At 50.8% G+C, this 70,603-nt stretch overlaps 1 protein-coding gene across 1 annotated transcript; it reads left to right on the top strand.

Annotated features, from left to right (window-relative positions):
* Positions 1-1,053: 1,053 nt before the first annotated feature.
* On the top strand, positions 1,054-37,919 carry MN1 (MN1 proto-oncogene, transcriptional regulator; the record flags this gene model as incomplete). Its single annotated transcript, XM_082007674.1, has 2 exons — positions 1,054-4,489; positions 37,036-37,919. The coding sequence occupies 2 exons, from the start codon at positions 1,054-1,056 to the stop codon at positions 37,218-37,220; spliced, it is 3,621 nt and encodes a 1,206-aa protein (XP_081863800.1). The 3' UTR covers positions 37,221-37,919.
* Between the last annotated feature and the right edge of the window lie 32,684 nt (positions 37,920-70,603).

The following is a 70,603-nucleotide window of genomic DNA, read 5'->3' on the forward strand; positions in this document are numbered from 1 at the left end:
CTCCGTTTAACCCCCCGACCTGACGGATGTTCTTCCCGTCGGGGAGGCCGGGCTCTGATCCCCGCTATAACGCCTGGGCGCAAGGCGGGGCGCTGGGCCGCCCGCTGCGGCTCCGGCTGCCGGCCCGGGCTGGCCCCGACGGGGCGCGCCCCGCGGGGACCGGCTCGGGGTCCACGGGCGCTGCCGGGTCCGTCGGGACGAGGGGGCCACCGGGCGCCTTTCTCCCAGCCCCGCGACCGTCGGGCGGGTTTCGCCCCGGCGGCCCGGGCGGGCAGTACGCGGTGGCCGGGAGTTGCGGGGCTGGTCGTACCCGGCGGGGTGGCGCGAGCCCCAGGTTCCGCCGGTCGCTTCCAGCCCCGGTACTCCCCAGCCCCCCGCCCCGCTCCGGGACCCCGCCGCCGGCATCTCGCGGCTCCGCGCGGCTCCCCGGTCGCCCGCGCCCCGTGGGAGCAGCAGGGCCGCCGGCCCCGCCGAGCGGCCCGCCGGGCCGGGCCGGGCCGTACTGGGCCGGGGCGCGGGGCGGGCGCGGCGCGGGGCGGGCGACGCGGCGGAGCCACCTTAACGGCGAGCCCCGCCCCGGGCCGCGCGGCGCTCATTGGCGCAGCCCCGATGGCTGAAATTCATCGCTGAAATGCAAAACTTGTTGCTGCTTCGCCAGCGCCGGGTGAGAGCGAGGGAGCGCGCAGGGGAGCGCGGCGCAGCCCTCCCAGCGCCCGCACGCAGCGCCGGCCCCGCCGCCCGCCCCGGCCCCGCCGCCGCCGCCGCCGCCGGAGCCCTGCGAGCCGCGGGCAGCGCACGGCGGGCCGACGATGCGGCGTGCAGCTCCCGGGCGCCGGAGCCTATGAGCGGCGGCGCGCCGCCCCGTCGGCTCTCGGGCAGCGCAGCGCGGCCGGCGCCGCGCGGCAGCGAGCGGCGAGCCGCCGGGTGAGCGCGGGCGGGCGGCCGGTGCCGGCGGTGCGGCAGGATGTGAGCGGGGCGGCCGAGCGGCGGCCGGCGCGGCGGGAGCGGGACGGCGGCGCGGAGCGGCCATGCCCTTCTGAGGAGCCGCGCAGGATGTTCGGGCTGGAGCAGTTCGAGCCGCAGAGCAGCAGCCGGAGCGGCGGGCAAGCGGAGCGGGGCTTCGGCCAGCCCGGACTGAGCATGAGCGCGCACTTCAAGGCGCCGGCCTTCCCCGGCGGCGGTCCGGCGGCGGCGGCGGTGGACCCGGCCCTGGGCGCGCTGGGTGAGCCGCCCCTCCTGGGTATGAACATGAGCCTGGCCGGGGACGCCTACGGCTTCCCGGGCCGCGGCCCCGCCGAGCTGCACGGCGGCGGCATGCAGCCGCCGGTGCACGGCTTCTTCGGCGGGCAGCAGCCGCACGGCGGCCACGGCGGCGCCCACCACCCCCACCAGCACCCCCCGCACTTCGGCGGCAACTTCGGGCCTGACCCCGGGTCCTCCTGCGTGCACGGCGGCCGGCTCCTGGGCTACGGCGGCGCGCTGGGCGGGCAGACGGCGTTCGCCGACGGCTACGAGCACATGGCCGAGAGCCAGGGCGGCGAGGGCTTCGGGCAGCAGCGCCCCGGGAACCTGCCCGACTTCCAGCATCACAGCGCCGGCGCCTCCAGCCACGCCGTGCCTGCGCCCTGCCTGCCCCTCGACCAGTCCCCCAACCGCGCCGCCTCCTTCCACGGGCTGCCGGCGGCCGGCTCCTCCGAGCCCCACGGCCTGGAGCAACGGCGGCTCCCTGCGCAGGGCGGCGTGGACTCGCTGGAATACAATTACCCCGGCGACGGCCCCGCCGGCCACTTCGAGCTGCCCGTCTTCTCCCCGTCGGAGCCCGAGGGGCAGCTGCCGCACTACGGCGGCGGGCGGCAGGTGCCGGCGGGGGGCAGCTTCGCGGGGGCGCCCGCCCTGCCCCGGGCGCCGGGCATGGCCGTGGCCAAGGCGCACCCGTCACAGCAGCACAGCGTCTTCTTCGAGCGGTTCGGGGGAGCGCGGAAGATGTCCGCCAGCCTGGAGCCGGGGGCCAGCGCCAGGCACCCGCTGATGCAGCAGCAGCAGCCGCCGCAGCCGCCGCAGCAGCCGCCGGGCTTGCTGGCCAGACAGAACTCCTGCCCGCCAGCCATCCCTAGGCAACAGCAAACAGAAGCCAACGCTCCCAACCCCAACCTGCAGGACAATGGGCCCATAATGCAGAACCAGCATGCACAGTTTGAATACCCTATTCACAGACTGGAGAACAGGAATATGCATCCCTACACCGACCCGGTGTTTAATATGCAGCACCCTCCTCCGCAACAGCCACCAAATCAAAGACTGCAGCACTTCGATGCCCCCTACGTGAGCGTCGCCAAGAGGCCGCGGTTCGACTTCCCCAGCAACCCCGGCGTCGAGCGCTGCGCCTCTTGGGGCAGCGGCATGCACGGCCCCGCCATGGAGAGCCACCTCTCCCCGACGGCCTACCCTGGCCTGCCGGGCGAGTTCACTCCGCCGGCACCCGAGGCCTTTGGGGGGCCACTGCCGCACGGCGGTCCCGAGCACCCGGCGCTGGCGCAGCGCCAGAATGCGGCCCTGGTGATGAAGCAGATGGCCTCGCGCAGCCAGCAGCGCCTGAGGCCTCCCAGCCTGCAGCAGCTGGGGCACCATGGCGAGGTGGGCCCACCCGGCGGCCTGCCCCCACCCGCCTTTGAGCGGGAGGCTGGCGGTGGCGGCGGCCGCAGCTTCGACCCGCCAGCGCCGCACCTTGCCCCTGACAGCGCCTGGTTCGCGGGGCCACCACCGCCTGGGGAGCTGCTGCCGCGGCGCATGGCAGCACCAGGGCTGCCGGCCGAGGCGACCCCCCACGAGCTGGGCCTGCAGCCCAGCGGTGCCACTATGCTCTTCCGGCCAGGTGCCGGTGGGCTGGGGCTTCAGGAGCCGCTGCGGATGGCAGGCGAGGGGCCGACGCAGGCCCTGCCCTCGCCTGGCGTCCACCCGCCCTTTGCTCCTGCCATGGGCGGCCTCTCGCAGCTGCAGTCGCCGGGCGGTGGCGTGGCGCTGCCCAGTGCCCCCGCTGAGCGCCGCGGCCCCGCTGACTTTGCCACCCAGCCCAGCTTCCCCTTCGCGGCAGCGGCACGGCAGCCGGCAGCCCACGGGGCCGCGCCCACCCTCAGTGCGTCGCCGGGTGCCTACCCGCCGCCCCCACCTGAGTTCCCCCCACCACCACCGCCACGGCCCGCCGCCAGCAAGCTGGGCGCTCTCTCGCTGGGCTCCTTCAGCAAGCCAGCCAGCAAGGACAACGTCTTCGGGCAGAGCTGTCTGGCTGCCCTGTCCACCGCCTGCCAGAACATGATCGCCAGCCTGGGTGCCCCCAACCTCAACGTCACCTTCAACAAGAAGAGCCCGGCCGAGGCCAAGCGAAAGCTCAGCCAGGCCGAGCCCGACCCACCACCGCCTGCCGCCCAGGACTACTTCCCGACGGGGCCGCCGGCGGGCGGGGGCGGCGCAGGCAAGGTGGTGGGCACTGCCCCGCTGCTGCCTGCCGAGAGCAGCCTCTCGCCCGGCTACGCACTGGAGCCGGTGGCCGGCGGCGAGGGGAAGGCGGGCGGCGGGCGGGGGCGGGGCCGCCGGAAACGGGACAGTGGGCACGTCAGCCCCGGCACCTTCTTTGAGAAGTTCTCGGCCACGGAGGGCAGCGGGGCTGGTGTCAGCCCGGGGCAGCCGGCAGTGCCGCCGGCGGCAGGGGGACCGCCGGGGACCGCAGGCGCAGAGCGTGGCGGGGGTACCCCCCACGACAAGCCTCTGACCTCGCCCTCCTGGGGCAAGGGCAGCGAGCTGCTGCTGGGGGAGCAGCCCGACCTGATGTCCTCCCTGGACAGTGGCATCCAGAGCGTGACCAAGTCGGACGGCAGCTCCCCACACGTGGACTTTCCCGACGAGGTCAGCACCAGCTACAGCAATGAGGACGAGGTGTCCTCCAGCTCTGACAACGCCGCCTCCAAGCCCACCCGCAGCCCGTTGCTGGGTGGCTCACCCAAGCTGCCGCGTGGGGAGCATGCACTTCTCAACGGACAGAAGCCCCTGGCCCTCGGCCTCCTCAGTACGTCTACCTCGACCCCTGACAGCTATGGGCTCAGCACCACGGCAGGCACCCACCCCGGCACACCAGGCATGGAGCAGGTGCGGACCCCCACGAGCACCTCGGCCCAGGACGAGATCCACCCCCTGGAGATCCTGCAAGCACAGATCCAGCTCCAGCGGCAGCAGTTCAGCATCTCGGAAGACCAGCCCTTGGGGCTGAAGAGCAAGAAGGGGGAGTGCGCGGGGCAGAATGGGGACAGCGACCTGGGCAGCTGCTGCTCGGAGGGCGTCAAGGGTGCCATGAGCACCATCGACCTGGACTCCCTGATGGCAGAGCACAACTCCACCTGGTACCTGCCCGGCGAGAAGGCCCTGATGGAGGGGCAGGAGGAGGACAAGCCCATGGCACCGTGGGAGAAGCCCAAGCCCCCAAACCCCAGCAAAGAAGGTATCAGTCGTGCCGTGCGGATGCTAGCCCACGCGGGTCAGTGGGCTGCTTGGGGGAGGGGAGGTGGCGGGGCTGCAGCCCCAGGAACGCTGGGCACATGCTGGCCCCAGACCTGCTGCACCCCCGGCAGGGACCGCGGTGGGTGCTGGGCACCCTCCCGCTTCGGGCTGGGGCTGCCAGCAGCGGGGCTGAAGTGCCTGCTGGCAGGCCGGCCCCGGGTGGCAGCCGGTCCCGGGTGGCAGCCGGCCCCGGGTGGCAGCCGGCCCCGCGGCGGTCCCTGCCACCAGCCCCGGACCCGTCGCGCCCCCTGGGGAGCAGCGGCCCGGGCTGGCGCGCGGCCACTGGGGGTGCTGAGCAGAGGGGCTCCCGGCGGAGCCCGGGCCTCGGGTGCCGTGGAGTGGGCTCCCCGCAGAGCCCTGCCGGGCATGGGGTGCTGAGGAGGGGGCTCCCGCAGAGCCCTGTGCCGGCCAAGCCTTCCAGCCATTTCCCCGAACTGTTAGGGAGGTCCCCGAAACCGTGGAAACACGTATGTGTGAGCGGTGCTGTCCCTCCGATTTCAGGTTGCCCTGCTTGCGTTAAGGGCTTATCGGCACTGCGATAGCGAACCGAAAGGCTCTTAACGTTTTTTTTTCTTTAAGAGAAAGGCAATTTAAAATAAGGCTCTGGGTCTGCTGGTATAAAACTTGCTTAGTTGACAGATGTTTAATTTCAACATTAGTTGTCATTTTTTGATCCTTTCCCGTGTCCAGAGGGCATCATAATTCCCCAAGCTCAGGGAAAAAAATATTTAATGGAAAGCCCTCTATTATAAAAGCTGTTTAAGATAAAGATGATTGTAGATTCAATTGGTTTCTATTTTGTCTTATCAAAGCCGTATTTTCCAAGCCGCCTGACAGTGTGTGTGAATATTACAATAGATGCACGTGCGTGTACTTGCTGTATGAATGCATGCAGGCAGTTTTTTGATGTGCTATAGGTACACGTGCCTAATTTACGCAATATAAACTCGTTATTCGTGCCTAGGAAAGTTGATGTTTTGATAGTTCAAAATTGTTTTCATTACATCTGGTTGTACGGACTGACTTTTTACAGTCCTCCATGTTTAGTAATTTCGCTAAGAAAGGTGTTGGGAAAATGAAAAGGGAGATGATTTGAAAACCGGGCAATTTCCTACCCACAGTTCTGGTTGGCTTTCCAGCTTTGGCTTTCTGAAGCGTGAATCCTAGCCCCCACGGTTTGTCTCTTTGTTCATGCTTAATGCCCAGCGCAGGAGACTCTCATTTCAAGCGGGAGTGTTTAGCATGCACAGCAGACTCTAGGAAGCCCATCAGCATTCTCCATGCTTCACCCAGGCAAGGACATAAATTGGTTTGTTTGGGGCCCTTCTTTTCCATTTTTAAATGGAGTTGCACACAGCATCCTTCCTGGCCCCTTCTCTTTTATTGTTTCTTGTACACAACATCTAGATCTGACTGGATCAATAGCTAGTTAGCACAAATCACAGTTCCTGTCACTTCTACCTTGGCAGACTCGAACACATATATACGTTCTCTCACAACACACACGTACCCCCTGTTATGTGTGCGCTCACGCACACACACGCATACAGATATGCAGATCTACACACTGTGCTGTATTTAGAAACAGATTTTTAAAAAGTAACCTATTCCATAGATCTTAATTTTATGGATTAAAAAAAAAAAATCATGAGCAGTGATTTAATCCTGAACACCACATTTTATTAAAAGTGTAATTTGGCTTAAAATTATGTATATTTTTTGTGTATCTGTCATGGAGCGATGCTTTCTTTAATGTCTTTAAGAGCACTCCTACGTTCACTTTGATCACTGCTATTCTTAGTAACATCTAGTGAAATAAGTAATTGCTTTCTGGTCGCGATAACCACAATGTTGCTGTTAAAACAGTTCATCACTTGGAAGGAAAACCATTTAATCAGTATTCCTATATAAGGATATGTTTTAGTATTTCAGAGGCTTAACATAAAATAGCAAACTAGTTTTACAACAATGCATAGAGGCACTCATTTTGTTTCACACTTTAGTCATTTGAAGGATTTGAATGGGCTGGTTCTTCGGATGAGGAAATTCATATAGACCAGCAGAGAATTTACTTTAACTGTTGTTTGAAGTGATAAAGATACAATAGGTGAGACAAAACAGGCTGTTCTCCTCGCTTAGTAGGAATAATTTAACTTTACGTTGCCATACCCCTGAGTGTTTCAAACTGTGTTTAAGAGAAGGCTTTATTTATTCAGTGACGGAGATTTTTAAACGCTTTTTAGCCAGCTGGGATTTGCATCCATGGTATTTGTTCCAGCAGCTCTCCGGTGTACGTGTGCAGGGTAGACAGCACTCCTCCAAATTTCAAGCGGTTCCTAAATGTGCTTAATACTGTGCTGGGGGAGTGTTCACCATTTCGTAGCACTGTGCAATTTTATTATGAGCGAGGTTAGTCGTTAGACCCAAGCTCCTCAGCAAACACATAGCCTTGTTGGTGGGCTTCTTAATTACACCTGCCGTGACGGGAGGGAAAGCATTCGGTGACTTACTGCTGTCGTGGCATGGCCACGATCTGCACCGGCGGCTCCGTGGGCTCCGGGCAGGGCGGAGGAAGGGACGGCGGGTGTCGGTGGGCACGTTCCACCTTGGCGGAGCGCTGGGTTCCCGCGGCTCTCCTCCCGTGCCGTGGAGCAAGTGCCAGGGACCGGAGGCTCCGGCTTCGCCGCCGGCCGTGGAGGGGCAGCTTTGGAACGGCCCGGCTCCCCGAAACGCAGCAGAATCGGGAACCGCTCAAATACTCCATTAATGCCCGGATTACTGGGGGAAACAACTTGTTTGAGTTGTTTTAATGGCTGGTCAGATTCCTTATAGCTCATCTCTTTTTTTCTCATAATGGCGTTAAAATGATTTGCTAATACCTAGCAGTCTGTGTGAGCTGCGAGTTTTAAAGGTAGACGGGAGCAGACAGCGTCATTGCAGACACCCGTGCTGCGGGTGCCCGCGTAACGTGCGCACACCTACACCGTTCAGTGATAGCCTTCAGCGAGTTCCGTGCGTGCGTTCACATTTTGTGTTGCGGGTGTTAACGCTGGCTGGACATCTCTTGTCGCTGAAATGTGATTTTCTGTAAGGGATTTTCTCTGATACATCGTTTCTTGTACCAACATGTTTTATGTGAAGTGGCTGATAAGTTTGGTTTTTTCCCCCAAAATGCTTTCCAGAATGTCATGTTTTCCTCTGCCGTGCAGCTCAAGCTGGGAGTGAGATGCAGTAATACTGAGTCTAGAGGGATCGTATTGACTTCCAACACTGCAGCTCTAGCTAACAAAGAATAACCAGATCACATTCACTTAAAAAACTAGGGCCAGTTTAATGGGTTTTTGCTTTTCTGGTTTGACTGAACCAGAACAATTTCCCCTTCAGTGAAATGTTGATTAGTATTCTCTAGAAGCCCAGTAATTGAGTTCTGGTGGGCTTTTATTTTTAGTTTTTAATTGAAATTTTGACGGTCCCATACTGCAGCTGTCAGGTGAAGACATCAGTACCGTAACCTAGAACCATGCAGGTGTTGATTGGAAAAAATGAGAATATATTCAGTTGTTTGGCAGCCCTTGGGCTTGTCTGTCCAAGCTGATAGGCACGTGCAGCGCAGCATGGTTAGTTTCCATCTTTGAGTTTTTTGTTAATATTTCATCATAACACTAAACCTATCATTTGAATGAGCCAGCAGGCCAAACCTCTTGACGAAGCGGTGTATAACATTTGTAAATTACTACCAAATATATTAACAGAGGTCAAATTTGGTCCAGATGCGGCTAGGAGCCTTTGTTTTCTTTCTTTTCCTAGTATGTTCTGATGCATGCTTTTATTTTAAATACTGCTAAATCCTTTTAGAGGCTTTACCAAGGGACTAGGTTTGTTTACTGCGACCGAGTTTGTCAGACCTCTTGTGAGGTATTTCAAACACTTCAATACCATTGAAAACAATGTGCGATTTGGAACAGGTTTATACTGTAGTAAAGGTTGTTGGAAATGAGTTTGCTGCCGAAGCTCAGCGCACTTTGCAGCAACGGGTCTGCGATTCCCGATGCTGCTTTGTTTAAACTTACACAAGGAATTTTAACAGTTAGTGAAAAAAATGCTGTTACCTTTGCCAAGAAGTTACGTGATATACTCCACAGATACAAAATACACATCTTTAATGAATGATCTGGATCAGCATGCAGATTTATGAGGAAGGAATACCTCCATTGCGTATCGTAGGAGAGTGTTCAGTGTGCATTAGATTTGGGTTTAATAAGATCTTTTAAACTCTTCTGACCTGTGGGTGGGAAAAAAAAAATCAAGAGGTTGCCCCTGCTTGGCTTGGCTTCATGTGAATGACAGTAATACTCTATTGTTTACTTTGACGGACTACAATTTTTAGTATTTTCCACTAGAAAATGGTCCTGTTTGGAAATGTTTTCCTTTGTTTTATAAACATTCTGCAGCAGTGTGTTTGTAGACCTTATGGCAAATAACAAAGGCCAGGGGCAGAGTTTTCAATAGTATTTGCTATTGCTGCTGTAACGCACGAAGATATTTAATGCAGAAAGCGTGTGAATTTATTAGCATTTCAGTAACTACCGTAACCACTCTGTTTGCCTTTACATCCATCCATCTGACTGTCTGTCTATTAATTTTTGGTCTTTAGATTTACCGGTTCCGCCCATTTTAGTGGACAGTCTAGCTGTATTTGAATTAATGCAGATCACAAATTTGCTTTGCATCATGATGCTTTCTTTTACCAAAGTCTGTTATTTTATAATGGCACGCTTAGTTGTGAGGTTAGTTTTAACAGGGCTGGTTTGTACACGCTTAGCGTGAGAGAGTGCATGAGACAGACTTTGGGGGGTATATTTCTTGAAATTGATATGAGAATGTGCTTCAGATCTTTACATATGATGTAAAAGGAAATGAATTGGACTTAATATTTATATATGAGCTTAGATGACAGCGTAGATTTATTCTGATCTCTGATGTATTATACCATGTCTGCTCTTAATTTTTAACGTGCAATACCTGGTTTTTTACCAATGACCTGGTGGAATGCTCTGCCATAAAACTGCAAATAATTTTTTGCTAAATACACCTACAGGTACAGTTTGTTGTTACTTGTATAGAGCAAAGGATAAGGCATTAAACAAAAGTCTAACCTAAAAGTATATAGGCTGCTTTTGTTTGTAACAGCTGACTCGCTGCTTCTGCAATCTTCTGTACCAGAGAGAGGTTTTGGTACAGCAAAACGTCTTTATGTTGCCGTGTAAAATTTTAGTACTAGACAAATTACTGTACATCTTTAGTCTGTGGTTTCTTGTATATTTCTGTTAAATACCAGTGTGAGTAGAGTATCCACAGAAAGTGTAAAGCCAGCTCTAAAATGAATCTTAAGGTGGCCTAACACATAGGCTTTTTTAATGCTAAATTTACTGAAATACCATTAACAGTTTCATTACGTAACTCCTAGAGCACACTGAGAATATCAGAAGAGACCAGTCAGATTGAGGTTAGTGGGATCCTTCCCCGATTTGTCACTAGCATAAAGTAGATAGTCCTTACTGTGTTTTGGGCTGGAACGCTTCGTGCGCAGACGGCGTCGACGACGCGCGTCGGGCGCCGGATACCTGCCTGTCCGTCGCGGCCGCTGCTCCAGCCAGCAGCCGCCTTTCTGTCCAACTCTTCTGGTTTTTCCATTGAAAAATCTAAGCCCTTGAAAAGAACAAAGTTTCCACCTGTAAATACATGCTTGTAGTTCGCAGGGCATTTTTAAGATTGATGCAGTGTTTTTCTAAATACAGAGCTACTCGTTTCCTTTATTTGAGGGGCATTTTTAACAGAGAGCGCTTCCGTTAATGAGGTGTATTTAGAACATGGCTTGCTTGTGCACTTCCTCAGCATCAGTTCTTGGGTAAGGGACATGGAGGGGGGAACCCTATGGCAATTAAACAGGTGAAGCTGTGGAATCTTCCAGGAAATTAAAGGTCCGCCCTGACTTCCCTGATCTTGGCTAGATTTCTCAACTTTTAAACTATAAATCTGAATTTTTGCTATTCTGTAGACAGATCCAGTTTGCACATAGTGGTAGCATGACTAGCTTATGTAAAAATACTGATATTCTTTGTAGTTAGTTGCTCTTCCTTTGCAAAACGCTTTTATGTTGGTGCAGTTAAAACATTACCAATTATTAGTGACCTTTTTAAATGCAAAGATTATTATTTTTTTTACAAAGTTAAATATATTTTATGGATTATGTGCCAATATTCCAAAGTCAAATACCTTTTAAATTTAAAGCTGATAATTGAACAGCTGGAGGTCTAATCCATTAATTTTTACAAGCTGACTTTCTTAATACTTCAAAGAGAACATCTTAGATCACACTGCTTTGCTACTCCCCTCCTCAGCACCCCTCCTTATCCTCTCCCCACCAACACCCTCTCTTCTAAGTCTTCATGTTCAGCTCATCTCCTGGCAAATAACAAAAGCCTATGTATGTGGGGAATGCGTTTTCCTTAGTTGATGTAATAAGTTGTAAGACTTGATGATCCAGAAATGTCCTCTCTTAGTGTTGCACTTTTTATCTATATACTGATGCAAAAAATAGTACGGTTACTGCTTTTCTGGTAGTCCTCTCCCCTGTACTCGAGTTATTTTTTGTGACAGTGCGAGCGTTCAGCAGCCGTGTGCCTTGGGCTCGTGCCCTTTCGAGACACCCGCCTCAAACCCCGAACACATCCCTTTCCCATAGGGTTGGGTCTGATGCGTGCTGGCCATTTTTAAATAAAGTTTTTCCCAGTTTTGTCTTGCCCCTGTTAGACAATAACTGTTCTATCACAACTTACAGTTTCACCCCCCAAGATGCACGTATCAGTCACGGGAAGCTCCTGAGAACGCACCGTTTCTCGTCTGCATGCGTAACTTCTGCGAGGAGGCTTTACTTGTGCAACTTATGTCCGTTTGGTTTCAATTTCAGGAAATCTATTTGTGTGTGTTTATTACTTTAACGTAAAAACGCAGTGCATGACACTGTGCCATTTCCATTTTTATTAGCTTTTAAGATTCGTCTAAAGCTTTTTTTGGTTTGGTAAGCAGAAATCTGGTTACGTTTTAAGTGCTGCTTTGATAGGTTTTTTACATTAAAATAAATACAGTTTATTTAAGCTTCACGTGTGCGAGCTCTGAAGGGCTACGCTAGTTCTCTGCTGCAGACTGTTGTGCCAGGACAGCGCTGCAGCCGCGCGCCACAGACCAGTTTGCTTGAACTTTCAGGTATTTACCTCACCACCACCACCTCCCCGCGCCGTTTGGAGCATTTAAAAAGCGAGATGAGGAAACTGAGTTGCTCCCTTTTTTAATTTTAACTCGTCTTCCGTTCTGACCGCTGGGCCTTTAGGACTTGATACCCTTGATCACAGAAAAGCCTGTAATCAGTCAGTAGCTGGGAGATGGTGGTTTTTTTGTGGTAAAATACATGTTTTCAGAGTTAAGTCTGCATTAAATTAATTTTGTGAATTAGTATTCACAAAATATTAGAAAGCATTTGTATTGCTAATAGAAAGATCATCCTGAGGCTGAAGAAGCACAGTTAATTGAAAAAGCAGCCATTTGTAAAGTGAAGAAAATTCTAAAACATTTCATACCCTAATTAAGAATATACTCTTGGTTTAAAATTGAGAATATTAACTCACTGTGTGAAGCAAATACACTAAAAAAGCCCCTGGAAACAGTCATATCCTTCCTTCCTTCTCTTAATCCTCTCCCGAAATGCAGTTTAAGAAGAAAGGCATGACTTTTTTTTTTTTTAGCATAGCCTCAAACCATTTTGCTAGAAAGATGTAAATTGATCTATTAGCATAGGAAATGAAGACTGGACTGGGGTTATTATTGGGTCAGAATTTTAGGATCTGTTTCCTAGAAAAATCTACTAAATGGAGTGGGGGTAGGGCGGGTATAATCTTCCTCTGTAATGACATTTTAAAGCCTTTTGGTCGTGGGTAAGAGAAGTCATGGGAAGCAGAGGAGGCAGTAGATGAAGGATGTCTCGGAGGCAGAGATGCGAATGCGTTGCAAGCAGGGCCGCGTCCCCAGGGACCGGGACTGAGCGATCCCTCCCATCCACTGCTGGAGGTGATGCTCCGGCGGTCTGTTTGGTGAAAACAGGCGGAGAGGGAGCATCTGCCTGAGTGTTCCCGTCTCCTGGCTAGATGGCACAGTCGGTCAAATCATTACTGTTGCACTTATGGATCCTTGGGTTTATGTTTGATTTAGATCGCAGTGGAGTCTGTATTCAAGTCCTACTCTATTATTATTTTTATTATTTAAGATCATTTTTATTGCACCATAAATTGACACAGTGCTTTAGAAACCTGGGAGACGTTCCCACTGCTAAAGATTTACAGACCAAATGAGATAAAACAGATGCCGTTCGGCCACGCGGCTGCCGGTTTACCGGGCTCTGTCGAGCCCGGGGAGGAGACTCGCCGGTCCCTGGTAAACTGGCAGCCGTGTGGCCGAACGACCACGGTGCTGCCGGGGTTTTGGCAGAGGATGCTGGTGGGGCGTGCGGTGGGGTCCCACGCTGGCAGAGCCAGAGGGACCCCAGGGACGAGTCTGGGCACTTGGGTACCCAACGAGGGCTGGCATGCCGGGACCGAACGGTGCCAGGATGGAGTGTGCAACCAGGGGTCTGGCCACGGTGCTTAGGAAGTGTGCGTAGGCAGGGGGAATGAAGACTGGAGAGTGTCTTGTCCCACTTGGTGATCGCATTTCTGTGTCGATTACTTCTTCCTCTGGTGCGTTTGGTGGGGACGGTGCAGCCGTACTGCCCTCGATGCTGCAGCATTTCTCCTTCCCTGGAAAAACAACAAAAAAACCCATTTATGGCACTTCTGATCCAGTGTGTGAGTGAGTTTCTAAATTAATTCCTCAGTCTGAGCAACAGGAAAAGAAACCAAAATGATGTGGAAGTAGTTTGATAATGAGGTGGGTTTTCACCTCTTCCAGACGTCTGGGGATGGAAGCATCGCCACGGGTGGGCATGTCTCCTCTCCCTCTCCCTCTCCCTCTCCCTCTCCCTCTCCTTTCCTCTCATAATATTGATAGAAACAGGGTATCCCTTAGACGTACAACGCAGTCAGATAACTTCTTGCATCTAATGTTAGAGGTATTTTTGATCTGACTCACTTGTTTTGTTATTTTTTATTAATTTTAGGCTGAAAAACATTTTTTTGCCTAGTTTGACGAGTAGCCCAAATTTCAGCCCAAATACAGTTTTATAAGGAAGAAAATAATAAATGTGCCTATTGTTTGTATTCTACAAAAAAAAAAAAAAGGAATTCCCCAGTAATTGTAATAAAATTACCACAATCTATGAGACAATAGTTCTGAAACACTTTAAAAATAGTATTATCATTCAAAGTGAAAAGCAGCTGGTATTTTATGATGGAACAGATTTTATTGTTACTGGATATAGGGTCAAACACTTGCAACACATTCTTGATTTAAACAAACCAAAAACACAAGTGCTTTTGTGAAGATAAAATCAGTATGATTTTTTTTTTCCCCTGGATGCTGTAGTTCCCCTCTCTACCTCTAAATATAGGCACATGCTGTTCTTTCTGTGCTGGGAGAAACAGCTAGCATCCCAGCTCCCTGTGCTCTCTCTACCACGCTGTTGTTCTAGAGGCAGAGGCAAAAATAGGCCTGTTTCAAGTACTGAAATCTCACACTAGCTATTTTGAGATAGGCGGATCACCAAAAAAGAGAGAATAGCAAAAGATTTCTTCATTCTGGTTCTATTTTGTTATTGTTATTATCTGCCATCAACGGGAAGTTTCATACCATTGTCTGTTAATTCGTTGTACTGTCTGCAAAATGGGTATGAATTGAGATGGCTCTAAAACTGGGCTGGAGTGCTGGGGCAGTTGTCAGCGGAAAAGCTACAGGGAGCTGGGGGTTAGCCTCGGTTATTCCTTTATCTGCACTTCTAAACTTTGTGCAAGCAAAGTACTGTTATGTATTGCACGATAAAGTGATTTGTCCCGTAGCTGAGCCAAGTTAGTACACTGCATTCTGATTTCACTTAATTTAGCAGAGCTGCTCACCGGAATTGCAGACACGAATTCGCTGCTTGCAGCCGTAGGGCTCCCGGGTACTCCGGGCGCCCGGGGCCGCTTTGCGGTGGTCCGCGCGCTGCTGGGGCTCCCGGAGGTGCAGCTGAGTGCCTGGCTGCCGGTGTGGTGTGGGAGTCCGGCTGCTACGGGCTGGCAAACGCCGCCTTGGAAATGGGGTTTTTCTAACAAAGCAATGAAGTTTTACTCCAAGTAATTACCCAAATGCGCCTGTATTTTGTGTAGGCTTTTCTAGAGTGGTTTATACCAATGATGCTGAAATATTTCGCTTAAAAATCTCTTCCTTGCATCAGAGAAGTGTGAGCTTCAGGAGCTGGAGAAACGTGCAGTTGGAGAGAGTGTGATACAATTACCTTTTTATGTCTACCTATTAAGCATAATGAAGGCTTGGTTGCTGGCCTTAGATTTGGAAAAAGCTTACTGTAAAGCTTAAAACAGAAGTAGATTTCTGTAATTACTGCTTTGCAGTGAGGAGTACAGCTTAGGTAGAGGGAATAAAAACTATTCATTGTCCAATTGTGTTTCCATAAGTGCTGCACTTTTAAAAATCTGTTTTGAAAGATAAAATTTTGTGTTATACTGATTTTCAGAAGTCAGCTAATAAAAGCCAACTCGGTCAAAAAGAAAAAAAAAAGAGGAAGAATGTCAAATGAACAGTGCTTAGAAAATATACAACTTTAACTTCTTTTGTGAACACTGCTACATTATTTAGAGTATCAGTTGATTTGTTTATTAAACACAAGGCCAGTATACTATTTTTGTTAGTGTTTACTTGAGTTTGAGATACATGATGATAAAATTTAGAATTTTAAAAACTTTGAACTTCATGTTTGCCTTATTTGTACTAGATTAACCATCCTGGTAAGACATGGTTCAGCCCGTTCTGAGTCTGCTTTTGCTTTGACTTGAGTTTATTCTCATTGCCTGATGGCAATATATGAGGCAAACTTGGTTCATAGTGTCAGTTGTTTGAAATCATTGTTTAGATTATATTCAGTTTCGAATGGTGTGAAACTATTTGTAGTGAGAAATGAAATGAGCGTTTGTTTATGATGATAAAAATAGTTTTTCATAGCCTACATTTTTTTTTACTGTATGTAATAGTAACTGTTATAGCTCAGAATATCCCTGTGCAGTTTTTCAAAGTGGTAACGCGGTGCCGTGTTGCTCTTCGTATGCGTTTGGGACTGCGTACTACATTGAAGTGGAGCTGTTTCTGCTTCATGCAAGGAAGAAGAGGGGGAAGACCAAACCTTTTCTTGTCCCATTTTAGGGGGAAAAAACCTAAAAAGCATACTTGTCCCTCTCCCCCACAAAAATTTGGCTTACACCTTTTAAGATGGAGAGTTTTTTCCTTTCCTTTTTCTACCATCTTTTAAGATGTTCTCTACTTGCCTGTCTCCTCCTTTTTGTGGAGCTTCTCTTGGAATCTGTTTTAAGGGGTTATACTTGAAATGTTCCTGAAGGCTGCTCCTGCCTTCCGCAGCGGTCTGGCCCAAATCGAAATGTGAAAAGTTCCCATTACAGAGCCGTAAACGAATACTGTGAACGGGTTATGCAGAAAAAACCATTTAGATAAAAATGCAATTTTCCCTTCCACATACACTGCTAAGAATTAATAGCACATTCTTCCTAAATGGGTACTTCTACGTTACATTTTCACCTTAGTGAAATTCTTTCCGAGACGGGAGTGTTTAATTTAAGATTCTAGAGCAGAATTAATCTGTCTTTATCCTCACTGCTCCCCCCTTTAGTGGTATCTCACGGGAATGACCACTGTGGGCTCTCTGGGTACGTTACGGAAAAGGGGTGTCAGGTTCAAAGGTCAGTGTCCCAGTCTGACACCCCCCGCGCAGGGCGTGCGTCACTTACCCGTGTGGCTTCACGCCTGGATTTGTGCGTCCTGGTGGGGTGGTCTGCGCTGTGCACGCTGGCTGCGCTCTTACTGGCTCTGCTACGCGGCCGGTGGTCACCACACAATGGAGACGCGAATATGTCACTCACCGGGTCATTTTTCCCAGCAATACTCCAGAAGGGAGAAGGGCCAAGCCCATCGTGGCCTTCGCCTGCATTGCCCCGGCGCAGCGTCATCGTTGCACGCCGGAGCAGAGGTGGTGAGCCTGAACGTGGCGTGACCTGGCAGCGCCGCGCAGCCGCTTGCGGAAACACAGATGTCATTTCTAGTATGTCCCTTTTCTCTAGAAAGTAAATAAATGCCTGATTAAAAAAAGAAGGAACCCTCTGTGGTGGTAGTGAAAATGACATGGAGATGCCCCTGGAAGACTTGCTTTGCCAGAGGACGCTGCGGAAGACCCGGCTCTCCGGCGCTCGGCACAGCCCATGGCACCAGGAGGAGCGCTGCTGGCGCCGGGCCCACCGGTGGGGCACGTCCCACGGTGCTTTTGGCCGGTGGCGTGGGAGGAGGGGTGGGTGCTGCCCGACCCTGGGGGTTCGTGCCGGTGGGTGCGGTGCACAGCCGGAGGAGCACACTCGTGCCTGACTTTGGCGACGGTGACTTCTGTCTGTCTGCGGCATTGGTGTCTCCTTGCTGATCTCCTTCTGGAGCAATTACATCTCAAACAGGCCCCGGGGCGTGGCGGTCGCTGGCGCCGTGCGGCCGTGGGTCTTAGCTCGTGCTTGCGAGAGCCGAGGTGTTTTTCCTTCCTCCTGACAGCGGCTCCCTGATGAGCAGGAACGGCTCAGCGGTGGTGGGCGATGCTGGCCCTGCCTTGGGCGCGGGCGTTCACGAGACAGGCCAGCGTATTGGGATTCCCACGGCCTTTCCAGCCAGTGTGCCGTAGTGGTGGTAGAAAACCAGGAGATATATTCATGCTTTTTAGCAGTTTCCTTTTTAATAAAAGGGTCTTAATATAAAGGTGAGAACAAAACTGTACTGTAGGGATCCGGCTAATAGAAAGATTCCCGCTCTAAGCACCTATTCGCTGCTGAGTTGCAGTGGGGAAAATGCTTTTATTAAATAAATTGTTTGGTGTTTTCATAGGATTAGTAAAGTGGTTCCCACGTATAAGCAATACTCGTAACGATGAAGGCACAGAAAGGAGTTGATACAACTCAAAGTCTCCGTGTTCAAACTAAAAGTCTCCTTTGGCAGCAGCACTGAGCAGCCTTTTCCATCGTTTGTGTGATTAAACTACTCTTCAAGGGACTCTGTGCTTGTGATATCCCCCAAAACATGAAATACAGGAAAAACATAAGGTCTTATTTTGTCAGACCAGTTCTGATGCCTGTAAAAGCGCTCTGGAGCTCGTCTCCGTAATACTGTAATAATGTATTTTTTGGACACCTTAGTTGAAACCAAATCTAGCTGGCATATTGCAAGTGTCCTGCATTGGGGTTTTAATGGCTTTTTTTACCCAAACGTTGCTTCCCTGCCTACGTTCAAAGGGTCTGCTCCTGCACAGCTGCCTAAGTGCAGTGACAGCATTGCTGCTGCCTTAACCCTTACGTGAGCACGGTGAAATGCGGGAGGAGACGGCGCTGGCGATAGTCCACATCTGTTGGTTTGTTTGGAAAGTTGGGGAGGAGCTGCCAAGTAAACACTCCTGAAAATCACCGTACGCACTTGTCACCTGGGTGACTTAGTGCCTGACCCTGCCTGTGTGCATCTCTCTGGTGGGACAGCGAGGGTCGGGTCGGGGCGGAGGCAGCTCATGTTCTGACAGACTCCTTCCTTTTGGGAGGACAGCAGGGGTCCGTTCAAAACCGTGCGTCTTTTTCGGACTCTTTGGGTGGGGACTCGGTGTGTGCTGCGGGGCAAGGACAGCCCTGGGCAGGTACCCCGGCAGCCTCGCGCTCGCTGCCGCCAGCTCGGTGCCACCGGAGGACGGGCGTGCGCTGGGTCTGTGACCAGTTGCTGTTTCCTGCGCAGCGTTTGCAAGGAAACAAACGGCTTCAGTGGATTCCCTCTCCCCAGCGATTTGCAGATTGCTGGGAAATGGATCACAGGGCTCTGCGATTCACTATTCAAAATGCGTTCTCAAGCTCCCTCAGCAAATAGTTATCGGTTCGTATACGTTGGTGACTTTCCATTTGGGTTAATACCTTGCTTGAGAGACTTGGCATCTGTTTGTTTTCTTTCTGACTCTTACTCCAAACTAAAACTGAGCTTAATCCAAATTCTGGTTTTGGAGGGGGTATTTATAGTCAGTGAGGCTTTGACTACTTACAGCCATCTTCTGATAGTCTTCCAATCAAAGATCGGAAAAATACTATACTCCTCGTTAGATGGGTTACATAAGATCTATTTATTCAGTCACAAAATTTCCCTTTTGTGATTCACTTTTTGTGAATCACAGTACTTCAGTGAAGACTGCAAATCATGACTTTTACAGCCAAATATGCAATTCCCTGGAAGCAAATGTTGAAAATTTAAATATTTCAGCGTAATTCTTCGTAACTTTTGCAAGTTTTGTATTAATGGGACGTTGGTTCTTGAGTTTTTGTGTAAAATGAAATTTTACAAAAGCCCATAAAAATGATTGCTCAAAGCAACTCTGGAAGGCAAATGTTTCTGAACAGTTACAGGCTGCTTCCTCACTTGTGGTACTTGAAAATGTGCGGTGCAGTGTACAGTGTTAGACCGAGTGCTGTTATTTCATTATGGCTCAGAAGTGCTCTGCAATCCTGACGAACACCAGGGTCCCTGCCGAGCAAAACTGCAGGCAGGTACAGAGGTCTTGACTGTCGCCTGCCAGGCAGGACGCCTCGCCGTGCAGAATGGGCTCTTCCCCTGCTCGTCGGGTGAAACGACGCTACTAAACCTGGGTGTCTGGGTCTCCTGCGGTCGTCTTATTGTTAGGAAGTTTAAAACTCGGTGTCTGGGAAGGAAAATGCAATATGACGAGCCAAACCATGGGCTGCTCTCAGACCTCTACGTTGGCTGTTTCGTGCTCTAGGACAAGAGTGCCCGTCATTAGGAGTGTTTGCTACCCTCTGCGAATGGTTAACCATTCAAAGAGTGCTGCTTGATTCCATTCTAGGTATGAATTTCTTACGCGTCACTATTTTTTAAAATTTTTTTTCCCCCGTTGGCGCTAAGTGTACCTGGCAGGCACACTGCATACTAGGTTGTGCATTTAGGCATTGGTTGATACAGTAAAAATCTTGATGGCCATTGCTTCCATCAAAAAAATCCCTTCTCATCATCAAAGTCACTGCTGTTACAATAATTTTCTCTTTGAACATGTCAGGATTCTGTCTTTGATTATATACTGGGTTGTCTCTTGTCATTGCATAATGATTTTTTTTTCTTTTGGTAGACAAGAGACATAGAATCATAGAATCAGAATCATAGAATCTTTGGGTTGGAAATGGCCTTTAAAGGTCATCTAGTCCAACCCCCCTGCAATGAGCAGGGACATCTTCAACTAGATCAGGTTGCTCAGAGCCCCGTCCAACCTGACCTGGAATGTTTCCAGGGATGGGGCATCTACCACCTCTCTGGGCAACTTGTGCCAGTGTTTCACCACCCTCATTGTGAAAGATTCCTTCCTTCTCTCTAGTCTAAATCTGCCCTCTTTTAGTTTAAAACCATTACCCCTTGTCCTAGTGCAACAGGCCCTGCTAAAATCATCATCAAGTCCAACCATTAATCCAGCACCACCATGTCCCCTAAACCATGTCCTGAAGCGCCACATCCACACGTTTTTTGAACACTTCCAGAGATGGCGACTCCACCACCTCCCTGGGCAGCCTGTTCCAATGCCTGACCACCCTCTCAGTGAAGAAATTTTTCCTAATATCCAATCTAAACCTCCCCTGGCGCAACTTGAGGCCATTTCCTCTTGTCCTATCACTAGTTACTTGGGAGAAGAGACCAACACCCTCGTCGCCACAACCCCCTTTCAGGTAGTTGTAGAGAGCGATGAGGTCTCCTCTCAGCCTCCTCTTCAGTTCATCACAGTTCATCCCCACCCCAGTACTTCTTTAAAAAAGAGACTTATGTTGAAAACAGGCATTTAAGAATATAGATCTTCAAGAAAATAACTGGTTTTGACTTTTTATTTTCCTGGGAATTTTATAAATCTGATGCCAAATATAGCTTTCTATTACAATTTGAACTTATACTTCAAAAATTTCCCTTTTTTCCCCCCTCTTTTTTTTTTTTTTGCCTTTGATTGCACCAGAAATAATTATTTCGGAGATTTTTCTTCCACTTTTTCATTTACTGTTTTTGCAACTTACACCACACAAAAAGAATAAATCTCTGTAATTCTACCACCAGTTTATTCAGCTTTAGACAAGTTGAGCCGGGGAGATAATGGAGAAGGGGGTTTAGAAAATTAAGCAATGCTTATTCTTTTACCAAAAAAAGAATGGGAAAAACTAGATTTTTCCATTTTGTGTGTCACTATTCTCTGAAGCTGGGAAGGCTTTAGCAAAGAAATGTTGGAAAAGAAAATGGGGGGAGAGAAGTGATTAAATAAGCATTAACACTCATTTTTATAGTTACTGGGGAAGAGAGGAGAAGATGAACTCTGACGGCCAACTTTTAAAAAATATATGTGAAAATTCAAAACCATTTGTAAAAATGAGTAGGCTGGTGCTGTGTTAGTGATGGTGTTCTGTCGCAGCGTCCCTGCTCCCGGCCGGCTGCCGAGCGAGGCGGTGGCTGTGCAGGAGGCACGGCCGCCAGCGCGCCCTCGCAGCGGGCGGAGGTCGGTCGCTTAGTGGGGTGGGTGGTTCAGCGGTTTGCTCGTTTTTAAGGTGGCTGCCTGACCTCGGGGGTGGAGCGCTCCGCTGCCAGACGCTCCCTGCCCTGCTCTCCGTCGAGCACTGGGCCAAAGGCTTGGCAGGCGCTCACCAAGCCCCTTCCATTAGAAGCCATCTTCTGGTTTATATAGCATGTACCGGTGGTCTGCCCACTTTCCAGGGACAAGAGCTTCCCCTGCTGCTGGGACGGGTGCTCATTGGCACGTTGCGGCCCTCCGAGTGCGGCGGTGGGATGCAGGTGCCCTGGAAGCGGAGCTCCTCTCCCGCTGCTGCTGAGGATGGCGTTGGTGAGGAGAGACCTGCCGGCTTTGTGGCTGTTCATGGTTGATGGCTTAAATTGTGGTGCTCTGCACTAGTACAGTGTTCACCCTGGATCAAAGGCAGGGGACCTTCTGAAATGGAAGGTCCTCCTAAGCCTCCCCAAGCTAAGTGAAAGCCCAGGGGCAAGAGCGTTTGCAATCGTCTTGCTCGGTGTCTATGTGCAATCTCTTCCATCACTGAGTGATGTTGATGCCACCAGGGTAATGGGAAAACTGGACGAAAATGGGGGGGACAGTGGAACTGCATCAGGCACTGAACAGCTTTATCCCTTGGAAAATGGGTATTCTGTAAGATCGGCAGGAGACCACAAAGCCCAGGTAAAATCTGCAGGCCCATATCTGGTTGTGATTCCGTGCATGCACGCTTCCAGTGGGTTGTTGTACAACGGCGTTTCTTGATGGGTGTATTGCTTCAGAGGGTTGAGTACAACTAAATCAAAGATACCCTGCCAGTGGGGTTTGCCTGCACGATTTCATGTGCTGGAAGTCTTTGTCGTGCAGTTGGTAAATCCTGGCTGTGGGTTTAAGCAGGCTCTTTCTGCCCTTGTGTTTTGTAAGGAAAAGAGCTAAAAACGACTTGCTGTATCTTTAAACTAGTGGATTCTCAAAACCTCCCTGGGAAGTAGAAGGGGGAAGGGACCCTTTCAGGATTAATTAGAGATGTCTTGCTGTAGACTTCAGGGTTTACTGATAAACGCCAGCCCCTCACCCACATCTGGTGGTGGCTGCTATTAAATAATCAGAGCTATTACAAGAAATCTGAGAAATCTTCCCTTTCTCCTCCTCTGTCTTGCATTTATCTGCCCTCCCAACCTGTTTGTTTGTGTATGGTTAAGTTTTCCATGCCAGGGAGAAGCAGAGTGGAAATGTCAGGGGTCAGGCTGCAGGCAGGGCAGGCAGGGAGCAGGCAGCCCAGCTTGCTGCAGCCTTTGACTTTCTGAGAAACCGGAGATATGTGTGTTCCAGGCAAGATTAACTCTTTCGGCACAGCTGTCTTCTGCTCAGGAAGGCTTGGAGGAGCGGAGGCAGGGTGGGTATGTTAAGACACCGCGTTCAGTCTCTGTTCACGCACACGTCCTCGTGGTCCCGCTGGCGGTGGGTGCTCCTGCTGTCATTTCACTCACCCTCTTACCGAAGCCCAGCAGGCCCAACATGTCACTTGCCTTGGCAGCTGTGCGGCTGGAGGGTGAGGCTGCGTGGATCCAAACCCTTGAGAAGGATGGAGGATAGCGTAATTTGTGGCAGTGCTGTTACGGATACCTGTGTTTCTCGGCATGTTTTCCAGTAAGCAAAGTGTTCATCCACGAAGGGCGTGATGCTGCTGCTCAGAGACATGTCTGTGAGTAGAGGCGTGACTTGGGGTTTGCCACTCAGAAGATACCTAAAGGGCAGTCTCAATGCCCTTGCCTTCAGGATAGCCAGTTTTGATGTTGGGCCAGTTGACTCGGTATCTCACAGGCTTCAAGATGTGTGTGGTGATGTGGTTTGCGCGTGCGGCAGCCCCAGCTGATGTGACGTGAGCTGGGGTTCAGTGAGCTGCGCTACCTGCATCTCTCCCTGCCTGTGCTAATGAAGTGTGTGATTCAGGGGTGGGGTGAGGATTCAGTGATGGAGGATTTTGTTTGTGTGGTGCCTTCTTTGCAGTTGCGTTATGGTAGCGAAGCAGACGCTGAAGAGCCAGGTCTTGCCTGGTTTGACAGAGCTCGAAGTGCAAACGGTGCCCTGCATGGGACCGCTGCAGGTGGAGATCACAGGGCAGTCCTTAACGCTGTTGTGTGATAGCTTCTTCAGATTTGGCTTTATTTGGGTAGTGAGGTGCTTGTGTGGAACTCGCACACACGGAGCTAACGGGCCTCTCTGCAGGGGCAGGGGGGGTGGGGGGCGCGAGATGGCGGTCGCCCCAGTGAGCGTCAGGGTTGCGTTTGTGAACAGAGTCCTTCCACAAAGGAGTCTCGGTCTCGCTGCTTTGCTTCTGGTTTTATGGGTATGTCTGTAAGCTTTAAAGGTCTTGCAGACCACATGTATGGGAAGGTTATTTAGCTGTTGCCTAATCAGCACACCCCCACAACGCTATTCTGTGCTACATAACCACTTTGTATGGGGGTGATGGATGTGGCACAGCGCATTGCTGTGTTGTAACTCATGTGAGTTAAAGAATGGTATTGTCTGTGTCCAGAAGGATGAGGCCATTTGCGCCAACATTTCCCCCCGACGGGCCCTGCTGCGTCGGGGCAGGGGGACGAGCGTGCTGCCGGTCGCCCTTACGCTGCGCCCGTGGGGCCAGGGCTCGGCGGGCGGCGAGGAGCTCCCTGCTTCTCTGTGCTCTGTGCCCCTCTCGCCTCGCGCGATGTGCACGCAGCGTTTCCTCCACCGCTCCTCTGTTAAGCGGCTTGTGGAAAGCGGTGCAGCAGGAGAGCATTGCTGCCGCTGGACGCCTTCTCCAAGGAGCCGGGCGATCCAAGCGACCTGCCCTTCTCGAGGGACGGTCCGTCTGCTTCTGTGCTGACCGCATCTGAACCGGGTTAGTAGCAGTTGTCACCAACGGCGGCAGCAGCGTACGGGACAGGAATGAACTCCAGTCTCTCGTGGGCTGCTCTGAGTGGAGTCCCCCCTGCAGTGAGGTCCCCAGGGACACGCTGTGCTCCCATGTGCCGGCGCTGCCGGCGCTGCCGTGCTTCGGCGCCATTCAGCCGCCTGCCCTCTCCCTGCTGGTCCCGTGCCCTGGCCAGGGGCAGCTGGTGCTTCTGGGCGCCCGCTCCCCAAGGGCCGTAGGGCAGAGCCCACACAACTGCCAGCATAGCAGGTGAGCTAATTGTCTACCATTTTTTCGTTTTCCAGGGATATTGAAATTGTTGGGGGCCATAAATCACGTGAGCGTATGGCTAGAAAGGGGACGGGGCCCATATTTCAGCTTTGGGTTTGAAGATGAGACTGTCCATCCTGTATTGTGCTGGCCCATTTTGTTGATTTACTGGCCTGTGAAACTTTAGAGTTAATTTTTCGTTGAGGCCATGGAAGTCTGTCTACCCGTGACTTTCCTGCTTGAGCAGCTGTTTGCTCCTGATTCGTTGCTATTCTGAGAATTTCGTGAAGTCTCTCCACAGTGATGTGACAATTGGAAGAAAAAGATGAGCTTATATTTTTCTCATCCTAATAGTGGCACTTACAGGCGTACTGAAGAAAGCCAGGTTTCTTTGTGTGTTTTTTTTTTTAAGGTGAATTTCCCTTGCTGCCATTCTTCCTTCACATGGTTGCGTATTTCTTCTATCTGATGACTTTTTTGGTTTTCCTTCAGATAGATTTAATTTTAAAACATGCTGTTCAAACAAGCCCTGGTCCTCCATCAGGTTTATGACCCCCAGCTGAATCACCACACCTTTCTGCTGCTGTATGGGATGTTTCTGAATGCAGCAAATTCATTATACAGCAACAACATTTCCATCTCTTTTTGTAGCCAAAATAAAATTTTGGGCATACCAGAATCTGGGATTTTTCTATAGTAGAAAAGACCTGGCAAGAATTTACCCAGCAAGTTCATTTTGGGTTGATAGCATCAGATATCGGTCTGACTTGCAAACACTTAAATGCTTGTCAGCAGAGATTTTGACCTTTCTTTAACAAACTCAGGCTTCCTGACAATTCGGCTTTTTTCAGTTACTTTTCTTAGACTCTTTAGAATTTGTCAGTGAATTACTGGGAATTTACAAACTGTGATTTGAAAACCATTGTTTTTGGAGTGTCACTCCTCTGCCTTCTGTGTTCTTCATCCCAGAGCGGGCTGAGGAGTGGCCATCTGAACCACGTCTCTGTGGGTGCTCTAGTGAGACCCAGCTTTGTTCTGGGGTCTCTGCTCTTGTTTTTCTCTGTGCGTGGTGAAATTGTTTGAGCTCCTTTTGATTTCAGAGATGCTGTTTCCCAAGGTCCCCTCATATCAGCTGCTACTTTCCAGACAACAAACTGCAGCTGGAGGTATCCTGAAGAGGAATGGGATGTATTTCAAGGTAACGCTATAAATAAATGAGATAAAAGAGCTAAAGATCCTGGATGCTGCTTCTTCTTGCTTACTGTTGGCCTTTGGTAAACTCCAGTTGTATTTCCACGAATATCCTTGAACTCGTGTGGTCTAACCCAGAGCATTAATGTACATGATCACCGTTTCTTGGTGTGCAGGAGCCTCAGATGTGAGGCCCCTGGGAGAGATTGACTTTGCCTGTGGCAGTTTTGTATTACAGTCTCTCATAATTGTGAGTTATAGGTCGGGCAGAGGCACCTCCAGGAGCCGCGGGCAGAGCTGGGGAGGAGATGGGAGGGACTGAGGGGTGGGCAGCCGTAGGACCCTTGGTCCCCTGGCCCTGGCAGCCAAGCTGGGTGCAGATCTGGCCTTGGGATATGGCTCCTCCTGATTTCTCTGTGAACAAGGCGACTAAACATATAAAAGTCTTTGGCCAGCTGTATCCAAGCCTTCGCCTCACAGGAGACTGGTAATATTTCAGAAGCAAATTCCCTTTTTTACACTTGGCTAACAAGTACTCGTTTAATTTGCATCCTGAAACGAAGCGACCACAAACAAAGTTCTTTGAAGGGAATCTTCTTCTTTCATTCTGTTTTCACTTCATTTAAGGAAAACAGAGATTTCCATGTATAATATGCAGGGCTTAAATATCCTACTTATTGTTGTCATTTCTGGTTTTTTTTCACAGCAATTATGTAAAAGCTCTTGCACAAATCTGACGAGAGAAAGCTGGAATTTACATGTTTCCTCCTCTGTTGCGCTCTGTGCATAATCACCATCTATTCATTGCCTTTACAAACTCCATTAATACGCCCACTTCCCTTGCCAGTGTGAGTGGGCATTTTCATGCTATTTTTGGAGGCCTTCTTTGTGCATTGAAACTTGCATTAGGCTGAAGGTGATACTGGCACTTTTGACCTCTGTGTCCTCATGAGCTACAGCCAAAACTTACTAAAATGATACAATGGGTTGTAGAGAGTATTGACGGGTAAAGTAAATACTGCTTTTCTGCGTACCATCTCCTGGCGAAGAGTCAAGCCGGTGGTGATGGCACAGTGGCAGAGCAAAACTCAAGCCATTTTTCAGTACTTAACATGCATTAGAAGTTCCCGTTATGATGGGAAAAAACCAACTCGGGGATCGATAAAACCCGATAGCCCGGGACACGGTCTGAAGGCAGTTTGACACTGTCGGAGGCCGACAATGAGCTCTCGGTAGCATGGACCAGTGGTGGCCACTTGTGTGGTGCCCACCAGAGAGTGCAAGTCTGTGAAATGATCCTACGCGGGGAAATGGTGGGCATTAGTCACCGTTAATTGGCTTAGCTCCTTGTTAAATGTCAAGGTGGCAGTTTAATGCAGAACATGTAAGTAGAGTCTTTTTTCAATTTTGGCCTGTCCTGAAATAATACTAGACAGTGTCCAGGAATTGGTTTTAGTGAAATGACGGTGTATTGAACAATTTCATATGACTTCTGTGCAGGCAGAAAATTCCACTTTGGATTTTATGAAAAACCTTTTATTTGCTCACGCATTCTGGCTGTCGAGAGATAGATTTCACATGGGCTGGAGTTGTGCATAAAGCTGTCATGTGATAATTTGCGTACATATGAAATAAATATGAAAGTTTTAGGTGCAAAAACCAGCATTTCCTTACTCATCACGGATGTGTGGGTTGTTACGCTCAGTGAAAATAGGCTCAAAGCATTTAGTTAGTGCAAGTGAGTGATGTACGCCAACAGCAGAGAAAACATGGGATCAGTCAGCCAATATTCACTCCTACCGTGGATTTCTCTTTTCCATGTTGTGTGCTGGATGCAGAGGTGGGGACATGGCTGAGGCAGCTGCAGCCCTTTGGACGTAGGGTTAGAAGAAGCCGTTAGCAGCCGCCTTCCCAGTGCTAGGTCTGAGCATAGATTTGATGGAGCTGGCGGGCAGCATTTAGGCAGTTAACTCCTTTTTGAGATGAGCAGAAGTGCTCGGGGTTTTACGGGGCGAGAAGGACAGGCCTCGGAAAATAACTCAAAGCTCCCAGGGGATTCACTGGTCTTGGATGGCAGCGTATGAATGTCAGGAGCATTGAGTCAGCTGTGCTGGGATGGGTTGCAGTTGCCAGACTCCTGTGTGTTATCTCCTGGAATCGTCGAGAAATGGCTTGACTGTTGGTGGCAGTTGGTTTGGTTTGAATTTTAAAGCCAGTTTTCCTCACTTGGGCAGGGTCGTAGCTTCTCATACTGTACAGAGCTTAGGAGAGCACGGTGTTCCTGGTGGCACTGGGGAGCCCCACCAGCTGTTCAGAGCCGTGCAGTTGGGTTGGCTTAGCTTAGACCGTGGTTGAAAGTTGGCCGTCAGTAGCTCGACTTTCAGCGGCAGTTACACACAAGCCGTGGTTTGCCTGTGCAGGGCAAGGCAGGACCAGGCTAGCAGAAAGCAGCACTGGCAGCGTGGTAGTTGTGATGGGACCTGGTTTGCAAGAATGGTCTTTTATTATGTGAGAACCAAAACCCTGACATCAGCCTCCTCACAAGGGGGGCAGGCAGAACTCCCCTCTGCGGTTTGCGTATTCTGCCGTAAAGCCAGCCTGAGAGTTAATGTGTTAAACTGAAAAAAGGAACTGGAGGTAGCCCAAAAAGAGGAAGGATATGAGTTAAAAACAGTCCGTTGTCCCTGTGGCCATTTAGCAGGGCACAGGAGCTGGTGCTGTCCCAAGGTATGGAGCTTCTGGTTTCCCCCTCGGACACAGGGCTTATGTTTCTTCTCAGAGAGTCCTAGAGTTGGAAAACAGTTGTTTAACAGTAGCTTCCAGAGAAATAAATAGGTGTAGGCAATTGCATACTTTCCTGTAAAACCATGGACATGTGTTGCTCTCCTGCAGGGCAGTGGGCAGCAAAGTGGGGAACTGTGTGCTCCCCCTTTCGTGTCTTCTCCCAGCAGGGTGAAGGGAACACGTTTTTTAAAACAACAATGTTGTTCTCATCCACACATCATTCATTCTGCATCTTCAAGGTCATGCTACCTGTAAGATGACTGCCACCTTTTCCACTAGTAGGGTTAGCATTTTTCCTACTTAACAGTGTTTTCACCAGTTTCTTCAGACACCAGCATGTGTGTCTGAAGCATGTGGCTAACAGTCTGAGTTTGTCCTCAAGTGATATCCGCCCTGGCTTGCTGCTGGAGCTGTAGGGTAGGACACTGCAGTCTGACTGTAGCCCTACAGCTGTAACAACAAACCCTTAATGCTGCCGTCGGTTTAGGCAGCCTCCCCGTTGTGGCATGTGCATCCTTCCATTGCTCCTGGTGAAAACAGGAGCATGAAAAGAGGTCAAGGGAGAAAAAAGAAAACTACGTATTGGCAGCAAGCACTCTGTGTCTCCTGTTGTCTAAATTCTGTGCAAGCAGCAAGGACCAATGGAGCTCCATGCCAACTCCGAGACCACTGAAAGCAAAATAAACATCTTTGCAGCATGGGCTGATACATGCTTCCTTTAGAGTCACAGGCACCTCCAATTAATCTTGCTGTCTGTGGAGGAAGAGGCGTTGAGGTTCGGAGAGTATTGCCAGACCTGATGGGCTGACGAAGGGGTGGGCACCACTCAGCATTAAGGGTAAATGGGCTGTGTTCCCAGCCCAAGCGAGCAGGGACGGCCTTGCCTTGCCTTGCCTTGCGTTGCCTTGCCTTGCCTTGCCTTCAGGAGAGCGGTGTCTTGTCTATATGCAGCAAAGTCAAATGTCTTGATCCTGGTTTGCGGGATGTATTAGTGGCATGGGACAGTGCTCAGTGCTGTTCCCTCTTTTGTGAGAAAGGCTTTCACAGTGCAGCTCAGCTGGCTGGCTCTCAGCAATGAATTTATGGGCTGACCAAGCCAAATGGCTTCTGGAAACGTTAATAAGCGAGATGTGGCCGATACCCTGGAGTTGGGGTGTCGTACAGTTATGTATATGTACAGTTGCACAGCACTTCTGATCAGCAAAGAGGGGAATCGCCTGGTCCCCGTTTTGGCTGTGCTCATCATTACTGGCCTTTGGCATCAGCTGTTCATCTTAACCATGAGCACTTCTGACCTCCTTTAATGTTGTTTGTATTGGGGAGGGTAGCACCTTTAAGTATCTTATGGGCTTTAAAAATTGCACAGGCTACACAAAATAAATGAAGGAGTAAAATCAGAGTAAGAGGCAGGTTTCAGTATCGGAGCAGCTGGGGCTTTTCATTGCGCGCCAGCAGAGTGCTTGGTGCTGTGCAGAGTCCAAAGCCAGAGACGGCCTTTGCCCAAATAATTTAAAATAGAAGAGACCGATCCAGCCCAAAGCCGGGTACACACTGCCAGAGGTGAAGAAAACTGAAAGTGGTGCAAGTTTATGGAGTAAGCAGGTGGCACATTTGTGTTTATAAACAAATGCAAGACCTGTGCTTGCTTGTACTCCCAGGTCAAGAAAATGCCTTTGTCCCGGATTTTGTCAGTGCTGCGGTGGTGAGGGAGGAGGTGGCTCCTTTGTTTATCAACACAAATGAATTAGTTGTGTATAAAAATACAATTTTAGGAGTAAATTCATCTGTGGAGACTATGTCCAGTGTGTAGGGAAACATGAAATGTTTTCAGACCTTATTTTTCTTGAAAACTGAAAAAGATGATTCTGTAGTGCGTACAAATGCAGAGCTATGTGCCTGAACCAATATGTCAAACTGTCATGTGGGAGATTTGGTGAAAAACATCTTGTCCTAAGGGAATAATTTTAAACACTATATGTAGGTTTGCTGCCTCATAAGAGATCATTACTCAAATCTATTCCCTCTTATGGTAGCTCGGCCTCTGCTTAACGGGCACAGAGTGAACAGAAGCCTATTAACGTATCCTTTACGAGTGTTATCAGATGGTAGAAGGGAAACTGATCTCTGATCAGGGAATATAGTGGTTTTGGCCAAATCCTCTGATTTAGCCTTAACAAGATCAGCAGCAATCCAGGGGCTTCACGCTCGGCTGGCCATCGAGGGTGGCGGTGGCGGTGGGGCCGTGCTGTGCCGGGCGGCCGGACCCTGGGCAGCGCAGGCGGCTGAGGCTTTGTCACAGCCGGTGAAGAAGTGTAAGGGACGAGCCCTGGGGCAAGGAGCCGTTCCAGGGATCTTCACCTCCTGTTTGTCAGTTCAATCTCGCAGGAGCGCTGAAGTGTGGAGTGGAACCCATTCCCAACCAGACCCCTACCAGACTGTGACTCTGCTCTTGCTCCTGCTTGTCACTGCCTCCCGTTCCTTTTGGTGGTGGTGGTTTTGGCAAAAATGAGAGGAATGGCGTGAGCGGCACCTGAAGAGCAGCAGAAGCTCCCGGTGCCTCTGTGTAGCATCCATGGTTGCCTTGACAACACACCATCCCTCCCTCAATTAATCTCCTTTCTCACGAGATGATGCATGTAATGCATTCTAGCGTTGCAGGCGAACTCGTTTTTAATGGGATTAGCTTACCTAAAAATCAGGACACATCTGGGTTTGCATGGTGTTTGGTGGGGTCGTCACAGTTAAGAGGACATGTTTATTTTTACAGAATGCCTATGAAGATGCTACATGAGGGAAGAGGCTTTACATAGCAGCTTAACGTGGCCTAAGGAAAAGGAGGGAGTGGGAAGGACGCTGGAGGGAATGAAAGCATGCATATATGGTGTCTTCAGCAGTGAGGAGAGTCAGGATCTCATCTCATTAGAGATGCACGTGTTTTTCCTGGGTTGATGTGAAAAAGCAGTCTGCGGTGTGTGTATTGAATTTTTTGGCGGAGCAGAACGCCTTTTCCCTGTGTCCCAGCTGCAGGCTACCAGGCTCAGCCTGCTGCATTAGTTACCATGCTGCCATTAGAGCTGTGTAAACAAACAAATGGCAACCTTTTCTTTTCTGAAGGCATGCATGCCTTTGCAAAGTAGAGCAGAAGGGAAGAAGCGGCTTCCGAAGAGTGCCAGGTCAGAGCAGAGGATACCGGGCGCGGGGGAAAGGCTGGGCAAGTCTTTCACGGGCTGTGCTAGTCTGTCTGTTAGCTCGTTTGTCTGGGACTTAACAATTGAAAGGCGTTCATGTGGGTAAAGCCTGTTCAAAAGATTAATATATAGCTTTTACCTAAAAGCAAACTTTTTTTTAAAAAAAAAAAAAGCTTTTTTAGTCTTTTGGGAATGTGAAGCTGTCTGCATATGCACCTGCCCCCGTAAAGGAGAGCAGCCTGGCGTTTTGTCCCAGCTGCTTGATAGAATTCTTACCGCTGCTTTTGTATGTTGTTGTAACTGATGAATGTTAGTAGACTATTCAGAGAATACTTTGAAATATTTACCTAAAACATTTGAACTGCAATGAACAAACTTGCTGGAATATTGGCTGAACACAGGCATGTAAGGACTGTGAAAATGGCCGGACTTAATTCACTTTCATGTTCCAATGAATATTTGCAAATATTTCTTTCCCATAGCCACCCAGCTCTTCCAGATGTCTCTTGGAAGTGCCTGCGCGGAAGCGGAGCTATTAATACTGATCAAACCTCATGTTAACTTTCAGGACATTCAGCGATTATTGCAAGAATTTTCTCTGCTGCCTGTGAGCAATTTTGCACAGTTGGCTGAGATATACAGTGCTCGGTTTTCCTCGTTTTTATCTTCCTCTGAAATACAGAGTATGGGTTGCTACTCTGGACAGGATAATGGTAGGATGGGCCATTATAATCAAGATAAAAGGAAGACATAATTTCCAGTGCTAGGAATTTAAGCTCGATCCGTGCAGTAACTGGCTTTCGGGACCACCACGACTTCACCCGGTTGTGGTGTGTGAGAAGAAGGTGCTGCCGCCGAGGGGCAGGCGCTGGGTGTGCTGGGTGGAGGACCCCACTGCTGTCTCAGGCAGCGTGGTGGCTGTTGCTCTGTGGGTGACTGTCCTCCCTGCCCTAACACCCACCAGTGCAGAAGGGAGTCGCGGAGGCTGCCACGACCAGGACATGCACTAATCACAGCTTTTTGGGGTGAGGATAGCATTTCCAGACTCCTTTTGGTCTTTGGTCACTTTATTGCTTTGAGTTTCATACCTTCCATGTGCGTGCTTACATATGACATTTTATCCCTTATCTCTACTTCAACATTTGCCAAAAAAAGTTACCATCTTCAAGCAGCACACACCATTCTGTGAACCGGGTAGTTTTACTTGCATCTGTCCCAGGTTCTGTTGTGTCACGTCCTTCAGTTTGGAGAGGAAGTCTCCACCCAGACCATGTCGAGGTCTTCGCTGTGGAGGATGGCTCTTATTACGAGGGTATTGCTTTTGCTAACAACACTTACAGCTTTCTTGCAGTAGTTGCTAATAGAGGCAGTTGTGCAGTTTAAACATAATTTGTTTGAAAATTCCTTGCTTTCAGTTAGGTGTCCTTCATGACTGACAGCGATTTATCTGAAACTTGGCAACTGTGAGGCAATGACATGATGACACCATCTTGCATTGCCTGACTAATTTTAACCTGCTGAGTCCCATCAGTCTCTACTAACAATACCCCTCGGGACTGTGTGCGCTGCAGAAGGCGGATGCTGGGGCACTGCTGGTTTGAAGGAGGCAGAGGGACAGTGAGGAAGGCTGGTGAAACAGCTCTGCTGGGAGAGTATTACTGTTTTGGACAAGCATCAGGCAGTATCTCATGCTTAAGAACATAATTTGCATCAGGTGGATCAGCACAACTTCAATTTTTTAATACAAAGGCTTTTTTCAGAAAAGCATCATAGCTTTGTCAAGACAGAAACACTGGGAAAAAAGAAATTCCATGGAATATTTCCCACCAGATTGGCTTTGAGAACATTTCTGCCAATACAAGCCTTATTGCAAGCTCTCGTCCTCTTCTTGTTTTGGGTTCGAATGCATCATTTTCTGTGCTCTTAAAAATAGACCAAGAGAGCTTGAGCTCCCACACAGTGGTGTTGAGTTAGGCATTGTGTGGACAGTGGCAATCAGTATTAACTTTGCAACTTAGGATCAGGTCCTGCTCATCTCGTTTACTTGGGTTTTCCTCAAACCCCGTTCGTCACTGTGGGGAAGGTTTTGCATTGATACCTTCATCAGTAGTTTGCTTATGAATTATATCCACAGCAAACATTTTAGAAATTATTTACTGATTTACAAGTAAATAAGCCTAGTCTTTTATTCTTTAGATGCTTCTGGGATACGCACTTCCTCACTTAGTTGTTGGCTGAGGACCTGACCCTTTCTTCAGGCCATCGGTGGTGTCTGCACGGCCGACGCAGACGTTGCTGCCCGTGCCAGCACGGCGCAGCGCGCTCCGGCTCTGATCCTGGCCGGGCCCAGCCGGGTGCCAGGTCCTGCGCTGGGAAGGCACCACCTCTGCCACTTCTGTGGGTGTCCCCGTGTCCTCGTCCGAGGGGCCGGTCTCCTGGAACCCTGCAGTATATGCTCCTTGCAGAAACACCACTGGGATCCCTGGGCCCCTCGTGACGGCAGTTCAGCAGTGGGACTCTTTCCCCTTTCTCTGCAACAGAGGAAGAAAGCTGCTGTCACAAAGACTAATCTCAAGGCGCTGGCTTTTCCTGTACCGAGACCAGCATGTCCTGTACAGTCAGGGAGACCTAAGAATAAAAAATACTGGGTACTGTGTACATTGTAAGGGACGTGAACAAATACAAATAAGAAAAACGTTTCCCTTTCTCAGTTCTCTGCAATCCCATTTGAGTTTTAAACATTCTATAAATAAAAATTTATTCGGGTATATTTACATTCAGGATAGTAAGTTTAAATTGAACGCTTCATCACGTAGCGTTTATTTAGGGAGTCTTTTTTTTGCCCTGTGATTTTCCTGAAGCGGCACCATAATGTCAGCTTGGGATTCACTGGTCTGCGCTCCCGCAGCTGCTGGCCGCGTGCTGGTGGAGCAGCCCATGCTGTTCTTGACCTGCGCAGAGTCCTGCCAGCACAGACGTGTCCCTCGTGTTAAGGGCTGAGGTGGAAACGCTCCCCCGGGGAGGTAAAACGCTTGTTATGCTTCAGAGGCAGGCGCAGGCTGTGCAGGGGCGGGAGAGTGAGTGTCTGGGGTGTGATGAGACTCGGGGGTAACAGGAAAGAAGAGTAAAAGTTCCAGCGTTGGAGCAAAGGCAGGCTGTGCTAATGCCTGCTGAAACTCTGCCTTTGGGTGTTACACGGCGAACGCTGCTCCGTGCCTCAGCTCTGCTCCTTGGCACTGCTTATTTACCAGAACTGACTAAAAAAACCCAAAGCCAACTACGGAGGACTGTAATCCATTTGGAGTTAGAGAATGTGAGCGTCTTTGACCTGCTGATACTGGATTCTTTCTTTGAGCAGTGAGTGAGGGTATGCTACAGAGGTGCAATGCCAGAGCGCGGCTGTGCTACTCTGAGGTGTGTAACGGAGCTTTGTGTTGATTTTGCACATGGTTGCACTAATGCAGCGCACGGCTGAGCAGGCAGCAGCACTGCTTTGGAGCCGCGTTCCTTCTCACGTCATTTATAGCATCGTGTCCCCAGGTTCTAAATAGTTTCTCTGTATGGTGTTACGATACTGTTTTGAATATGAGCATCTCTGACATCCTATAATCAAGCATTAAAAGCATCTTCCAGTTTAAATCAGGGAGTTCCAGACTAGTTTAAGATTATTTTTTAATATAACTGTGATCATGTTACAAGCTCTTCAGTTCCCGTTTTGTATCTGGCATAGCGGCTGTTTAAGTGAAACCAATACAACTTGCTCCATGAAGTGTGGTAAACCCGCACTGCTCGGCTTGGTGGAACGGCTTTCAGAAAGATGATGTGAAGAAAGGTCTTAAGGAGGTTAAACATTCACAGCCATTTTCTGGCATATTTGGCACGCTCCAGCATTGCCCTCAGCCCTGCGCGATGGGAACTCTCAGGGTCTATCAGAGAAATTACAGTCCCTGCGTTTGCTAGTGCTGCACTGGGTCTGCTCTTGCCGCTTGTGCTCCGGGTGAATGTGAACGAAATGGTGGATAAGAGGAAACGCAGGCTGCCTGTCAAGATGTTGTTGGCTTTTTTGTCTTGCCTTACACCATTCCTCTTTTTACTCACCGTTTTTATCCCACAAAAAGGCCCCCTGGGAGGGGCTCTCTGCGTCGGCTGGGGCATCCTCCCTGGCAGACGCAGCGGCGTTCCTGGGGTGCGTTAGCTCCGAGAGGCTTTCCTGCATGCCGGGGCTGGCAGGCTGGCTCCTCCTGGGGAGAGGGGAGGAAGCCCCAGCCTGCGCCGGCCGCCGGGCTGCCCAGCCCCAGCCAGGGTGAACCACGGCCACTACCTGGCCGTTTCAGAGGGTCTGCGTGGAAGGGGCTGTTGAGGATGTCAGGAGTTACAAGGCAAGGGATGCAGTTTGGTGGGTTTTGTCTTTGGGATTTTTTTTGGTGATTTGACTAAGAGTGGTGGAGAAGACCTAAAGAAGTGATTGCTTTCAGCAAGGAAGAAGGTGATGAAAGAAAGATGTGCCGGGCAGGGAGAGGGCAACGTGCACCAAGACTGATTTTGGAGATGAGAAAAATAAATTTGCAACAGAGAAGATTACTTGAAAGTATTAAGAATGGAAGCAATAATGGAGTGACAGTGGGAAGGAGTCATGAGTGCATGGTAGTGTACTTTGGAAGGAACAATCTTAACTACTCTTCTTACTAACTGTAAAATGCAGAGAAAAAAGGCCCAGGACATCCGTTTAGGATGTTTCAGTTAAACTCTTCAATTTCTGTTGTTAACGGAAACTAATGGTGGCTAAAGATCATACAAAGTCCTAAAACAAAGAAATTGTAAGAAAAATGTTACTGTGGTACTCTATTGAGAGAGATGAACAGGAAGACCTGTGCCTGTAAGAGACCGACGATGGGAATGACCTGGAGGACACGGAGAGTTCGGGGCTGGTGGGGAAGTTTCAGTATCGATTTCAAACAGTGGAGGGTGCGCAGGGAGTGAAGACTCCCAGTTGTGCTGCAGTGCAAGACACTCATGCTCAGTCGTGTATGCGTCCCCAGCGTTCAAACATGCTGCTGGTTTACTTTAAAACAAGTGAACATGAAAGGGAACATTTTTGGTGTTTTTCCGGCGCGGTGAAAAATCGGCTGGAGAAGCTCTCTGCAGGGTGGGAAGAGGGAGCTGTACCAGTGGCGGGGACACCGGGGACGCTGCGGGTGCGGGAGCTTGGGCGCGGGCCGGCGGGGCAGAGGCAGGTGCAGAGGCGCGGGGCCATGCCGGCTCCCTGTGTGCCGCTGGTTGTGCGAGGTGGTGGGGTTGCGTTGCACGGTTCTCCTAACGCTCTCTCTGTGAACCCTTTCCAGCCCACGACCTTCCCCCGAGCAAGACCTCGGCCACGGCGCAGACCGGCAGCCACCTGCAGTGCCTCTCGGTCCACTGCACGGACGACGTGGGTGAGGCGAAGGGCCGGACTGCGGTGCCGACGTGGAGGTCCCTGCACTCGGACATCTCCAACAGATTTGGGACTTTTGTGGCTGCCCTGACTTGAACAAAAGAAATTATTTTTTTTCTCTTTTTAATTTCAAAGGGCCGCTACTGCTAGGTGGACTATTTTTCTAGGTTGGTACCTGCTTAGTGGCATATGGACTGGAAAGGGTTAATTTAAAGTAAACCTCAACTTTTTTTTAATCTTCTGCCACAGTATGTTACCAGTGTTAACCCTTCTGCAGTTAGCACACTTTTGCTTAAGATTTTCCTGCTAGACCACTTTCTCCCATTATTCTGTAACCTTGGCATACATTTATAGATGAGGCCTTTTCCTTTTTCATCTCAGCGTATGTCCAAGTCACGTATGTCATAATAAGACAAAGATCCTCCTCTTCCTCCTCCTCCTTTTCTTCCTCATTTGCTTTGTTTTTCTTTTTTTGTTTTGCTTTGTTCAGTGCTTATTACGATGGTGATCCTGAAGAACAGCAGTTCAGGAATAAACGCCGGTTAAAGTGAAATGGTCATCATTATATTATATATTATATTGACACCCAGCTTTTGCCAGTCACATACAAGTCAAACAGTTAATGCTCTGTTGAATATTCAGGCAACGAGCCTGCCCTTTCCTGAGAAAGTGATGTTCTGTTACTAATAATGTTCAGCCTCGTTTGCTCTCCACTTCCCCTTGCAAGGCGAGGACGCTTGTTCCCGTGTTTACGCTGGTGAAGCCCAGAGACGGAGCTCTGTCATGAATGGGCTGGTTCAGACACAGCCGGGGAAGGTATAGAGCAGTTTTTCTAAGTAAGTCTAACAGGAAGTTTACTTAATAATTAAGAGTTGTTATCTCCTCCACTGAACGCCCAGGCTCCCTCTCTGCTTGCGAGGAGGAGCGGGGGGTGCTCCCCAGCATGGCTGCAGCCTCCTGGTCCCGGTGATGCTCCCACAGTTCCCACCATATCCCTGGGAGAAAAAACCCCCCCAGAGCCACCGCGCGCCTCCTGCGTGCACTGTCCGGCAGCGCGCTGTCCCGGCGCAGGAGCCGGCGCCTGCGGCCGGGCTGGGGCTGGGTCCGTTGCCAGCTGGGGCTGGTGTCCCAAAGCCCTGCCCGGCAGCACTGCCGCACCCTGCCCGTTTTTCGCCCATTTGTAGCTGAAGGAAGACGCTGTTGATTGGAAACGGGGTCCGGCGTCCCGCGCGCTTGTCTGCAGGGGCCCCGGCCCCCACCACGGCCGTCCCCGCGTGGTGGCAGCAGTTGGGGGACGGCCCAAGTGGGGGGATGCAGGGGGCTGTATCCCAGGGTCAGTGATCTCTAATCTGACGGGGCAGGGAGACCCCGCGTTAGAACTCCTTTGAGGCCCTGTTTTTGCCACGCACTGAAGAACAGCGTTACTGGATGCACACAATAAAAGGAAAACCATACTTTCCTGCTCGTGATAGATAATACTCATTCGAGAAGAAAGTTGGAAGCAAACCAGATAAAAACGCGACTGACACGATGATCCGATACTCCTGTGGTTTTACGTAACGCTGTCCATTATTTGTGTATCCTCTGTGTACAGGAGCGTGAGCCGTCCCACCCTGCTCAGGCCAGCTCGCTTTCCTCGGCTCCCTGAAGCTTAATAACATCACTGGAGATTTAGGTTTTAGCTGTGAAATAAAGGTCAGCCTCTCTAGGGTTATTTATTACTTCTGTCCTGAATTCACAAAATGTGTCCCTCCTCAAGGGATGGAGTTTGAAGACTGCTTTGTATTTTATCTTCGATGATTGTGCTGGGCCTTTAATTGTTTTGAAGTAATGTTCTCAGTAGACACCAATGGAGAGGAAATTCTGCCTAAAATGCCAATGGCATGGGGTGGTCCGAAATCCTCACTCTCAGTCATCTGTGGCTTCAGAGAGACTCACAGTGTTTGGAAATGTTACTTGAATGTGCTCTTATTAACCATGCATGGATTGATTTCCTCTTATGGGTCTGGGCAGTGACTTGACTTTGGATAAATTTGGATAGTTTTGAACCTTGATTTTCAATTTTATTTTACTTTTTATTGAAGCTGGAGCTGCCACGAGGATGAGGATTTTTGCCCATCCTGGAGCAATTGGCTGTGGAGCTGCCTCACACCCGCTTGGTTTGGAAGAAAAAGATGGGATGTTTTGTACCTTCTGTAGGTGCGTGTGCTACCGAAAGCTCAGAGCTCCTCCCTGTACCTGCAATAAAATACCGCCATCCCCAGTAAAATACCTCCTGGTAGAATAATAGTTGTCAGCCCCGACTCTGGAAGATGCCTCTTTGCCTGTGATTTCCTAAGTCCAGGTTGACCCAAATACGTGCTTAACTTTAAAACCTGTCTAGCAAAGCACTTGGGGCTGCTGAGCTGAGGGAGGTTCTGTGCCTGCCGGGACCAGCGCTGCCGCGGTGGGTTTGGTCCACAGCTCCCACCCTGTCCTGGCAGCTCCTACCCGACCCAGCTGGGTGCGTCTTGGAGTAACCCCAACAAAACACATGCCTAGGCGTATGATACCACATGTCAGCACTTACAGCCGAAAATTTAGGAAGAGTTCATGGTCTGGTGGCATTCCTGTACCGGAGTGCAGCCCTGATGGCTTCCTCCTTTGTTTTGAGTTTTTCCTGCTGTATTCAAGAGAACAGGTTTTTCAGGCTTCCTGAGGTCAGGGATGCACACCCTGTGCTACCAGGAAGAGACCTTTCGGTGAACGCTGCATCATATGGTTCGGATCTCTTTTAAAGAGAAATCCTCCTTTAAGTAGAAATGTGGTGACTCGGTCTCACCCACCCTTTTCTTCTGGTTTGCTCACTGCAGCTTGTGCTTCTCTCCTGGCGTTGTTGTTCTCATCCACTTGGGACTTACTTTTTCACTTGCTTATAGAAATACAATGTGGAAGCAATTCCTTAAATGGAATCCTAACAGTTTTAAATCCTATAAAACGAGGAGGACGGGCTGTACTGGAGCTGGGGACATGCCTTCAGCTGCCAAGCTGTACGTCACAGAAGCGCGGGAGCTATGGCATGCGGCCGCCGCTGGGTCTGCTCCTGCGTTGCTGGTGCTGCTGGGCCCGTGAGGTGGATGCAGTGGGAGGACGGGATTTTTCGATAGTGAGGAGTTAAAAACAGTCGTTGACCATTTTCTGGGCCTTATTGTCCATGTAGTTTTGCGGAATAATATGGTCACATGCAATCCTTTTGCTAATCTCCTATCCATTCAGTCTTTCTTCATTTAAGTGACATTAGCAGCTGGGCAAAAGGAGACGATGTGAGCTCTGCTCGGGCCAGCTGTTGGCAACACCAGGACCAACCTACGCTTTTATGGTTTCTTTTTGCTTTTTGCCAAAGATCACACCAGAAACGGTACATATGACTGACCAGGACAAGCCCCGCTTCATGCTCATAACCTGGTGTATTTGGTACTGACAGCATATGCAGAAGGCTAGAGCTTTTTCGCAAAGCTTGCGTTGCCTGTGGTAATGTCATTGTACGTATTTTCTCCATTAATTTGACACTGAATGCACTGACTTTTTTTCTTTTTTTACATATATAAAATATCAGCATAGCCCCACATAGTAAGAATTGAACCAATTTAATTTTGTGAACGGTAATACTTCCAACCGAAGCGTGTTTGAGAGCTGTAGGTAAAAGCCTGTTGTGCAAGAGGGAAGTTGCATGCTTTTGTGAGAAACTGAGGCACAGACGGCGTCAGCCCGAGCTGGGTCAAGGGCACCTTGGTGGCAGAGCTGAGCGGTACCCGAGTTCTGACCTCTGCTCGCAGCCCGCGCTGCTGAGCCGCACGGCTCGCGCCTTGCTTCCTTCGGAGGCTGAGCAGATGCGACAGAGGGTGAAAGTTTATGAGCGAGAAGTTCCCCAAATGACTGGGTGAAGCCAGAATAACTTAAACTTGCACCTGCTTGTCCTACAGGGCTTCCAGACAGGGGCGACTGTTGCATCAAGAAGTCAAAGACCTGTGGTAAACGTGTCATTGAGATATGCACAATCTCTGCTTTGTATTGTGAACAACGGCTAAAACGCGGCTTCGCATTTGTTTCGGAGACTTCTCCCTGCCTTGCCTGGGGTTTTCGGTTCCCCAGGCGCCGGGTAGCGGAGAACCTGGACGTCACTGACCTCCTGACCCAGCTTGCTGACTCCTTTGGTATTTGTTAAAAGAAAGCCTGCACTTAGTCTTCAAGTTAAAATGTAGTAGCAAACTGAGCAAAATCTCTCTTGCATTTGAATTGGGAGGAGTGATACTGGCAAATAAGTCTCTGCCAAAAAAAGGAAAGAATAGGCCTTATTTATTAAATACTCTTGCGAATTTTCTCCAATTTATTTTTCCTAGGGTTACTAGTTCTCTGCTATTCTAGCTCAGTTGTTAGAGCAGCAGTGAGAGAGGGTTTAGATTAATTTTCCTTTAGTTATGGTGACTTTCATCAAATAGGTAAGAATTTCATTGTGTGGTTAGGGTGGAAGGGAATGAGCATCAGAATCCTGTCACTGGGTCATGTAGGGAACTGTTTCAGGTCCTCTATGTCTACGTGGTCGTTCTGAGGCTGGCCTTCCCGAACCAGGAGTCGGTGTGAGGCTTCCAGGCACCAACACTAAGGCGAAATGTTCACTCCTTTCGTAAGGAGGGAAGGGGTGAGGTGAGCACAGGTCCGTGAAACGTAGTGGGGGACACGCAGACAGAAACAAAACTGGTAAATTTTGATTATATTTGTTAAGCTGCAGTGTAAGGTTTTCTCAACTACTAGATTCACAGCTGTTCAATGGATGGTGTGTAAGAGCATAACCCATTTTTATAGAATTATTTCTCCTTTATTGCTTAAGGCTAATGGAGGAAATAGTCTAATTTCGTCTTAGAAATCTCTATTAAAATTGTTGGTTTGAGTCCATCCGCTCATAGATTCTGACTGATGAAACTGCAGGCTGTGATTTCCGGCAGTTATAACTTTATCACTATTCACTACCCAAGAATATTACAGCTTTAAAACAGCCTTAAGCAAAAGGATGTTATTTCTTTGTACTAAATTTGGTTCATGGAAAAGGAAAAAAAAAATTCAAAACACTGGTAATCCGTACTGCATAGCAAACTCTTCTGAAAAATGTTATTGCACATGTAAAATATGAAAACTTGACTCTGCTGTGTGTTAGGCAATCCTGTAATCTTTTTTCTTTTTTTTTTTTTTTGATTCTTGTTAAATTCATTTCTTAAATGCTTGGTTGGAAGACTGTGACAATAGCTCATGAAACTGAGTGTTATTTTTCTTTCTTTTTTTTAAATATGTAAAGTGCAGTCTTCTGTATTCATGCATATTGTACATATCTGTATATGTTTTACTGAGCAACTAAATAACAATAAATATGATGTTAATGGTGGCTATTGTATATTTCATACCACGTTTGTTAATTTTCGTAGTAAGTCCTTTTTCCCCTAAGATGCGAAGAAGCAAAATGATGCTCTTCACGTACAGGTAAGCCCTGGGCCTTGCGGTCATCGGGACGAAGTGTGCTGGTTGTCTGGGGAAATCCTCACTAGCGACTGGCTTCCCTCGCTGTCACGCAGAGCCGGGTGACGTCAGGACGGCGTGGGGATGCCGTTTGTTCCGGGCACTCCCGTGCTTCGCAGACTCCTCTCCGCCTGCAGCAAGGCGCCCGTCGGCTGCGGCAGCCCGCCAGCGCAGGGCCCCGGCGCTCGTGGGGCGGCCCCGCAGACCCAGCCCCTTGCCCCGGTCAGACAGCGACGGACTCGGAGGTCGCGAAGGTTGGAGCTAACCGGAGCGATCAGAAACATCCTTCTAGCCAAAGGCACTTCTCCTCCGATACCACAGGCAGCGCATCCGCGAGGTTTGCTGAGCTACCCCGCCTGCAGTAAATGGGGCTTGATGAGGAAAGACAAAGCTCCCCAGGAGCAGCAGCGTCTCTGAATTTTGAGGAGGCTTCTCCCTGGGTTTGGAGGATCCCCGGTACAAGAGGAGGTTCCTCCTGGCCTTATTGCAAGCCGGAGTGCTGGATCTTCCACAGAAATTCCTCAGGCAAGATTTTTGAGCTGAAATCTGTGAATAAAAAGTAAACAGGCTAGAGGTCTTCCTAAGATTCTTTAAAATCGCTTCATCTCTGTTACTCAACTTTCAAACTCTTAATCCTTTTACATTCCTGCGACTTTTCCAAGGAGTCCTTCAGGAGAAATGTTGCACGGTATTTTCCAAAGGAAAAAAAAGACAAAAAAACCCACAAACAAACAAACAAAAAAAGCGCACTGGCCCATGCAATGTTCAGACACGTTTTTGAGAACTGAAGAAACACCCTTCCTACCTTTCATACTTGCAGGAAACCGGAAGCGGGGCTCAGCCTCGCGTCCTTCTTTCCATCTGCTCAGCACGTGCTGAGGCGCAGAAAGCTGCCGAGCGCTTGCAGCGCAGCACCGCGCGCTCCGGCGCGCAGCGTGACGGGGTGAGCCGCTGCAAGCCCCGCACAGCCGGTCAGCTGTGCCCGCCTCTCGGCAGCGTGCTGCATGCTGCATCAGTTACCTCGTACCTCATGCGTCATGCAGCAAAGCGTGAAGTACCAGGACTATGCTATCCGGCCCCTCTACATTGTTTTGTAACGTTGATAGCACAAATGGAAGGATGGAACTGCTTTGAGAGCCGTTTCAAGCCCGCTGCGGGAGAAAGCCTTGCTTAATTTCCAAACTATGCTTTTAATACTCTTGAAGGGACAAAAGGATGTGTGGAAGTGTAATCTGCTTCCTCTCGTTATGTTGGCTGGTTATAGAGGTAGCAGACAGAAATTTGTTAACTTTGGCTGTAAAAAGGTGTTTTGCTTTGAAACGTCTCTCTTATTAAATCTGGCAAGTCTATGTTAGATACTTTGTAACTCTAGATTTAAAAATAAATAACTTGCTTACTTTTTTCTGTATGCAACTGTTCTGAGAAGTAAATCTATTTTTACAGCTTTTTGCTCCTTGCTGTGTAAGTAGTGTGCGTGCTTTTCCCCAACTTTCAGCTCAAAACCATGGAAATTACTGAAATTTCTGTTTCAGTATCGGTGTTTTTTTAAGTTTGAACTTCTTTTTGATCCTGAGAGAGGATTATAAGAAGCATTCCTGGCAGCTGTGCAGTTCCTTCTTCGCAGTGGAAACCCGCAGAAGATGAGACCTTCCCCTCTCCCTGTAAAGCCGCCAGATCCCCTGTGGGGCCAGGGCCCGGTTTGGTGGCAGGGAGCTTCTGGGGCTCCTCCTCCCCACCGATGGCTCCCGGCCTCTCTCCAGCCCGTCCCCAGAGACTCTTGGGGGTGGTGAGCCCATCTGTTCGGGCCGTTGGGACCCTCTCGGCTGCTGGGTGTTGAGCCGTTCAGCGCAGCTTCCGTCTCAGCCCCTTTGCCCAAACGCTGCCGTGGGGTCCTCCGGGCTGCCCCGCTCGCCTCGGTGTGCCCTCTCTCTGTTGCAGCATTTCGTTTTCTCCTCTCCACCTGCGGCTCTGGAGCTTCTCTGGAGGGCACGTGCCTTCCTGCAGCGCAGCTGTGGCCAGAGCCGCCACGGTGCTGCCCGGCAGCGGCTGGGCGGTGAGAGTGGCCGCTGTGGGGCAGCTCCCCAGAGCCTTCCCCCCAGCCTGCGTAATGCAGCTCTGCACTAGCCACCACAGTAAAACTGGCCAGGAGCTCCGTTAGTTGGATTCACGCGGCTCCTCCGGTGCGTGATGGCCTTTTCCCGGCAGCCGGATCTCCTTCTGTGCAAAGGCTCCTTTTGCTGCTGCCAGCAGCCGGAGCTGCCCCTCCTGCGCCAGCAGTGCTCCTCCCCGAGCTCTCCGGTCCGGAACGCCAGCAGGAGCTCGCCCTTCGCCATGCATCACCTTAACACATTAAAGTAAACTGACTGATCTTTGATTTCCTACTCTTTGTGCTGGCTTTACGTGTCGGCTGGTAACGTTCGTGACCTCTGGTGATGCTGGCATGGTGCTTGCTTACCCCGAACACTTGCCTTCGTGCCCGGTGCTCTGTGCTCAGAGGCTCATTTCTGGTCTGTGTCAGTGTTAAGCAGGGATTATAGTTTATTAACTAAAGAAAAGCAAGTAGTTGGTCAGAGAGCTGTTTATAGTTCTTGCTCTCCTAATCGTTGTTCGCTGTGCCCTGTGACTATGCCGAGAGTTGAAATCTGGCTGTAGCCGTGTCTCTTTTCCCAAGCCATTTAACTGATTTAATTATGTCTTTTGAGTTATTTTCTGCACGAGGCTTTGGCATTCCTGTCACGGAGGAGACCCTATAAATATGTATTGTATGTTCAGCGGTCAGGGATCCGTCGGCAGTGCAGCTGGATCCCGTGTGCCGAGATCTGCCCGGCCACTCCGCGGCCGCCCAGCAGTGCCAACACCGGGGAACCAAGACGCTGTGTGGCCGTCTGGGCAGCTCCGGCCCTGCGTCGCCAGCCTGCCCGCTTTTCAGCGGGGTGGCTGCCAGCGTGGCAGAGCACTCGGCACGGCGCTCGGCTGGGTTTGGCCATTAGACATTAGAAGACGTTCGCGTGCAGAGCCTCTCCTCCGGACCTGTCCGGCCGTGCCAGAAACACGCGTGTCTGAGCCATGGCAGAGCCACACACAGCAAAGATGGGCAGAAACGCGTGCTGGTTGTGGGCTTCTGTGTGTGACCCTCACAGTTGTTTAAACCCCCTTTTTCCAGGTTGTTGTCTGTGCTATCTGCTTACAGACTGCTGCTGATTTTATGAGAGTACGGCAGAAGGCCTCGCATTCCCTGCAAACCAAAGTAAATAAACACAGGAATGAATATTTGGGTCAATGATATCCTTTTGGCTGAGAAGCTTGTTAGAAAATGGAATTATGATGGTTTTCTTTTAATATGAACTGAGTATTTCCAAAAATCTCCGAGCTGTATGCCTGAAGCAGTTACTTTTCTGCCTGGCGACCAGCGTTTGTAGCCTCCGCAGCAGTTTTAGCTTTTTTAGCTTTACAGCCAATGACAATGCATATATTTTGCTTGTAAAATGACTGAAAACTCTTTGCTCAGGTGAACTCTGTAACATTGTGCCTGCTGGGCAGAGGTGGACATAGAGGTGATGTCCGTTCTGAGCTCTCCTTCTTTCCAAGACGTTGCCAGAGCCTATTAATGATAGTGCAGAAAGTGGAGGTGACAAACCTGAAGAAAATCATTTAGGTCATCTTTGGTTAATTAGTGCAGGATTGCTCCCTAGTCTCTAATTCCCAGAGCTCCGACCAGCACAACTAAAATTGACAGAGCAGTGGAGGGGTCTTAACCTTTTAGTTAAAAAAAAAACAACAAAAACAACCAACCAAACAACCCTTTATCCCCGGCTGTTGAGTGCGGACACTGTTCGAAGTGATGGAAGGGGAAAAGAGCCCGCCGGCCGTAGAGGCTGCGTTGGAATCACACCACCTTCTCGCTCGTGCATGCAGACCGTGGTGGGTTTGTGCCTCTGCGGAGCCCCGGCGGGTGGGCGTGCAGGGAAGCTCCTCACAGGACCGCGAGGGCCGCCGGTCCTGGGACGGTGCGTGGCGCAGGGGTGGGATGCGGGTGGTGGGAACAGAGGCTCCTGCACGCTCTCCCTTGGCCTCGGACATGTAGCCCCCGCGAGGCTCGTAAGCCTTCGCTTAGCCTCATTGTTTCCTGTTCTATCTTGCTTGTATCACCACCTGTAAAACTGGCACAAGGGAAAAACTGTGAGCCCTAGTTAATGTTTGCTGTGTCCTTTTAGGGGCTAATGTTATTAATCCACAGACAAAGCAGCTGTTGAAATGTCACCCTAAATTTGATGTTAAAACATTAATTTCAGCCTCGTTCTTGAAGGAGGCTGCAAAGTTTGGTGTTATGAGGGCTCACGTCCTGCTGAAATGTCCTCAAGGGTTTGTAATGCATCGGGGTTAACTGGCATTAGAGAATATTCGGTGCTGAGCTTCGGGAGGTGGGAACTTTTCTCAATTTCCTTTTATCCTCTGCAAAATGACCCTCTCTCCCTTCCCCCCCCCCCCCCTTTCTCTTTATAAAGCTGGAATTCTTCCAGACTCTGCTCTGGGCTTGCAAGAAAACTTTACTGTGTAAATTTGCTCTTTGTGTTGGGAGCCCTTTGTTTAAACAGCATTGTGAGCTTGCTGGGGAGGGATGGAAAGAGGGGGAGCTGGGAGGAAGAATTTGAAAAGCCCTGACCCCTGATGAATAAAATCCAGCACATTAACACATTCTTCAATAAATTCATGATTGCAGATAAGGTGGGAGTCCCCAGGGCTGGGCTTTTCATTAACCCCCTGCTGGCTAACCCAAACAGACGGCAGTGTTTTGTTAGCGCGCTAGGACAAGCAGAGCCCTTTTGTGGCCGAGGGGCCGAGTGCGCATGGGGAGATCTCCTATAGGAAGCCAGGTTACAAAATGGGACTCTATTTCAGAACAAACTCCTTTTGGTTAGTTTGATGAGATTACAGAAGGGAAAAGGCTTTAACAAGGGGCTTATTGAAGCTAAGTAACTGTTCTGAATACGGTGAGGACCAGGGCAGAAAACATATGATTCCCAAGTAAATAGGCACCTCTACAGTATGGCTAAAACAACAAAGCTGGACATGCTCGGCGTGGTTATCACGTGGCGTGCGGGAACGCTTGGAGGCGTGAACACGTGTGGAACTCCTGCGATAGCCTGTGCACAGCGCCACGTGCGCGGCCCGGCACCGCCGGCCAGGGCTGCCGCAGCGCCGACACGTCTCTTCATGCCGCTTTGCAGCCGCACACCGCTCTGGCCTGCAAAGTGGAGTTCATTTGTCCGTAATGGGCTGTTTCACCTCCAGCAGACTCTGCGTTGTGAGTGCGCTCGTCCAACGCCACGTGTCGGCATGGCAGAGGGCTGGTGGGGCTCGCCGCTCCCTGTGCCGCCTCCTGCCCGCGCAGGCCTTGGCGTCGCTCGCGAGCACAGCGCGTCCAGCCAGGCTGGTGTCCCTGCTCCTGCCACAGGATGCTCAGGTCCCCTCCTCCCTGCTGCCCGCGATCCTGCTTGGGAAGCGAATGCCATGTCTTCCTGCACCGGGGTTACCCTTTTGCTTGAGTAACTCCCTGCTCCTCCCAACATTCATCTCTCCAACGCATTTGTACAGAAGAGCCGTGTCCCTTCTCAGCCATCACTGCGGGGCGCGAGGTGAGCTGGCTGTTAGCTGCCTGCGCCCAGGCCAGCCCCGCACCCCCGGCACCCCTCTTTGCACCTGCTGTGTCCCAAAGGCACCCCGAGAGCGGGCCGCAGGCTACGGCCACGTGCTGGCCAGCCACGCCGTGCTCTGCAGCATGCTGGTGGTGGAGGGGCTGAGACACCTGCTCTACGTCTGCAGTGCGCGTTGCTCCTCTTGCAGTGTTTTAGGCTTTGAAACCTTATTTGTTCTTGTTTCTGAGTGGAAAGCCTGCTGGGGAAAGATTTGGCTTTTGTGGAGACCTATCCCCAAAAAGGCCTCCCTCCTATACTAGGAAGGTCTTCTGGGTTGTTTATTAGAATATACGCATTTTTAAATGGTCTGACTTCTGTGGCTTGTGCTCCCAAGTCTTGGTCTGCCCAGCAACTCAGAGTATCACTCAGCCCAAAGAAATGTGTTTTGGGATGAAACCCAGGAAAATCGTAAGTTTGTCTCTGGTTCCTGCTGCCTGCTAGCAATAACGCTGCACCTTTCTCAAGCTGCCGTTGCAGGAGGCTGCCCACCTCCCTGAGTGGTAACGCACCCGGTGGTAGACCCCAAGCCTTTCACAGAGCAGCTCGTGCCCAAGTCAAGTAAATCCTGTGCTTCGGGAATGAACCCAGTTATTCTGTGTGGGACCCCGGCAGACCCGCGCGCCGTTGTGCGGATGATGGCCGCTTGCGTGTCCTGCTACTTCTGCGCGAGGGCTCTGCAGCCCTGAAGGCGGGGGGCTGCAGGCAGCATCGGCCCTGGCTACTCCTACCTGCTGACTTTGCACACCTAGCTTTCTTCTAATGCTGCTTTTTTGGTGTGCAATTTTATTTACGTATGATATATAACTTCAAATAATTTCCTGTTGCTGCTAACAGAAGTATTTTTTAAATTTCTGTGGAAAATAATTCCTCTCTTTTAGAGGAACTGAGGGTGCTGCAGACCTGACTGTGCTCCTGACGCCGTCGGCACTGCGTCTCCTCTCATAAATGCAAGGCAACACCGCGCACATACGTGGCGGAACCTTCCTAGGGAAAGGAGCGAGCAATGAGCTACGCTTTCCTGCGAGCTCCGTGCCCTGCTCGTGGGCTGGCCCGTGTGTCCTGCAGCTCCAGAGAAGCCAGCCTAGTCATGAGCAGGACCAGCAGGGTGGCAAGGCTGAGGGGGGCATGAGCGTTTTGGGTCAGGGAGAACGCGGCTCCCCGTGTCGTGGTGGGGCTGGGCGCTGCTGGGTGAGCCTTGCAGCAGTGCCCGTGCCTCTGCACGTGCCTGGTACAGCCTCGGGCTTTGTGCTGTGCTCCTCACCTGCACTGCTGGTGGCTCTGCGACGGTATTGGGGAAACGGTCAGCGATTTAAGCCTGAAATCCCTTGTAAGCAAATACCATCCCTGCTGTGGCCTTCTCTCGCAGTAGCACCGTGAGCAAATGTGGCAGGGGCTGCTTTTCAGTCTGTTTTAAACTATTTAAATTTCCAAGATTAATACAGGTGGAAGAGACATGTGTTGTATTTGTAATTAAATCAAGCGATCTCAATTCATGGACCCTCAAGGTTCCTTATTCTTGATGCGGTGAGATTAGGAGTTGCCACTAATGAACGGCTGTTACTGTCAGCTCTGAGATCTCCTTGCGTCTAGCACGACGCTCTGCACAGGTTTCGGCCTGAAATAACCCCAGTGGCTTGCGCTGTGTGTGAATAACCTCCTAAACGTGTTTGCCTTGTAAGCTTGATACACCTTATCAAGGCTTTTGCTTAGTGAAGGCAGTCCATTGTGTTGAGAGATTACTGCTGCTTCAATGCAATTTAATATTTTACCATTGCTCCATCTCCTTGACAAGAAGCACCTGGAAGAGGAAAAACCTGGTTGTTTGGGTACGTAGAAACGGTGGGCTCAGGCTCTGGCTGTAGGTGCCTCTGAGTCGCTGCCCGTTTGTCTTGTGCCAGGCTGAGGGGCGTTTTCTTCTGAGTATCCCAAAAAGCCCTCTCCCGGCGCTGCTGTCCTAGCAAAGGGAGTGGGTTTAATGTTTTGCACACATGGCTCTGCGGGGCTGACGTCTTTGACTGGAAGGAGCAGTCGCAGCTCCTTCCCATGGAAAATCCATCTGTTCCCCTGCATTCCCTGGTGCGTGGGGTCTTGGTGCCGGAGCGGGGGTGACGGCAGAGCGGGTATTATTTGCCGTGCACCCTGCTCGGCTGAGTGACGCTGTGCCACGCTGGAGGTGGTTAGGAGGGGTCGCTCAGGCATGTTCCCCTCCTTCCTTTTCCTTTGCTTATTATTTGAGACTTGACTTTGTAAGAAAAGACTATTTTTTCACCTGTTGGGGCTATGTTATTTATTCTCTCAGGCTGTGTTCGTGCTCCACAGAGGGCTGCGGAGCCCCTTGGAAAAGCCCCGAGGGCAACTTGTGCCAGAGGTCTAGGGCCCCGGTGCCGGGGCTGGGCTCAGCAGCGGGGGGCTGCAGAAGGGTCTTTTCAGGGTGGAGGTCTGGGGATTAATCTGAAGGCAAGGTTTTGTGTTTTTTTTCCCCCTGGAATAATTTAAGTTCAGCTTTTTTCAGGCACTGGTAACTCTCCAGCAGCACTGCAGAGGTATAGTCATGGGGCAGTGGGAGCCTGCTCGTCACCCCGCAGCTGCCCCAGGACTGCCGAGCCGAACGCGGGCGCCGGCTGCGGGAGTGCTGCCCGTGCCAGGGGCGGCTGCATGGACTGCTGGCCTTGGCCCCGATCGCGCTGGGCTGATGTCTGCGCAGCAGGTTCTTAGCTTCGGGTTGGCCTCCCTCATGGACCAGCAGCGTGTGCTGGTGCTGGCAGCACGCGGCACGGACTGGGGTGGTGTCGGTCTCCATCCTGAGAAGGCTGTTGTTGAACAGTCCCTAGCTGATGGTAACTGGCCCAGCTGCTGGCCTGGCTGGGTGGGAGGTCAGCCCAGGCGCTGCTTCCCAGCTCGCTGTTCCATCCACGCGCGGCTGCGGCAGCTCTGCTGTCCGCGTGGCCGGTGCGTCCCCGTGCTGGGCACCCGTGCCCTCCTCTCCAAAGTAACGAGGCCGGGGACGGCACAGGTAGCTGCTGGCCTGATGATGAAAGCTTTTCATCTTCATTTGAGCTGTTAAGAAGCATCCCTTTTTCTGTGATTTATGGTGCAGGATCAGGCCAGAAGAGCCAGGCAGACCCAGCTCAGCTCACAGGGGGTGTCCCCGGTCAGGCCCCGGCGGGGCCATTACAGCCTGTAACGGGGCTGGCTCGGCCTTTCCGCACTTTAAAGGCTGTTTGTGTTTGATGGGCTGATGCGTATCAAATGCAATCCAGCTTCCCACTGTCTGCTCTGTCAGCCCCCTGATGTTGGCCTTTGACAGATAAAGCACCCCCTCCCCGAATTTCTGATTTCACACTGATGCACAAACATTCTTTGGCAATTTGAGCCCATTGTATTAAAGTAGTTAAATTCCTTAAGCATGTGCCTCAGAATACAGTGGCGATATTCATTACAGAAATGTCAGTGTGGTGGCAGCACTGGGTATCTGGCTGTGTCAGGAGCCCCATAGCAGCCACAGTCCCACCGGACCTCGAGCCAGCGGGAAAGCTGCTGCAGGCTGCGGCTGTGCCCACGCCGTGACTGCGCGGAACCGAGGGCGCCGCTGCATGTACTGAAACGCACTGACGTCCTTTGCTGTCTGCAGCGCTGCGGAAGCGTGCACATCCGTGCATTCTGGAGGGGGTCCTCATCCTTCCTGTGTCAGAAGCAGCAAGGAGCTGCTTCTTCATAGCCCAAGGAGCCCGGGGTGTGCACTGGCCGCGGTGGCTGTGGCGGGGGGTGTATGAGGAAGTGTTGAAACATGAGTCTTTCTCGCAAAGTGCCTTTGCCTTTGGGTTGGATCTCAGAGAAAGCACTCTGGCCATCCGAATTTCAGCGCACTGTGGGACTTGGCTATTGAACCTGGTCTGGAAGCCTCTTTCCCCACCCAAGAGTGCCTACTGGGTCCAGGAGCAGCCTGGGAATCAGGAAAAAAGGTCCCAGGAAGGGAAGCAGCTTTGGCAAGTGCAAGAATTTAATTGTTCTTTGCGAAGTGGGAGAGTTGGAGGGGGTCACCATTGCTGGGATGTGTTACAGTTCTGCATCTGATCTGCTAGCCCTTGCCTCAGAAACTACCCCGTGTGATGTAGTCACTTGTGAGTTAAGATTTAGTTTCAAATGTCTTAAGTTATTATTGATGCTTGAAAAGGTTACATCTGCAACTCATTTTCTATGTCATTGACGTTCTTTTCTGACAAATAATTTCAGAAATATGCAGCAAAATGTTTTGGCCCACAAATGCTGCAGCTCACCAAGTGTGCAGACCACATCTTTACACATTTTGTAAGAAAAAGCTTAACTCCTCATGTGCTCTCACAACTCTGCCTGCCTCAGCAAGGCACGAGACTGATCCGAGGTGCTTGCTGCTGACCAGGCCTTGCTGCTAACACAGTGCCCACATGGGTGATGTGAGGCACAGCAGAGCAGAGGGTGCGGGGGCCCAGACCCCACGGCTGGCAGGAGCAGTGCCCCCTCCGCCACTCTCCGTCGGGGCTGGCATGGTTGGGGCTGCGGAGGGCTGGCCAGGTCCCTCGCTCCAGCGCTCATGCATGGTGGAAACCTGAGCGAAGGGAACAGGTAGGTGACCTGTTCTAAGTGACAGCTACATCTTTGGTTCCAGAGAAACATGGTTTGGGAAGGGAACGCTCTTGGGTGCCAGTCCTCTACAGGTTTGTTGACACCTCGGCTTTAAAGCGCAGATGTTACGTGGCGTCAAGACCTGGAAGAGTTTCAGACATCACACGAGCAACTAATGTGAGGGACAGAATTCGATCACTTTGCTGGGGTAGTCAGACGCTGTGTTTGCCACTGCATTCCAATGCGCTGCTCGTGGCTGTGGCTGGGACGCTCAGTTACTCGGATCACAGGCGTGCTCCTGCCAGCTGTACGAAGGCAGAGGGAAGTGCTTTCACTGGGCTTCCCAGCTGCTGTCACGACGTGGTAATGATTTCAGGGAGACATAATCCAGATTGTTTGAATGAGAAAGCAGTAAGTGACCTTGGCTTTCTGGTTATGACCAGGTGTATGAAGGGGAAATAATAGAGAGTTGCCTCCTAGGAATCATCATCAAAGCCAAGCATCATTCATGTAATTTGCTTGGGAAAGTGGAACCTGTCTTTTTATTTACCAGGCACTGCTGATGTCCAAGATAGCATTTATATCAGATGGGAGCTTTTAAAGTGCTGCTCAGACAGGGCTGCTGACCTTCTTCTGGTCTTATTAAATGCTATGCATTTGACACACTCTCTTCTGTTATCTAAATTACCAGCCTAGCTGAGAAAGGTGGCTGCTGCAGTGAGCTGGGTGAGGTTAGATGTCATCTGAGTGTCTCCGCTTGATGTGCCTTTGCAGGCAGAGCTCAGCGGGAACTTTGCTATTGGGATGAAAGCCGTAGCTTAACCTATGGGCGGTTTGAAATAACTTCATTGTGGAGTGGTATCCAGAGTGAAGATGGGACTCCACAGGAACGCTTCCCTTTCCCCAGCCTGCCTTTGTTGTTGGTACTTTGGTGAATATTAAGAGGGGTTGCTGACCCCTGCAAGCCTGCGACCTCTGTATCTGAAAGGCTGGTGGAGAAGAGCCTTCTTCTCAACCTTGCCGAGCCAGTCTTTCCCCAGCGCTCTCCTTTCTTTGCCCATGTGACACTATGGAAATGCAAGCTATGGAAATGCACCTTCAGAGCTGCCACCCTTGGAGCAGATTTGGTGTGCTCCCACCATGTGTGGCTGACCGCTCTGCTTTGCATCCCTCAGGCAGGGTCGTGCCTTCTCAGGGAAGGGAATCAGCAGGCAGTCTGGCTCACATCCTGCAAGTAAGACCTGTGGATCATGTGGCTGATAAGAAGGTCCAAAGAGTGCAGAGGAAACTTATCTGGGAAGAATGTGGGAGGCACACAGCTAAAGGCCGCACGTTGATCTACGGAAATTGCATACGGAAGTCTGCAGTGACTCACCTAAGCGGCTTGTCTGTGCAGCAGAGCTGCTGTGTGCCACTGCACTCTTGCATGCATAGGCTGCCTCTCCATCACTTGCCATCTTAATGCCTGGTTGTTCCATCATAAAGGGTAATACTTAGAATATCATTCGTTAGTTTTGGAAAAGGCAAAGTGGGGGACCAGAGTCCAATTTTACAATGTCTTCCTGTTTCAGGAACTGTGGCACCCTGTGTGTACATTTGGAGCTGCAGGTTCTCGCTTCCCTGAGGTAGCTCTTGCTGACTTTGGACAAGCTGCAGCGACACTACAACATAGCACCCAGTCTGATTCTCAGTCAGTCTGCAATTAGGCACAGCACCTCTCCTCCTGCAGATGCGGGAATTTGTTCCAGGAGCAGGACACTTGGGAGGGAATTTGATGAATTCAGTGGAAAGGTTCTGGTTCACTGCACAAGGAGGAAAGGGTTGTGTAACTAGATCCTGCAAAATCCCCTAATGCCATGGGAGTTATCATAATGGGCCTTGGCTGTATTGTGAAAGCCTGTGAGAATAAAGCTGGGTTTTTTCTTTTTTCCTTTGCATTGGTTGGTAGCTGCTCCCACCACAACTTTCTCCTGCAGATTTGGTGTGCCTAATCATTTAAAGTGAGCTGTGTCTAACAGTTAGGGCTAAACTTACAGCATGCATATGTTAACCAGACAGTAGGCAGGCAGTTCGGTGTGAAATCCTCTCGCTGCTTGCTTTTACTTCTATTTTCACATTCAGGTTGAAGTTCTCCACAGAAATTAGTCTTAGGAACACTGATGGTACCTGCGGGGAGGACCAGCCAACACCCCCTGGAAGCACAGGGCACCCTGCCCTGAGGTCCAGGCTCACACCACACCTGGGCGGGCTTACGTACATGCTGTGTCCCACCATGGATGCAGTAATCCTTGTGCCTGGGGACAGCTGCAGCCAGGGCCGTCCACATCAGCCCCCTTGTCTCTATGCAAACCACCCGTGATCAGCTGTGTTGTGCAGTCCTGGCTAGGTTTTGCTTATGCACATTAAAGAAACAGCTGGCTCCTAGATGACTCTGGAGAGTGGTCCCTTCATTAGTGACTGGCCCATCGTCATGGAGCAGCATTTGGAGAAGCCACCCTTGCCTGGAAGATGGCCAGGGTTCATGAAAGTTAAGCACTGTTGCACATATTTGCCTTATTCTTGATGTGTTGGCACAAGTTTTTGTCCTGTAAATTTGGGGGCCCTGTGCTGGGGAAAGTTATAATGGCAGCTGTTAACTTCTATTAATTTGTGAATGGCTTTTTTTCCCCTTTGAGGTATGGGTATCGAGTAATTGTATTTTTTATTGCACTTATAGGACATTATTCAACAGCCCTGGAGGAGCCAGTGCACTCCCAATGGGCTATGCAGTCTGCTTATTATCTTAATTCCAGGTATGATGTTAATTATCATATAAGCTCTGGAAGCATCCAGTTTCTGTAACACCCATCCTCACAAGCTGTAGCCTCACAGGAAGAATTTGAAATTCTGTCCTTTGGTTCCCCTCTTCCCATGCGCTGCAGCAGGAGTTCCCATTGCTGTTCCTTTATGAAGCTAAACTCATGGGCTAAAACCTAACTTACTCTTTTAGACCAACCTCTTAGAAAGACCAGCAGAACAAATTGTAATGCCACAGCACTGCCTCTGCCAGCCCGAGCTTGCGGGATTGACCTGGGGGCAAAACAGACAATTTATTTGAAACTGAGCTTTGAACCCTGCCTTGCTTTCCCCTCGTATTTTGTGCCTGTCCTCTGTGCCACTTTGCGGTGTTCAAGGAAGGAGCAGAAAGCTGCAGGGTTTTACCTCATGTAACAGGATTTTGCTGTCGTATATGGTATCGGGATGGCTTATTCCAAACTTTGGAATTGCAAAGAGCGGCCTTCTAGGTGATCGCCCATGCTGCACAGAAAGTAACTGGTCCAGTCTTCCAAAATGCCTGTTTTGAACCAGGGATTTTCCATTTGGAAAGCAGGACAATGCAGGTATAGAGAGATGGACTGCTTGGGAGCTGCAAAGGGCCTTCCGGAAAAGGAGGGATCAGAGCTGGATGTTTCCCAGAACTGGGCATGGGTGTCCTGTATCTGAGCCAGGCTGTCCTGCAAACGTCACGGGAAAGGCAATGGATAACACAGCAAAACTTTTGCCCCTCCACCCCTGCTGTTCTTGCCACTAATGAAGCAGTAAGGTGCGAGTTTGATGTCCCTTGTCATCAACAGCCATGGCAATCTAAGACATGTACTGATGTGCCTTTGCAGAAGACTGGGAGCTGGAAGCTCTGGCTCCAAACCCTGTGCTTTAACAGTTAATTATTTCTTTTCATGTTTTATGAGAAGTCTCCCAGTGAGGCAAGACTACAACTTAAAAATTGGATCTCTTTTGGTTAACACAGCTGACTCGAGCCCTTAAAGTCCTTTTCATGGCTCTGAGAAGGCATAACGCAAAGGTAGATTGTAACATAATGATAGCAGTCTGCCGCTTTCATCTGTATTTTGAATGCTTTTCTTAATGACAGTAAATATTTGTCCTTCAGCTAACAGAGGTTTCTTTTCTTAAAAATTTCTAGCATACTGGATTACTGTAATTTAGTTCTTGTATTTGTCTTTCACACTTGTATTTTTTCCGTCTTACTTTTGTTCTCGCTCTGCAGTGCTGAGACTTTGACATTGTACCATCTTCTTTTCATGTGGAATCGTGTCTGCAGAGTGGAAATGCACCTCCTGTTCTTGCAGCTCAAGCTGAGAGATCTTCTTGCAGAGAGGAAGGCATGTCGTGATCAGTCTTTCACGAGGTCCCTGCCCCATCAGGTCTTGAGATTCTTTGAACTTCTCTCCCTTTGGGGATCTGTGCTTTGCTGCCTTGGAACTGTCAGAGGATGTTACTGTCTTCCTCTGGTGAGGATGTTCCCTAAGATGTTTCTCCCATTAATCCAGCTGCATTAGGAAGCGCAGTGCAAGGCTCACACTGCTTAAGTGAATCAGGTCTTGGTGTTGGAGCCCTTATGATGGACAGTAATGAGATGCTGAATGGATTTGTAATGAAAACCCAACTGGCTGAGTGTGCAGGGTTAGTGGCTAAGAATAGTGGCTGCCATAATCTTTCTGCATTGCAAATATGTTAGCAGCCATGACGATTTTTTAGTGTTTCATTATATTTAGGAAAGTTTTGTTTCTAAAATCTGGCAAAACATCTAGGCTTCCTCCTGCACAGTATCTGTCAGCCTTTTGGGATCAGTTGATACTAATTTGAGACGCTTGGGAATTTGTTCGAATACCGTGGTGCTGAACACAGCCTGTATGTCCAGGCCGATTTACCGTGCAGATCCTCCTTTGTGAAATCACGGGTGTTTCTGTCTGCCTCGTCTGTCTTCTTGGAGTATGGCATTTAGTGAATGCCCCTAGGATGAGTGTGCTAACAAAGGGGTATGATTTTTCAAGGAGAAGGTGCTGGGGTTGAATTCCTCTTCTAGGCTGTTCTGTTGTCAGTCACCTCACCATCCCCTCACATTCTCTAGGGATGTCTAAATTTATCTTGTCCGAGACGGATTCAGTTTTCCAGTACTCTTGGCCCTAAAGCCTCCCCTGCATGCGTCCCTTTCCAGAGACCTCGTTCAGTTGAGCTCTGGATGCTCTTTGTCAGGTAGCGAAGGTGTGCGTCTGGGTGTTAGAGACAACGAGGGCCTCACACGTGGCTGGCTGTTGCCGTGGGTGCCATTTCCATGAAGGTCTGAGCCTGCTGATGGCCTGTGCGACAGGTCGGAGTCGGTGCTGCTTAGTCAGGAGACATTAAGGCATTAAGGTCAGGCGCTGCAGGTGACTGCTGCTGCGGGGCGGTCGGGCTCAGGCAGGCCGTGGGCCGTGCGGCGTGGCTGACGGGCTGCTGACGGAGGTGGTGGGGAGGACGCACGCTGGCTTTGGCTCCTCAGCCTGCAGCGCGCTGCGGCCTGCGTCCGGAGGGCTGGGCTGACGTGGGGCTGCGGCGAGGCGTGGGCATGCAGGTGGGAGGGCGAAGGGCTGTGTTTGCTCATGAAGCGGAGGAGAGGGACCTGGGGAGGGAGGTGGATGGGGCTGAGGACTCAGGAGGGCTGGGGTGGTGGGCGGTGTGGGAAGGGCCGGGTCAGAGGGTCTGTAGGACCACAAGTTCAGCGTGTGCTGCTGTGGGTCTGTGGTTCCCACTGACAAACTACTACACAAAGTCTATGTGGAAAGAAGGGGCAAAGATGACATTCTTCTCTGGAACATTCTCGTTCCAGTTTCTAGAAGCTTCCTGCTGATCTCTAGCCTGGGTTTATTCCTGGCCTGTTCCTTCTTGTGTGTTCCCTGACAGTTTCCCATCCCGTCAGATTCCATGTGGCTTCTCTCTCCCAGTGGTTTTCTTTTTCCGTACTGTCAGTGAAGTGTCCGAACGCACTTATTTTGAGGCCGGGCAATGCTAGCATCTCTCACGGGGTTGGTTCTGCAGTGTTTTGTCAATCCTAGTTGCTTTGCCCCTGGTCTGATTGGGGCAAGTGTCGGTGAGTGGTCCTCTGGTGTTTTGCCAGCTTTGTTACCTGCAGCTGTAAGCAGATGACAAAATACTTTACTTTTTTTTGTGTGTGTGTGAAAGAAGTGCAGCCAAGTTTCTGTACAGTCTAGTAAAGGGAGGAATGATCCTCTGTAGGTGTTCTTCAGTGCAACGTGCTCTGCTCTGGCGTGTTCCTGCAGCCGTCCCCAGTGTAAGACAGACGTGTGGGAGAGCCCCCAGCTCACTTCAGTCTTCACCAGCCTGAAGTGGTCCCTGTGGCCAAGGCAGTGATAGGCTAGGGCACGAATGTGGCTCCGTGCCCCGTCACCCTGTGGCCAGCAGCTGCCGGCCCGGGACCTGGCGTGAGCCACATGGCAGCGCTCGTCCTCCCTCGACCTGCTGGCAATGCTTTGCCTATCGCAGCCGGGACGCTGCTGGCCACCTTTGCTGCAGGGGCACAGCACTGGTCTGGCGGTGCAGCCTGGGGGACATCACTGCCCTTGGCTGCTGTGTGCATGGCCAGGTGGCCTCCAGATTCTGAGCTGGAGGTGCTGGGGGATGGAGCAGGTGAGCAGACAGCGCTTCCTCGCAGGAGGGTGTGACCTTTCCATTTGCACACAAGTGTTTTGGAGGAGGGGAATTAATTAAAGTGACTTGATAGATTTCTTGCTTGGATGTAATATGAACTATATCCTCAGAGTAAGAGGATTCATGATCTGCTGGTGGGCTGTGCTCAGAATGACTGTTCGTTTCCCCTTGTTGTTGAAGCTCTAAATGAGCTTTCTGGCTGTAATGAGGTCCATGTGCACAAGGGTTTGATAGAGCTAATCATAAAGAACGCCTTTTCCTACCAGAGCAAATGACATGAAAATGAGTGTTAGATTTTAGGGCTGACCTCAGCTCCTGGCAGGCGCTGGTGAGAGACGGGTGCTCGCGGGTCCTCGGCCCTGGTGCCACATGGAGCAGTGACTGGCACGAAGCAGAGCAAGAGTGGGGCTGACCTTGGCCATGTGGCCCATCCATCTGCCCCAGGGGTGCAGCTGCATCCCCAAAGGGTCACAGGCGGATTGTGGTGGGGTTTTGCCCGGTTGAGGAATGAAGAAACTTCCCTCAGTTTCAAATTAAGCTTTTACACTTTTCTGAACAACTAATTATAATTTCCCTGGTATTCCCAGGCTACCTGCCTGCACTGTGTACTTAGTGATGTTTTCTGTGTATCTTTCTCAATAGGATAATGGAAAATGCTGCTTCTACCTCAGGTTAGCTTTGTGCTTGTGGGAAGATCATTAATTCCAAGCTATAGCCACAACTAAAAAATATATTGCTGCTTAGACCTCTGCTTCATTGCCCAAATAAAAAATGGCAACATGCAGACTTTCTTCCAGGAAGACTTATGGCAGGGGAGTGCGGTGCTGAGGTGAGACGGACCTGCAGCTCGGCTGGGTTTCAGTGGCAGCTGGGGGCTGTGGGAGTGTGCCTTGACAGAGCGGGCATAGTCGCTATGTTTTTTCTAATCAGTCCTTTTGAAATTATTTCCTCGGCTGGCCCTGACTTGGTGTTGTAGCCTCCTTCTTGGCTCTGTGTTGCAGTTCCCCAGCGTGGCTGGCAGTATAGCCTCCCGTGGAAGCCAGTGCCTGCAGACAAACCTGTCTTTGATGCTTTGCATGCCATGACCCAGCCAGCCTCCCCCTCTACCGGGGAGGGAATCTCCCTCCTGGATGTTTGTTTTTTAATTCTGGTCATTTCTTCATAATTTGCAGAGTAGGGGCAAGATCAATAGAGCTGGTTTGTAAATTGGTGGTAGGAAACATAATTAACAGTGTTAGGGATTTAGCTAATAGTGTCGGTTGGGAATCCTAAGTAACCTAATTTGTGACGTGGCTTTTGACTTGGGGATTTGGCTGACTTGATCAGGTGAAGGTGGCAAGTGAGACACTTGTCACTTGTTCGTAGGTGGAATATGGATTAACCTGAAAAAGGCAAATGCGTATGAAGTGATATGATATGATATGATATGATAGGACTAGAGGAAATGGCCTCAAGTTGCGCCAGGGGAGGTTTAGATTGGATATTAGGAAAAATTTCTTCACTGAGAGGGTGGTCAGGCATTGGAACAGGCTGCCCAGGGAGGTGGTGGAGTCGCCATCTCTGGAAGTGTTCAAAAAACGTGTGGATGTGGCGCTTCAGGACATGGTTTAGGGAACATGGTGGTGGTGGATTAATGGTTGGACTTGATGATCTTGAAGGTCATTTCCAACCTTAGTGATTCTGTGATTCTGTGAAGTGTATGTGAGATGCTGCTAGTACAGGAGGCTTTGAGACATGAGTCACCTTCAGAGCCTTTGGGCAATGAGTTTAAAACCTGCATGGAAGTATGCAAAACGCATGGTTACTTATATTGGGCAAGTTGTGGACCATTTCTTGAGCTGATGATGATCCTTAGCAGCAAGTAGGCATTTCCAGAAGGCCTTCTCTCCATCTGAGGTCTGGGGGTGCTGATGGCTCAGAGGCTCCCTGGAGGGTGAACATGGAAGGTCCAAGCTGACGTGGGCGAAGTGGAGGGCCATGATGATGTGCTGGGGAGGCGGTCACTTTCCCTGTCCTCAGGGTGCCGGGCTGCAGTGGGGAGCAGAGCGGCCGGCCGAGGCAGGCTTGGGGATGGTGGTGCATGTGCAGCTCTCCTGCGTTACCCCAGCCCAGCAACTCCCTTCAGAACGCCTTTGGTGAGCCCTGAGCTGCTGCCATGCCGGTGGAAGGGCCTTCAGGTGATGAACGCTTGTGCAGCCCATAGTTGTTGAGAACCAGCTCCCCAGCATTGTTGGACCTGGAAAATGTTTGGGGTCTAGTGTAACGATTATACAAGAAGTCACTTGAACAGCATTTTAACGTACGTGAAAGCAGAGTAAGGGGGGGGACACACACCCTCTGGGTGTTTCTGGGCGTCTGCAGGATGGGAGTATTTGAGCTCCCTGTTCCTGCTGGTGGAGCGGGTGCTCTGGAGGGGTCTGCTCTGTCCCCTCAGCCCTGCAGCGCCCAGCCGGGGGTCCCCAGCTGGTGTGCTCAGACCAGGGCTGGCGTTGAGGGGAGCCGGCGTGTGTCCGCTGCTGTGGTCACGCCACGGAGCCCCGTTGGTCCCTTCCTGGAGTGTGCTGTGCTGTTGCGGGTGAGAGGAGGGAAGGGCAGAGCTGGCGGCTGCTCTGGGTGGGCTCTGTGGGCATGTGAGCCTGGGGGAGGCCTCTCCCCGCATGCGGCCCTTGCTGACGGCTGGGAGAGCAGGCGCTGGCCCCCAGCTGCCCAAGCCCTGCTTGGCTCCCACCAGCACCAAGGGGCAGGGTGGGCTGGAGCTGGGCATGCTGCACCTCTGTGGTTCTCCCTGCAGCTCCGGCAGCGGCTCTGCCACCCGGCCTTGTGGCTGTCTCCTCTTGTGCCCCACAGTTTTACTGGGGCTGCGGCTCGGCTCTGGCTCCTCCATGGAGGGCAGGCGGCACAGCAGTGGGGCTGTGCCCATCTCTCACCCATTCTTTGGAGGCACGGCAGGGGACAGCCCTGGTTGCTTCCATGCTGCTGCCTGCTGGGCCTGGATGTGACATTTGGCTGGTGCTGTGAGGCCACCAGGACTGTGGAGCTCTTTCTCTGCAGCTCGTTCTCCTGGGGCACAAATTCCATCTCTTAAAAAGCACTTCATAAGCTAACAATGGCTTGAAAGGAGACAGTGAACAGAGCGACATCCCAGGGCGGCAGTGAAGAGCTGGAGGAGGAGAACCTGTGAGGAGTGCAAGCGCAGAGCTGCTTGCAGGAAAGGTGCTGGCTTCACCTTCTCAGGGTGAGAGCCCCAGTGCCACCATCCTCCTGCTACCTCTGATCGTTCCGAATTGATGGCGGTTAGCAGGGCGCTTGGTGCCAGTGGTTTGTAATCCTGTCGTAGACTGGGAAGCAGAACCTGAGCCTCTGATTTATTTGCGTGCAGCAGAGCAAAGGGAGGGCATGTGCTCGAGCACTTCCTCTGACTGAAGCAGGATGAGGACTTTGGGGAATAAATAATGTGATGACACCAGGACTTACATGCTTGTTCAGCTGCATTGATTTCATTCGAAGGGTCTCGCAGCTGTATCGATCTGGGTCGTTCTGCTACCTGCAGAGCCTGGGGAGTGGGAGGGCTGGTCCCAAACACATGTGAGTGCATGTATGATATTTTACCAAAGCCTCTTGGTGCTTTGCAGACAGCTGCTCAGCAGCGCTGGGGTGTTTGCTCAGGTGCCTGCGTAGGGGAAGAGTCTCCCCAAAGGGTTATGTAGTTAATCGTTGCTAGCTGCCCGTTATGGATGGGAGAACAAGAACCTCTGTATCTGTTTATATACTTTAATTACCCCACTCTAAACCAGCCAATGCACAGCCTAACCTAACAAAATTAAAAACGGTAAAAAAGACCCTAAACACCCCCATCCCCAGCCCGGACGAGTCTGTTTTTTCCATGTGCTCGTCCCATGCCAGAGCTTCTTGCTCCTGTAATAAGGGAAGAAGCCGTCTTCAGGGTCACTTACCCTCCCTGGCTGTGCCAGGCCCTGTTCGCCCCCGACCCTCCTGGCTAACCTCCTCATTCTTCACCGGGGGCTCTGCTCTTGTCTCTCAAGGGCTAAACTTGTTAAAATGAATCACATTTGGCATATCTCCCTGTGGTGCCTCTCCAGATAAAAGTGGTCCCAGCTCGCATGCTCTATTTTTGTTTTGTTTCTGTATGTGACAATTTTCTCTATACAAAACCCTCTTTTGTCAGTTTGTAGAAGAGATTATGGGGAGACAAGAGCCCGCCTTTTTTATATCCATCTTGCGCTTTCTCATGGCTCCACAAATGGCATTGTTCACGGCCAAGGAACAATGACATTTTTCTGTTCCCATATCTGATGTGATTAAAGGAGCTGCAGAGCAGAAGTTACACTGAAGATTATAATGAACAGAGGAGACCTTGCTACTGGACACAAGATGCAAGGGAAGATTTTGGCCCCTGACTCGCTTCTGGTAAAATAAATACCCTTTTTTCTAATCTGCAAAAACATCTGAAATTACGCCCTCGATAAAGACTGTAAGTGGCCCCAGTGCATCCTTCAGGGGCTCTCCTGGCCCCAGAGTGCCTCCACATTGGGCTCAGCATGCGATCGACCACCCTTGCTCCCCAGGGTGCTGCATGGCCGCATTTAGATCAAAAAGCACAAGGAAAAAGCTTGCCAGCGAGCTGTTAGGTGAGGGGCTTATACCCCTTTTAGGAAGATCAGAGAGGAACTTGCATTTAAAGATTTTCAGCTGAAAGGGACCTGAGACACCTGTAAAAGAGCAGAAGGTGAGAAAGCTGGCTCTTTGTGGCTGGGCTGAGGCTGGCTTCCTTTCCTTGAAGTCCTTAACAGCGAGGGGGGTCCTCCGGGGAGGGGGGCGGTGTTGAAGAGGCTTGGAAACTGCTGAGGGTTTTTTAGCCTTGTTCCCTGAGGAAATAGCTGTACCGATGTTACGCTGTCTGTTCTTCACCTGCCGGTGCAGGAGCTGTGTTGCCAGGTTGCAACCTGACCTGAGGAGGAAGAGGGGCTGGAAGGCTGAGGGGGTCGGGCTGGTGGCCGTTCCAGCCTTGGCAAGCTGCAGGAGCACGCTGCGTGCTGGCCCCTGCCCTCGGCTGGCCAGCACGTGCGGGCGGGCGCGGGGACGTGTCGGGGCTGGCAGGTGAGGGGCTGAGCTCCGGCATGGGGCGGGGGGTTTCTGGTGGGCAGGGTGCAGCCCGGAGGGGTGTCCGTGGGGCAGTGCCCTGGCACCGCTGAGCCGGTGCGCGGGGAAGCCGGCGTGGTGCATGCCCTTCAGTGGGAAGGGCCTCTCTGCCGATGGGCAGGAAGCTCTCTGCGGCTCTTCTCCATGCTCCTCTTACCTACAAGCCCTCGCTCCTCTGAGGGGAAGCTGCCTTTACCTCCTCTGGGCAGGACGGCTCTCTGGAGGCCAGCCTGAGTGCTGGAGGGGAAGGGTTCATTTCCCACATCCCTAGGGTTTGGCCATAGCCTCCCTTGTCTGCTGGGGGATGCTCAGCCCTCACATCCTTTCCGTCTCTTCCTGCAGCTTGCATTCTCACGTACTTTGTTACTGATATGTAAAACGGCCCCTTTGTAGACTCCCAGGTGCTTATGCATGCCAAAGGATGATAGCCTCAGGCTGTGGCTGCGTAGGGCCCTGCAAGCAGTGCTTTTAGTGCAGGTGGTGGGAGCAGGTGTGCTGTGCAGCAGTCGTCACGGCCGGGGACCATGCTCTGGGCTACCCCGGGTGCTGAGCACAGGTGTGATGAGTCCACAGAGGGCCTGGAGACTCCAAGGAACATGAGTGGTTGGGATCGTCCCAGGTACTGGGCCATCTGAAATCCAGAAGTGGACAAGCAACAGATCTTGCTGTTTATGGCAGTGGATGAGGCAGCCTGGTCTGATAACGCTGTGGCTGAGCGTCACAAAGGGCTAGTGAGACCTTGCGGAAGCTGGACAGGCAGAGCTTAAGGTAACTGCAAGCCTGATGTGGGCTCTTGGCTGCAGATCTCTAGGAGCCATTAGCACCTGAGGCTGCTTTCCATCCAGGTTGGTTTCAGAAGCCCTGTCCTTCCTTACAAGGCATAGCTGGTCTATGTTTTGGTGTATCTCCCTGATGTTCTCCTAGATCTTATTTTCCATGCATAGAGCTTTAGGCTGCTGTTTGTAACTTGGACAAACACACAGAATGTGAAAGATACCTGGCCAGGAGCGGATCTTGGTATCATCTCCCCCTCACTGTCCCTGGATTTTCACTCCAAAAGCTGGAGATCAAGCGGCAGTCTGAGGAAGGACCAGTCTGGACACAGAGCTCAGGTCTGCTTCTGTTGTGAGCACCTGGGCCACAGGAGAGTCTGTTCCCAGCTGGGGGTGCAGCAGGGGATGGGGAGCGGGGCTTCGTGAGAGCTGGTGGGTGCTTGTACTGAAGGTGGGCGAGTGCCGAGTCAGTGTGAAGAGCAGCGACAGGTCGGTTTGTGCAGGGAATGGGGTTATACAGGAGCACCTGGGTCTGCAGGCATCAGATTTACAAGACAAACAGTCTCATACTTTTATTTCCGTTTTCAGAGTTGTGGAAGAAGGGCATCTAAGGTCTTTCAGTGGCTGGCATCCTTGCACAGAATTAGTCATCCTGGAGCTGGCATCAGAAGGAGAAGGACATGCTTTGTATTGCAGTTGTGTTCTCCAGTGCACTTACTGTTTGCTGTACACATTTGCTTTTCTTCTTGATAACTTCTCTGTGGACTCTTGCACCAAAAGCAGTGTTTACCAATGCATATTCCATCTACTGTGCAGTGCTGAGATGCACAGCTGGAATACTAAGTCATCTCCATCACAAGGCATGGCTTATTCTTGCAGGAGGCCCAGCTTCACAACAGCATGAGCACCACTTCTGCAGACTCTGCTGGCAGAGGCCAAGGAACTGTTAAATCCTGTCTCCAAATGCTTTCGGGTGTGACCATCTGTCCTGCGACTGTGGGAGGCCCGGGGGCGACTTGCCGAGTGACTGAGGTTCCCCTCTGCTGCCCGTCTCTCCCCAGGAGACAGGGTTGGTGAGAGCACAGAAATGGGGCATCGGGCAGAGATCTGCTTGGCGTGCCACTGCGATCCGCACTCACAGCACTGCTTGCGCTCTGCCCGGCATTGATGCAGGACTTGGGAACTGAGTGTAAAGTTTCCAGAGCAGGGATTTGGGTGCTCAGGTCAGCTGGATTTGGTTCTTGTTTTTTAGTGTGACTCTCTGGAAGTTGCTCTTGCTCAGTGTTTTTCTTTGGGCTCATGGAGGCAACTTCAATGACTGCATATGTATAAACGGCAGGAGGTTTAGAAAAAATCAAGTTTCTGGTGACAGCTGCTGTTACCATGCTCAGTGTCGCATGGCCAGAACAGAAGGGATTTCTGTCCTGAGGTCCATGCATTCTTATTAGGCAAAAAGAGGTGCTGGGTGGGGTAGGGCTGCGGCAGGTGAGCTGTGTCAGCGGAGAGACACAGTCGTGATGGGACACCCTCCAGCTGTGCTCGCCTCTGCAATTTCCTCAAATGCATAATTGACTGCATTGGCTGTGACAGTGGGGAAATGTGTTCATGCTCTCCCCTAGAAATAAAAAAACCCCCACCCAACTATTTATTTTCTTAAAAAAAAAAAAAAATCCTTGGCAAGCTCCTTCCACAATACATGTGGTCCTATATTAAATGGGAGGGGTTAGTCCTGGCTTGAAGGGCAGAGAGCTGACGTTGGCCAAGCAGCACGGTACGTAGCATGCTAAACTGGAAGTTGTACAAGAAGGGAAAAAAGCTTTTCTACCCACAAGGTGAGGTAGGAATCAATGAATCAAAGACATAGGTATTTCATAAAGCATGTGGCAGGAGGCAGCTCTTGGATTACTAGGGATAATGTGATATATTAGCCCTTGATTTGGCAGAGTCTGCCTCAGACTGAAGAGGAGGAGAGTGTAAATTGTGATGATTTGTGTCGAGTTTCTGACATTATCTTGGCAAAAAAAGGGCCATCTATGCAGATAAATGCACTTGATTGAAATCGTACATGTGAATTTTTATATGCACTTTTTTCCATGATTAGAGAGGTCTTGGATGGACATTAGGAGATCTGTATTAAAATGAGGCTTCGTAACAAATATAACTTGCAATCTCAGGGGGAAGGCTCCTGTATGATTTTAGGTAAGAAAATTATTTTGCCCATACCAAGGCCCTCAGGATTACAGTGAGGTGTCCCAGGATCAGGGCCATGCCAGTGGGTGGAAGAGGAGGTCCTCTGTGCAGGTCAGGGAGCTCCCGCTGCGCCGAGCCTCAGAAGGTGCACACCTTTTGCCCTAGAAGTACAAAGACTGGAGACCCTGCACCTTTCCTGGGGAGACCAGAGGGTGAGCGTGCCACCCTGGGCATTGCCAGGTTCCCGCGTGGAGCAGCTCCTGTGCCTTTGACACGGGGTCGGCAGGCGCTTGTGGTGGGCTGGGAGAGCAGTGTCCCTCCGGCGTGCTGGGAATGGCGAGGACAGCGCCAGAGAGCCAGGCTGCGTCAGGACCTGCGTAAGGACCTGGCAGAGGCCAGACGAAATGCCGAACCTTCGGTTAGCGGGAGCTCAGTGCCGCGTTTTCCCTGTGGCAATTGGCTCAGCTGCTTTCCCCTGCCGCACTACCCACTGTAAACTGTGAATTAAGCTTGCCTGTAAACAAGAGAGAGAACATATCCTCATCCTCCATCGTTCCAAGTTAGAGCTTCAGCTGCCTGTGTGTGGAGATGAGAATGTTTATGCTCCCTTTTTTATTGATGGTTGATGGACATTTTTCTGCAGTAGTCGCTTAACGCTTGCTCCATATACAAATGCACAGTGTTCTTTTTGTCTGTGCATTAGAAATCCTGCCTACCCGTAAGCTGGACGTACTGTTAAAGTCATCACTCCAAAATCAGCTTGCTTTATATTTCGGCTTTCAAGTCAAAGGGTTTTAGTTTGTCCAATGCTAAATTCTGGTTTGGGGCATTGCAGGGCTGCAGGTTGTTAGTCTTCTCTGAGCAAGTCAAGCTGTACTGTTGGGCTGCTAGGATGTGAAGTTTCGGACTGAGCGTGTCTAGGCTGGCTGGAGTTCAAGTTAATTGGTCTGATTTTGTAGGGCAGACCAATGGCTCAGTGACGCTTCTAAAGTATTTGCCTGTGAAAGTAAGGTCAGTGCTGGATTCAGGGCATCACGCTGGGATTTGAGGTCCCTGGTGTTGAGCAGACAGGAGCGTGCTGAGTGTGCCTGAGCTGCCTGTTGGGGCTTTACAGACCGGCAAATTCTGTGTATACATGGACATAAAAACCTTATCATAGCATGTGCCCTGGGGAACACTGTTTTAAAAAATGGAAGGACTTCGTCATGCCAACGCAGGCCTCTGACAAAGTTCCTTAACTCTTTGTTAAGGACGGATCCTGCTTCTGATGCTATGACAGCGGAGCTGCGTGTGGCCAGCACCCTGGCTGCGGGGTCTGCCCGCCGCCTGGGAGGGCGGAGCGTGGCGAGGACCAGCCGCAGGTCCCAGCGCTGCGCGGACAGTGCTGGGGGAGCCCCTGTGCCGCTGGCACAGCGTGCGGTGCGGGCAGATGGCCCTCGGCCAGGGCTGGGGAGGTGGGCTCTGCATAGCATGCTTTGAACAGCTAATGTAACTTCCCTGTCCATAATTCTTTCTCCTCCATTATTTCATTGGCTCTAAGTGTTCCCGCTTCATATAACCCTGCAAAATCAACAGTTGAATTTAATATGACTGAGTAATTCATATGGCACAGGTACTGACAGTGGTAATTCAGCCTCTAAATTATGATCATAAATTTCCACGGCATGGCACTGCCGAGGGGGGTGATGATTTTATTGGGCAGAGCAGAGTCACTCAACTAATTAAACAGGGAAAGAATCGCTCAGCGGCCTGGGGTGCAGCACAGCGTACGTGTGGCCGGCTTGCAGCGCAGGTGTGTGCCAGGGTGTGCTGGGGCGGCGTCCAGGAGCCCACGCAGGCCTTTGTCAGGAGCTGCAGCAGCTGCTCTGGTCCTCTGCAGACGTGGTGGCGGCTCTGCGCGCGCGGCGGGTGTCCGGCCAAGAGCGCGCAGAGCAGTGCTAGGGGTTGAGAGCAGTGCTGGCGGCTGGTCGGCCTCGGGTGAGGGTGAAAGCAAAAGGCAGGCAGGGGCATGGAGGGTGGATGTGCCTTGTGCTCTTGCTGTGGTGATGCCCAGCTGTGCTGACCGTTAGCTCTGGAGCCAGGCTCCAATGCTCAGATTTACAGGGCTGACTTGTAATTTCAAGAGAGAATTTCATGAGATCTGAATTTGTGTGTCCAGAGGTGAGTTTGGTCTCTTAGTGCTCCTCTGAATCATAATAAAGTTTTTAAACAGCTTATAATTTGGAATTATTAAAAGACTAAAACATACCTACTGCTTCCCGTTTCTGTATTAGGAAAGACCAGCTTTGGCCATTGTAGTCTCTGCTGAGCTCAGCTGTGGCTTTTTGTAAATAAATACCGTGAGCAGTGAGCACCCCAGGCCATGAACATCGGGCTGGGAGGCATGATGCCCCTTGGTGCCTGGTCTGCGAAACGGAATGAGAGGGACCATTCTTTCGTGAAGAAGCAGCGTGGGTGCTGCACGTGTGTGGGAGCTAGGTACCCGGTGTTCTCTTGGAGGTGGTGGTGGCACTCCAGGCTTCTGGAGACCCTGACTCTCTTCAGCTCAGAGCTGGCGCTGCTGTGGATGCAGCTGGTTAACCTTGCCATGGGCATTGCTGGGGTTTGAGCCAAGAGGTGTGTTCTGTGTGACCTGAGAAGCGGGAAATGAAGGGGCGTGCTCTGGGCACAGGCTTTATGGGGTGCCTAGGACCCGCCAGGCAAGCAGGGGCTCCCAGCCGCACTGGAAGCGCAGCGGAAGCGCTCTCCACTGCTCGGCCCAGGCGGGGGGAGGCTGTGTTTGCCGGACCCGTGCTGGCTCCTGCCCGGTTGGCAGGAGGAGCCCCGCTTGCTGGCCGTGGCATTGGTGCTGTCGTGCTGGCTGGCATGCGCAGGGGTGTCATGCCGGGGCCCCCTCCTTGGCTGAAAAGTACAGGTAGACAGTAAGTTACTGAACCGTGGGAGGGGTTTATGAGCCAGACGTGCAAGAATGGTCCAAAGTTAGAGAAAATGTATTTATTACAACACTTTTCATGGGCAAGTTATC

This window comes from Phaethon aethereus (assembly GCF_964289735.1).
Source record: "Phaethon aethereus genome assembly, chromosome: 17".
Classification (NCBI taxonomy): domain Eukaryota; kingdom Metazoa; phylum Chordata; class Aves; order Phaethontiformes; family Phaethontidae; genus Phaethon; species Phaethon aethereus.